The sequence below is a fragment of the Mytilus edulis genome, chromosome 3 (genome assembly GCF_963676685.1).
Source record: "Mytilus edulis chromosome 3, xbMytEdul2.2, whole genome shotgun sequence".
Classification (NCBI taxonomy): Eukaryota; Metazoa; Mollusca; class Bivalvia; order Mytilida; family Mytilidae; genus Mytilus; species Mytilus edulis.
In genome coordinates, this window is record NC_092346.1 from 4,083,727 (window position 1) to 4,144,674 (window position 60,948).

Sequence of the window (60,948 nt, forward strand, 5' to 3'; positions counted from 1 at the left end):
ACCAGGATTACAATTTTATACGCCAGACGCGCGTCTCGTCTACATAAGACTCATCAGTGACGCTCATATCAAAATAGTTAAAAAGCCAAATAAATACAAAGTTGAAGAGCATTGAGGACCCAAAATTGCAAAAAGTTGTGCCAAATACGGCTAAGGTAATGTACTACATTTAACTCATCATAGATATCAGGATTAATTTTTAAATTCCCGCCAGACGCGCGTGTCGTCTACAAAAGATTCATCAGTGACGCTCGAATAAAAAAATGTTTAAAATGCCAAATATAGTACAACATTTCTCTAGTGTCTCAAAATATTTTGAATTTTGCATACACATAATAAAAAAAAGCCAAATAAAACGTTTGGAATGATTTATTTCCTGCTTGTTATATTTATGATAATCCATTCGTGTAAAAATAGTTGTTAAGGATTTTTTTATATACCACTCAGTTCATGTTATCCAGTCGTTATTATGTAACTCAGGGTTCGTGTTTAAACAGTTTAATTTTGGAAATTATTTAGTATTGGTGATGCGTAATGTTTGGTATAACGACCTATTATTTACAAGTTTCATATACGTGTAGCTAGCAATATTTGAAAACCAACAGTTCAACACACCATGGACACCATAAGTAAGTTAGGATTGAACTCACCAAATAAGTGTCAATAAAACCCAACGTCCAAAAAAGGGGGGAAAATAACAAATAAAAAAACATATGATTTGTCCTTTCTGTAGAAATTTGAAAGCCTATAAAAGCTATTGAAAACAGAAAGATCAACAGCTCGTTATTCAAAAAATGGCCAAAGCTAGTCATGAATGGAAGAATAAAACGTTTATGTTTTGAGACATTTTGGAATGACACGAGTTATAACTTTTCGGACAATAATCAAATCAATGATGATACAAGCATAAGAGGGTTAGTTACTGAGCCTTTAGAATCCTAGGGGACGACACGTGATAAAAAAATAATGGATTCTTTAAAAAATATATATACCCCTTGACGCCAAAATCTTTTCATATACATGTACCAACGACTCAATATATAATTTGTGTTATCCTAATAAGATTAGAGTAAGAAATGTTTCAGTCTAGCTTGGGTCACTAGATATATCATGTCGGTGTTAAGCGGGGTTTGTTGTGCTACATAGTTTGTTTTCTGTGTAAGGTAACGACTAATTGTGTTTGTATTTTAATATCGTTTTGTTGGGTCAATTTTCTTCTTCTTTGCCAATGGAACTATTTCATTTTCAGATTGTATTGCCCCTTGTTTATATCTCCCCCCTTTTTAATATACAACTCAGTTAAGATTGAACTAACTAATACTTACTGAAACTTGCAACCTTCCAGGTCAAGTATAAATTTGCATAATGCACTTCCAGTCTGTAATTCGGTTTCTTTCCAATGCTGTAAGGCGTCTATATTCACTTGAGAATAATCGGACAGTATTATCTTTTGTACATGTGGACATGCACTAATGACAGAGTGAATTGTTGGCCCAGTGCCTATGTCTAATAAAGTGTTTCCACGGACATTACCTTGAACCAGAATGTGTACAATGTATAAACAAGAGCACACAATTCATGACAAAGAAATAAGATATGTTTGGAAGACAAATTAAGTAAAGTGTAGTTTGAACTTCGACAAATAGTTAAAACACATGCAGGACATTATTTTTCCTCCAAGATTCATCAATTACAACCATCATTGTTGTTCTTAGATTCATAGTATTTAGTTGGAAGTTGGTAGTTAGTTGCATTGGTTTAGGTGTGATCATTATTAACAAATTGAATACAAAAAACGATAATATTCATCATCATTATCCATAGGAATATACTGTGCAGGTTTAATCCATCATTTGCGCCATAAGGAAATGCTTGCACCTAGTCATAAATATATATGACAGTTGTTTTCAATTCGTATGATATGTTAAGGCTGTTGTTTTGTCAGTTGATTAGGGAGTTTCTGTTTTGAATTCGGTATTTTTTTTTTATTTTACTTTTTGTTGTCTCCCTTTTCCTATATATGTCTAGTTTATTGTTAAAAGTTAAAAGTAAAAAAATACTGAACTCCGAGGAAAATTCAAAAAGGAAAGTCCAAAATCGGAAGGCAAAATCAAAAGTTCAAACACATCAAACAATTCTCGACATTCTTATTTTTCTCAGTATGACTTGACATATTCTGAACATTTTGAATTGTGTCTTAAATTTACTTGACAGTTCTGAGTTTTACAAATCATAACCAATATTCATAATATAACTTTAATCTTTATTTCTTCTTTTTACATAATATACTGTTGTTTTAAGTTATACTTCTTACAACAAATATGAAAGTTGGACATGTAAAATGATTGAAAATTGTGGTATTCAAATAGTTTCACAAATGCAAATATGGCTATGAAATCTAACGTATAGAATAATTTAAATGAGGGTGTGTTGAAATAAAACAATTTAAATGTGTTTTTTTTTTAAATTACAATTTTTTATTCCTAAATCTTGTTAATAAAATGATAAAAACAATAATACGGTAGACATTTTTCACTCTACATTTATAATATCGAATGTTAACATGGTAAATAATTATTGTACAAAAATGTGGTTTCTATAAATAGCAAATTATGATGATGTAAAAATCATTCATTTAACAGAAGAAAAATTTGTGTAATGTCATCTGTTGGAATATATATCATGTATAGTAAGTATTACACATGGACAGGATGTTCCCCATCAAATTAAGGTATGACAAATCCCAGAATACACAGCAAAGGTCAAAAAGAAATTACTGATTTACCTTTAAGCAGCCATACAACTTATCAGTTGACCTGCCATAATAATTCCCAAGATTAAAAGAAAATTATTATCTACTCCAGAAATAATAATAAAAAAAGTATTCATAATGGATCACATCAATGATGTCTATTTTTTATTCAAATATGAGTGTTGTATTTTATAATTTTTAATCAATGATTTCATTGGTATCAAACATACATACATAATATAAATCTTAACATTTTTTTTTCTTTTCAGGAAGTGTTGAGAAATTTTAAGACAATGTTAATACTGTCAAGACACTTGTCAAGAAAAATCAAGAACCTTCTTAGACAAACTAATACTATGTCAAGAATTTTTAAAAATTATGCAGATAAATTAAGAATGTCAAGTAAAAGTTCATGCAAATTCAGACAAAAACTGGTCTTTTCAGACTTTTTGACTTTTGTAGTGTTGGTTTAGGTGTGATCATTAGTAACAAATTGAATACAAAAAACGATAATATTCATCATCATCATTATCCATAAGAATATACTGTGCATGTTTAATCCATCATTTGCGCCATAAGGAAATGCTTGCACCTAGTCATGAATATATATGACAGTTGTTTTCAATTCGTTTGATACGTTAATGCTGTTGTTTTGTCATTTGATTAGGGATGGTCTGTTTTGAATTCGGTATTTTTTCTTTATTTTACTCTTTGTTGTCTCCCTTTTCCTATATATTTCTAGTTTATTGTTAAAAGTTAAAAGTCAAAAAATACTGAACTCCGAGAAAAATTCAAAAAGGAAAGTCCAAAATCGAAAGGCAAAATCAAAAGTTCAAACACATCAAACATTTTTTTAATTAAACGTCATCACACATAGTTGTGCACTTTGATTCAAATTGTAACAGTCTGTTCATCGGTATGTCTTGATTGACAAATGAAAACTGTTGTTGTTTTTTATGTGCACATTATTAATTTTTTGTACTAAATGAGGGAAGAAAGATACCAGATGGACAGTCAAACTCATAAATCGAAAATAAAACTGACAACGCCGGGCTAAAAATGAAAAAAAGACAAACATACAAACATAGAGCATATTAACATATTCATTCTTACCACATTTGAAAATATCGTGCAATGCCGTGAGTATAAAGGCCAAACACGGTCCTTCTTCCTGACACCCTGCAACTTCAGAATAATATGCGCTTACAAACCAATTGGCGTCAAAGTCATTAGAGAAATCAGAACTTGGTATCAAATTTGCCATAAGTGAACACCACTAAACTCTATATTCAAATTCGTGTCCCTCTTTGACCGCCTATTTCACTGATGTATCGATTACCTAGAGACATGTGAGATTTTATAAACGAATTCGCCTATGTATATCAAAATTAAATACGCCCCCTTTATCTAATCTCTCGGATTATTTTAGAATTGAATATTTCTTTTTGTAACTTAATTTGGGTGTAAATGCGTTGACCAATGTACATTTTGTTTGTATGAAGGACGGAAGCGCTGCATTCTAAAAATCTGCGCACGGTCAACCGTATGAAGTTGCAAAAAGTATTCAATACTTCTAATTACGTTTTTTAAACTAGGACCATGAAAACAAAATGTTTATAAAGTTTTTATTCAATTGACCTGTGCACTTTATTGTGGGACCTCGTGATATCATGAATGATACATTTTATTGTGTTATGAAGTTGATTAAGGAATAACGTGAGATTGTAGTGTAGCTAATCAGAATGATGTATTATAATGAAACATACATCTAATGCAATTATTGCTTTATAGATACACTCCGTTCGTATGATTTGATTTAATAACAGTACATCAGTTTATTTTCAAACTATTCAAAAGCTAGATAAAGTCAATGGAAAGTGCGATTCGAGAAATCCGTGTCTAATGTAGAGTAGCAATATTTTTCTTATATAAATGAGATACATTGTGGGAATTATCATGCAAATGTTAAAATGTGTTTGAATAAAACAAAATTCATGAGTAGAATATTTGCTTATGCTTTTTAAAACATATTTTTTTCATAAAATAGAGGTAAGATAATAAAGTGAATCCGACGTGTTGTAATAAAAAAGCGATCTGCCTTCATCATGAACAACTTTTCAACAGAGATATTTTTTTAAAGAAATACGAAAAATTTTCGTAAGAAAAATAAATAATAATACAGCTCAATACTTTTATAGTTGAAAAGAAAAGTATAAACATCGATAATTAGTCATAACAGGTTTGTTGGTACAGACCAAATATCACTGGAATTTCGTATAGATAATTTACATTCATTTTAAAAACCAATTATTCGTTTATAAAGAAGTAGACGAATACCCCTTGCGCGGCGACCTGTCATAATAAACTCCGAATTATACACAAGAAACTAAAATTAAAAATCATACAAGACTAACAAAGGCTCCTGACTTTGGACAGTCGCAAAAATGCGATTGGGTTAAACAGGTTTTTTTTAATCTCCCCCCTTCCTCTATACCTCTAGTAAATGTAGGTAAAACAAACACACTACAATACGCACAGTAAAAATCAGTTTTAGAAAGGTCCGAGTCCTATGTCAGAATAGGTCACAAAAGAAACTAAACAAAATGACAATAATACATAAATTAATAAAGGACTTCTATCTATTACTGATATGCCAGCACCAGACCTCAACTAAACTGATTGAAAGATTATGTCTTCATCATATGCATATCAAGCACAAAACATGTAAAGAAAATAACTATAAAGGCCTTTTATAGCTGACTATGCGGTATGGGCTTTGCTCATTGTTGAAGGCCGTACGGTAACATATAATTGTTAATGTTTGTGTCATTTTGGTCTGTTGTGGAGAGTTGTCTCATTGGCAATCATACCACATCTTCTTTTTTATATAAAAGATTAAATGTGAAATACCTGTATAATTATGAGATGTCTGCATGTTGAGTTTTATTTACGAATAAAGTCCTTGTATTGATGATGCAATTTAGCAAATGTTTTGTCTGTTGGTCTTTTACATTTTTAGCCATGGTGTTGTCAGTTTATTTCCAATTTATGAGTTTGATTGTACCTGTGGTATCTTTCTTCCCTTTTTTGTAATATTGAAAACCCTTGTGTATTAATTTTTTAATTAATACATACATTCCTCTCTAAAATTGAATACGTTGTTACATACACGAGCGAATCGTACAAGTTGAAATATATAAACACCACAAAAAGCATTAACGTCAATGAAATATCAATGAAGTTGCAGGGCCAAATAATCTCCATATTTATGGTCTATAAACATCGTGTAAGGAATTAAATATATCAATATTTATAGTTTTTGTCTTAAATGACTTTTATTTATTATTTTAGATAGTATAAATTTTAGCTACATGTATGTTTATATCATTCAAATGTAAAATTGATTATTTTCTATATTAAGAATGAAATCATGTTTATTTATAAGAAAATATTTCAAAAACCTTCACTTTTTGTGGAGACTTATATTTCTTTCGAAGCATTCCATAGATCTATTGAAGAATTTCGTATGTTTTTCATAGTTTTGTAAAATCATGCAAGTTGAATATGAATAGACCACATGTTATCCCAGGTTTTTTATTGGGCTTCCTCTATATTGCGTTGCTCTCCGTGTTATATAAGAGGGGCGACAGATCCCAGAGGATCAATCAAACTAATATACAGAAAATAAAGTGACCACGCCATGACTAAAAATAAAAAAGACAAACAAAAAAATAAAAGTACACAAGAAACAACATATAAAACCAAAGACGGAGAAATACGAACCCTAACAAACACTGAGGGTGATCTAATGTGCTCCGGAAGGGTTAGCAGATCCTGCTTCACAAGTGGCATCCTTCGTATTGCTCATATAAAATTTATATAGATTTGATTGACATCTTTACTGATCATGATAAATATTGTCACATACAGTGCATTTTTAAAATGCTCCGGGCATTCCCATGCGTGATCGAAGCTTTTTTAATTAGAAAAAAATCTTAATTTCTAAATCAATCACCAATCACTCAATCTAGTTTATCATCGCGGTAATACAGTCTGTTTATGCTAATGGGGCGTAAATCAGCCACCAATCAATCAATCTAATTTATCATCACAGTAATACAGTCTTTTTATGCTAATGGGATGTACATCAGCCACCAATCAATCAATCTAATTTATCGTCACAGTAATACAGTCTTTTCATGCTTATGGGGCGTAAATCAGCCACCAATCAATCAATCTAATTTATCGTCACGGTTAAACAGTCGTTTTATGCTAAAAGGGCGTAAATCAGCCACCAATCAATCAATCTAATTTAGCATCTCGATAATCCAGTCTGTTTATGCTAATGGGGCGTAAATCAGCCACCAATCAATCAATCTAATTTATCATCACGGTAATACAGTCTTTTCATGCTAATGGGGCGTAAATCAGCCACCAATCACTCAATCTAGTTTATCATCGCGGTAATACAATCTTGTTATGCTAATGGGGCGTAAAGAAACCACCAATCACTCAATCTAGTTTATCATCTCGATTATCCAGTCTGTTTATGCTAATGGGGCGTAAATCAGCCACCAATCCATCAATCTAATTTATCATCACGGTAATACAGTCTGTCTATGCTAATGGGGCGTAAATCAGCCACCAATCACTCAATTTAATTTATCATCGCGGTAATACAATCTTTTCATGCTAGTGGGGCGTAAATCGGCCACCAATCAATCAATCTAATTTAGCATCGCGATAATACAGTCTGTTTATGCTAATGGGGCGTAAATCAGCCACCAATCACTCAATCTAATTTATCATCGCGGTAATACAATCTTGTTATGCTAATGGGGCGTAAAGAAACCACCAATCACTCAATCTAGTTTATCATCGCGGTAATACATTCTGTTCATGCTAATGGGGCGTAAACCAGCCACCAATCAATCAATCTAGTTTATCATCGCGGTAATACAGTCTGTTTATGCTAATGGGGCGTAAATCAGCCACCAATCAATCAATCTAGTTTATCATCGCGGTAATACAGTCTATTTATGCTAATGGGGCGTAAATCAGCCACCAATCAATCAATCTAGTTTATCATCGCGGTAATACAGTCTTGTCATGCTAGTGGGGCGTAAATCAGCCACCAATCACTCAATCTAATTATCATCACGGTAATACAGTCTTTTCATGCTAATGGGGCGTAAATCAGACAACAATCACTCAATCTAATTTATCATCACGGTAATACAGTCTATTTATGCTAATGTGGCGTAAATAAAGGCAACAGTAGTATACCGCTGTTCAAAACTCATAAATCCAGGGACAAAAAACTAAAATCGGGGTAACAAACTAAAACCGAGGACCAATCACTCAATCTAATTTATCATCACGGTAATATAGTCTTTCCATGCTAATGGGGCGTAAATCAGCCACCAATCACTCATTCTAATTTATCATCACGGTAATACAGTCTTTTCATGCTAATGGGGCGTAAATCAGCCACCAATCACTCAATCTAGTTTATCATCGCGGTAATACAATCTTGTTATGCTAATGGGGCGTAAAGAAACCACCAATTACTCAATCTAGTTTATCATCGCGGTAATACAGTCTTTTCATGCTAATAGGGCGTAAAGAAACCACCAATCACTCAATCTAGTTTATCATCCCATTAATACAGTCTGTTTATGCTAATGGGGCGTAAATCAGCCACCAATCAATCAATCTAATTTATCATCACAGTAATACAGTCTTTTTATGCTAATGGGATGTACATCAGCCACCAATCAATCAATCTAATTTATCGTCACGGTAATACAGTCTTTTCATGCTTATGGGGCGTAAATCAGCCACCAATCAATCAATCTAATTTATCGTCACGGTTAAACAGTCGTTTTATGCTAAAAGGGCGTAAATCAGCCACCAATCAATCAATCTAATTTAGCATCTCGATAATCCAGTCTGTTTATGCTAATGGGGCATAAATCAGCCACCAATCAATCAATCTAATTTATCATCACGGTAATACAGTCTCTCTGTGCTAATGGGGCGTAAATCAGCCACCAATCACTCAATCTAATTTATCATCGCGGTAATACAATCTTTTCATGCTAGTGGGGCGTAAATCAGCCACCAATCAATCAATCTAATTTAGCATCGCGATACTACAGTCTGTTTATGCTAATGGGGCGTAAATCAGCCACCAATCACTCAATCTAATTTATCATCGCGGTAATACAATCTTGTTATGCTAATGGGGCGTAAAGAAACCACCAATCACTCAATCTAGTTTATCATCGCGGTAATACAGTCTGTTCGTGCTAATATGGCGTTAACCAGCCACCAATCAATCAATCTAGTTTATCATCGCGGTAATACAGTCTGTTTAGGCTAATGGGGCGTAAATCAGCCACCAATTAATCAATCTAGTTTATCATCGCGGTAATACAGTCTATTTAAGCTGATGGGGCGTAAATCAGCCACCAATCAATCAATCTAGTTTATCAACGCGGTATTACAGTCTTTTCATGGTAGTGGGGCGTAAATCAGCCACCAATCACTCAATCTAATTATCATCACGGTAATACAGTCTTTTCGTGCTAATGGGGCGTAAATCAGACAACAATCACTCAATCTAATTTATCATCACGGTAATACAGTCTATTTATGCTAATGTGGCGTAAATAAAGGCAACAGTAGTGTACCGCTGTTCAAAACTCATAAATCCAGGGACAAAAAACTAAAATCGGAGTAACAAACTAAAACCGAGGACCAATCACTCAATCTAATTTATCATCACGGTAATACAGTCTTTCCATGCTAATGGGGCGTAAATCAGCCACCAATCACTCATTCTAATTTATCATCACGGTAATACAGTCTTTTCATGCTAATGAGGCGTAAATCAGCCACCAATCACTCAATCTAGTTTATCATCGCGGTAATACAATCTTGTTATGCTAATGGGGCGTAAAGAAACCACCAATCACTCAATCTAGTTTATCATCGCGGTAATACAGTCTTTTCATGCTAATGGGGCGTAAATCAGCCACCAATCACTCAATCTAGTTTATCATCGCGGTAATACAATCTTGTTATGCTAATGGGGCGTAAAGAAACCACCAATCACTCAATCTAGTTTATCATCGCGGTAATACAGTCTTTTCATGCTAATGGGGCGTAAACCAGCCACCAATCAATCAATCTAGTTTATCATCGCGGTAATACAGTCTGTTATGCTAATGGGGCGTAAATCAGCCACCAATCAATCAATCTAGTTTATCATCGCGGTAATACAGTCTAGTTATGCTAATGGGGCGTAAATCAGCCACCAATCAATCAATCTAGTTTATCATCGCGGTAATACAGTCTATTTATGCTTATGGGTAAATCAGCCACCAATCAATCAATCTAGTTTATCGTCGCGGTAATACAGTCTGTTTATGCTAATGGGGCGTAAATCAGCCACCAATCAATCAATTTAGTTTATCATCGCGGTAATACAGTCTATTTATGCTAATGGGCGAAAATCAGCCACCAATCAATCAATATAGTTTATATTAAACTTGTGACTCTCGTGTACCGTTTGTTACAGCTAATTACATACAAATTGCTTATGTTATAACATTGTGATGAGCCTACGAACTTTGAAGTCTATTGACGATAAAAAGTTCAAACTATTCTAATATATTGTAGTCATACTAACCAAACTAAACTTATTGGTTAGTTTGAATAAGTAAATACAAATATATACGGCATGCTTCTTTAATTGAGAAGAAAGGTGTCGAAATGTATGATACCTATTTTATTATACAATCAATCCTTACATGAAAATATAAATCATGTACTATGCCGCTATATAGATTTACATAATAAAATGCTTATATGGTCAGTTTTGAGTGTTGCAGACAGTCTGAGGTATGAAAACTACTGAATTTTGTTTACGATTCAATATTTTAAATAAAAAAAAGGACATGCTGGCACTCTAAATTGATGCGAACAATTTTTTTTAGTCATAATATTCAAATACTGCTATCTTTTTCATTATACAATCAATTCTTACATGAAAATATAACTCATTTACTATGTGACTATATAGATTTACATAATAAGATGCTTATATGGTCAGTTTTGAGTGTTGCGGACAAATAATTTTATAATATGAGTCAGTCTGAGGTATGAAAACTACTGTAATTTGTTTACGATTCAATATATTGAATAAAAAAAGACACGCTAACACTCTAAATGGATGCGAGTAAATTTTTTTAATCATAATATTCAAATACTGCTATATTTTTCTTTATACAATCAATTCTTACATGAAAATATAACTCATTTACTATGTGACTATATAGATTTACATAATGAAATGCTAATATGGTCAGTTTTGGTTGTTGCGGACAAATAATTTTATTATATAAGTCAGTCTGAGATATGAAAACTATTGAATTTTGTTTACGATTCAATATTTTGAATACAAAAAGGACATGCTGGCACTCTAAATTGATGCAAACAAAATTTTTTAGTCATACTATTCAAATATTAGTACCTTTATTATTATACAATCAATTCTACAAGAAAATATAACTCATTTACTATGCAGCTATATAGATTTACATAATAAAATGCTTATATGGTCAGTTTTGAGGGTTACAGACAAATAATTTTATAATACGAGTCAGTCTGAGGTATGAAAACTACTGAAATTGGTTTACAATTAAATATATTTGTTTGCAATTTGATTCAGAATACACCGAACAAAGAATATAGTTAATAGTCTAAACCTACCTCTGTTTGATATTGATAAGTATTGCAATTGTCATTAAATGAATAATTCGTATTTAGTACAAATATAATCTTAAATCAATCCTTTTCAATCTTATTTTTGATGAATAGTTATGTAGCAGGTTTTTTTCTGTAATTAGTTTAAATTTTAGTTTTATCATGTATATCTTTTATATAGTCATTTTATAAAACTTACTGTTTGACAAAATATGAAGTATTCTAAATAATAAGGATTTTCTTATCCCAAGCAGAAAACTCTTGCCGTATTTGGCACAACTTTTATCCAACTATTTCTCAGTGCTTCTTAACTTTGTACTTGTTTTGGTTTTCGAACGTTTGTATCTAGGCGTTACTAGAAGGTCTTATGTGGACGAAACGCACTTCTGGCGAATTAAATCTTAACCCTGGTGCCTTTTGTTAGTTATTATTCGTGTGTTTATATGTCCAATATGTCCTCCTATTTATTTGTATTGTAGTCCTTTAATGTTGTGTTGTCATTTAAATGTTTAACATTGCCATTAAAGCGGTAGGTTTAGCATGCCACAACTCCAAGTTGAACCAACAATGTTTCTTTGAAATATGTCCTGTACTAGGTCAGGAATATGGCTATTGTTAATTTATAGTTCGTTTCTTTTTGTGTTACATCTTAACGTTTTCTTTATTTTGTGTCGTTTATTTCCTCTTATATTTGAGTGTGAACTCACATTACTATAAGACGTGTCACGGTACTTTTCTATCGCAAATTCATGTATTTAGTTTTAATGTTATATTTGTTATAATTGTTATTCTCGTCGGATTTCGTCTAATGCTTAGTTCGTTTTGTGTGTGTGACATTTAAATGTTGTGTCGTTGTTCTCTTAAATATTTAATACGGTTTTTTTCAGTTTGTAACCCGGATATGTTTTTTTTCTATCGATTTATGAGTTTTGAACGGCGGTATATAACTGTTGTCTTTTTTCAAGGGAGTTCAATGCTCAGTTTCAAACTAATAAGCTTTTCAAAACAGTAGTATCAATTGATAGTTGATAATTAATAAATTAGAAGCGCATAAAAATTATGTTGGTCAATGTGCTTGTTTTCGATATATTAGCCATTGAAATTTTGGCGGGAAAATGTTCTCTCTTTACGTTTCATATCTTTATCATTGACACGTTTAAGTTCTCATAAACTGTTAAAAAATAATTGAAACATGATAAGACTTGAACAACTCGCTTATAATTATCCATATAAATTGTGGTCAATGGGCAAAATGTATAAGGCATCCAAATTAAATTTTATAAAAGCAGACTATTTCCCAAAAAGTGATAAAAATTCCAAAACATGAAAAGCGAACAGCCTAAAGGAGGTCAAGCTTACAATACAACACAGCTATCTCATCCAATTTGATCACGGATCAGGTGTCCATGTTTCGTTCACAAGAATCTGACAACACCCAGTCTTACGTTTTGGTCTGGTAACATTTAAATCAACCAGAATAAGTTTCTCGATACGATAAATCCCGATCGTCCTGGTAGGTCGTAAGAACAGAAAATAAAACTAAGGATTGACAGCTACTTTTAAGCCATGTCATTTACATGTATCTTAATGTAAAACACAATGATCTGAAAGTACCCACTTATCTTAGATATTTATATGTAATAAAACAAAAAGCTGTAGTAATAGTGGACAAGTTCTAAAACTTGATTAATTTGATAGTTTTAACTTATGTAATCATTGATACCAAGATTTTCATTTTGTTATTGACTTCAGACGGGCATTTCGTCCTCATAAAAAACGTCAGTGACTTTCGATTGCAACATGGTTAAAAAACAAATAAAAGTACGAATTAGGCTGAAGAACATTGAACACAAAAAATTAACCTCAAAATTAAGACACATTTTTTTTAAATACAGAAATCTACAGCTATTAATAAGGTATCTTTTAGTTCTTAAACTCTTCGAAATGTTTTCCTAGTGCACTACATATTTAACAATGACATTCTCGTTAAAAAAATCGATACTGCACATTTACAAAGGGAAACATTTTGATAAAATTTAAAGATAAATCAAACCATCTTATAACTGTTTTTACAATGCGCATGACAAATGAAAATTGCCTTTTAATCTCAGGTATTTTTCGATGATCCGTGATCAGATGTTGTTTTCTGTCTCTCATGCTTACGGTCTATAAAAATGTGCAACTATGTCATAATAATAATGTTGTAATACTTCATAAAACCAATTTAATAACTTCTTCATGTTATTAAAGTTGTAGATTATTTGCATCTTAGGTGTAGCACAGTTATGTGTGGACTCAACTTTATCGTTTAAACAAAATTATGCATATCATAGTATGTGACGTTCCTGTTGAGCACATTGCATGCAAAGCAGTTTTAATGTATGTTTGACCTACTTATAGAAATATGTATTAAATTCCAGGTTTTGACAATCTATAGATATAGGAAGATATGGTATGAGTGCCAATGGAACAACTCTCCATCCAAATAACAATTAAAAAAAACATTATCGGTCAATGTACAGTTTTAAACACGAAGCCTTGGCGAACACCGGAAAACAAGCTATAAAGGGCCCCAAAATTACTACTGTTGAACTATTCAAACGGGCAAACCAACGGTCTTATATGTTTTGAATTCATAGTCGTTAGTATAAGATGAATATATACACCTCATATGTAAAATAGGAATGCTTGAGTTGTTTATGACATTTTCCAATTGTCTAAAAGAGGAACCGACAAACGTGTAAATTAAAAACAAGCTGTAAAGGCAATGGCTAATATATATATATATATATATATATATATATATAGTATCTAATTTATATTTAGATCCATTTTGTTACATCTTTTGATGCATTTTATTTGACAATTGCTAATGGCAGTCAGCAGCGTTAAAGAACATCAGTTGTTCGACCTGTTAGTCAAATGCGTTTTGGTCTTTTGGAAGAAAAAAAAATTTTGTGCTGTATTTAGACCCTTTTACAACGAAATTTGTTTAACATGCATACGTATAAACATTGCAGTTTTTATCCAACGGTTTTTATCCAACGCAATCATAGGTTTGAAAGTAGTTTTCAATTTAGATTCGTTTATATTTTTTTCGTTTTGGCTTGTATCATATTTTCCCTCCGGTTTATTTGATCCGCTCATCCTATCTTGACTCTTAAAAGTCAAGAGTCTATCTAAAAATGGGTTATATTCTATATGGCCTTTCGAATACCGTTTCGATCCCTAACGTCACTAAAGAAACATTTATTGTTAAAATCCGGATCTGGGACAATATTCCTAATGCGCCTTGAAATGAGAAACTCAAAATCGCGTGTAAACACAAAATCTCTGTGAAGTGATATTTGACACATATCTATGGTAAACAAATGACTGAGCTGAACCTGTTGTGTTAATTTAGAAAGTAAGGGAACACCAAATAAATGTGTAAACACTATGGAGCTATTAAATCTGTTCAAAGTATTAAAAGAAGTAGGTCCAGTAAGGGCCAATTTTTGCCTCAAATTTCAGGTCCATGTAATGAAAGTTTGAAAAATCTATCAAATATGCCAAAAAACGTCACTTTTCAGATAGTTTTTGTCAAAATTGAATGTGGCCGCATCCGTGTTCATCCTCAAACTTTATATATATTTTGTATTATTATCAAATACAACTAACATTTTAATAACACGAATTAACACGAATGCAGTCACTTTCGTTTTAGACAGAAACCGTCTAAAAATTGACCAACATGCCAAAATTTTGAAGATGTCAGTAATTCAGTTTGACTTCGTGATGCAAGAACATAATATGTGTGCTTTGTATCGTCAAAAACAGCTCATATATGTGACCAGCCACGACATATCCAGGCTTATGGAGGTAAAACGTCATTGTGAGAAAATCGCCGTTTATTATATGTGACTAGCCATTTCTAGGCTTAGTTGGGTACATTGTCTAAAATTTGATTTTTGTATATTTATCTAAAATATTCCGAATTAAAACTCTCTGTCATGTTATTATGACATATTTGTTGTAATAGCAATGAAACGAGTCATTTCGAATACCGGTATGAAAATGAGACTGTTCTATGATGACTTTTATTTATTGAAGCCACTAATTCATAAAACACAAAATTATTGTATTTATCGGCTTTTAGTGATGTTGAATAGCGTATTTGAATAAAATTTCAAAGACTTAAATTTACTGCAATGCAAACAATTCTTAGCTCTATTTTAGAACATGTAATTTAAACTTGTTGAAATGAAGTTAGTTTGAAATTTGTCAAAGTAAGCTTTAAGAATTCCTTTTTTTTGTAATTTAGATTTATTATGCATGTCTCTATACATAGTGAGCGACGCGTAACAGTTTATAAGTAGGTGTTCTCATATATTAATTTGATACGGTGCATTTATTATGGATATATTTCAGACTTCATTATTGAAAGAAACACTTTAGAGCAGAGCAGTATTTGTTTGTTTGTAGCTCTATTTTAGAACATTTAATTTAAACTTGTTGAAATGAAGTTAGTTTAAAAATTATCAAAGTAAGCTTTAAGAATTCCTTTTTTTAATTTAGATTTATTATACATAGTAAGCGACGCGTAACAGTTTATAAGTAGGTGTTCTCATATATTAATTTGATACGGTGCATTTATTTTGGATATATTTCAGACTTCATTTATGAAAGGAAATCTATAAAGCAGAAATTTGATTTTTTTTCTAAATTTAAAATGTAGATTCAAATATTTTTCACTTCACACGATAAAGTAAAACTTCTTCAAAACTTATATATAATGTATAGTTCGGCGTCCGCAAAAAAGAAGCCAACGAAAGTGTTTATCTTTTCTTCACATACGTATTTCATTGAATCTCGATATGTATCATGTTTATAATTTTTTTAACAATGACGTTCTACCTCCATAAGCCTGCAAATGTCATGGCGGGTCACATATATGTAGAAGAAGCGTTTTACCTTTCAAAATATAGCTTAAATATTGCATATTCACAATTTTCTTAAACTTCTATATTTTGGGGCCAAAAGGGGTCATAGTGAACCTGTTCCTTTCAAAGAACTTATTGTGTTAAAAATGGGATTCTTTGCCATGAGGAGCCACATTGCAAAAGGATATTCGGGGTTTGCTAATGTACAGAAAAAATGAATCACACTTCGTATACCCAAAAATTTAACCACATATGTAAACATTTCTCAGCTTTGAAACAAGCCAACATACATATACAATTTTACGATATGGGCTGAGCAACAGAATAAAACGTTACCATTACAGCCTATGGAGAAACATTTGCGCATATTGTCCCATGTTGTGTACCAAAAAAATATATTGACACCTTATGTTCGTGCCATAACAGTATGGCCACAAGTTGATTGTTTTCTGTTTATTATTAACTTTTTGTTAAGATCCATTTTGTTACATCTTGTGATCAATTTTATTTTGACAATCGCAAATGACAGTCAACAGGGTTAAAGAACATCAGTTGTTCGACCTGTTAGTCAAATGCGTTTTGTTTAATATACTTTTTCACTTTTTGGTCTTTTAGAAAATGTTGTTTGTTTTAATATTTATAATAGACAAATAATAGTTTAGAAGACATTAAAATTCAAGATTAAGCAACACGAACCCCAAAATAAACTGAGGGTTAACTCAGTTGATCCGGAAGGAGTAGCAGATCCTGCTCCACATTGAAACCCGTCAAAGCGACATGTTTTTTCAAACGTTTCGTGTAAAAACAAATAACAAATTAATCTTTTTTTTTGACAGTACGTCTTCTTTAAGTAGAAGAGTTTTCTATCTTTTTTTTAATTGTATTTAGATATATCAGATGCAAACATGTTGTTTTTTGGCAAAACGTGTTAGGAGTTTTGGTCCTCAATGCTCTTCAACTGCGTACTTTATTTTGCTTTTTAACTTTTTTGGATTGGAGCGTCACTGATAAGTCTTTTGTAGACGAAACGCGCGTCTGGCGTATATACTAAATTTAGTCCTGGTATCTATGATGAGTTTATTTATTTAAGTTTCCTCTATAATTTCTTGGTAAAAAGTGCTAAATATTTATAAGTCTGGTAACTTTTTTTATTTTTTTATTTTCTTAAAACCACTTCGGGTAACGCTACATATGGTGATGGTTTGTCCCCGATGGTATCATCAGCCCATGCCCAGTAGTCAGCATGAATATCAATTATATGGTAGTTTCTATAAATTTTCTACTTACAAAACTTGCAATTGTGCGAGTTTATCTTAGTTATATTTGGCACAACATTTTAGAATTTTCAGTCCTAAATGCTCTGCAATTTTGTACTTGTTTGCTTTCTACATATTTTGATCTAGGCGTCACTGATGCGTTTTATGTAGACGAATCGTATGAAACATACCATTGTTTATATAAAAAATATGTTTTGTTCCGTTTTGATGCATCCTTCATTTGTTGTTGAATTAATTTTTCATGGTAACGAAACTGCGTTTATTCAGTAGTTTTGTATAAAGAATAAATCATGGTAGCTATATCCTTAAACATAACTTTCTGCATCAATGGGATGTTCTCTTATTGTATACCAAGTTTAGTGACGATGCAGAAAGTATATATCCCATATAACTTTAAAAACAATTAAAAAGATATAAATGCCTTATATGTTGAATAATTATCTAGTCATTTTACATTGACGGTCGACGGAGGACATACTATTACGACAAAAAAGATGATCTCAGCTCTCAAATTATGAACTTTCCAATTATTGTAGCAATATTCCATCAACGCTTGTATATAGTGTCATTTTGGTACGTTTTCCTATTCTGATTTCTTTAATAGAGTATTGTGTGGACAAAAAGCACTTCTGGCGTAATATAATTTAAAACTTGTTGCCTTTTGTTGGCTATTATTCGTGTGTTTTTTGCCAATTGTGCATTTTAACATTGTGTTTCCGTTGTGTCGTTTGTTTTCTTTTTTTTTAGTGTGAATTCACATAACTATAAGACGTGTCACGGTACTTATCTATCTTTATTCATATATTTGGTTTTGATGTTATATTTGGTATTCTCATAGGATTTTGATGAATGGCTAGTCCGTTTCTGTGTGTTACATTTTAATCTTGTGTCGTTGTTCTCCTCTTATATTTATTGCGTTTCCCTCAGTTTTTGTTTGTTATCCCGATTGTGTTTTTTGTCAATGGATGTATACGTTTTGAACAGCGTTATACTACTGTTGTCTTTATTTTACACTTACAATGACGTGTTTGAACAATCACAGGGATCTTGGTGGGCGAGTGGTCTAAATAGTTACTACTGTAATCACTAGTCAATCAACAATGAGATTGTGAGTTCGAAGCCCGCTCGTGCAGGAGGACTCGAATACAATCTTTTTTTTGGCAAGAATCGTCGGTTTCCTGTCAAAAGTAGGTAGTTTTCTCTGGGCACTCCTTCCTCCTCCACCAACAAAAACCGGCCACAGCAAAATAGCATAAATGTAGTGCTTCAAGTGGCGTTAAAACCAAAAAAATAAAAATCAAATTTAAACAAGACGTGTAAGTTGGGAAGTGGAAATTATCCAATTGTATGTTTGAGCTTTTGCAATGTTTTAATTTCGTCATTTGATGAGGGACATTTCGTTTTGATTTTTTTCTTTCAGTTCAATATTTATATGTTTTTTTTTGTATAATCTAGAATTACTATAACCGTACGAGCGAAAACAAATTTCGTTGTGATGACCAACGATAATCTATTATTCTCAACAAATTGTTTTTACCTTAGAAAGATATTAATTAGATAAAACAATATTAAGAAACATGTATATTCAATTTTGATATAGTATTCAGCTGCCTCAGAAAATGAAGAAAGAACCCATCCATTAAGTATAGCTCAATCACATATAAACATGGGAGAAAAAAATTGAGATGCAACCCACTTTCTACTATAATTATAAAATAAATATTTAATTAAAGATATGTTTTCTATTTTGCGTAAAACATAAAAATAATATATCTATTAAAAAGAAAAGGTTAGAGATTGTAGGGTAAATATATGCACATATTAAATGCATTGCGTGTCAGCAAGTTGGATCTTGACTCTACCAAATATGTCTATGTTTTGTAATTTTGTTTTACTTTTTTCATTTTGTGTAAAAAGTGGAAACATGTCTACGGAAAGGAACGTAAAATAATTGGATGGTAAATGCATTACGGGTGAGCAAGCATGATATTGATGTCTATCATATATTAATATTTTTTTACAATTTTATGCATTTCTTTAATATGTCACATTTATATTTAGTTTCACCTTCTACGACAAAACTATGTCGTTTATTCTCTTATTTAGACTTCACTCAGTAAGAATTGTCGGTTGTGGGTAGCAGTTAGACTAACAGGTAAATAAGATGTATTAAATACTTTGTGGTATACAATTGTCATAACCGATAAATTCGAGTTAATCTAATTTTCTGAATACAAAGAATAAGACTTTTGAAATTTTTATATAACGAACAGGAAAGATTATCATATAGACATGATAGAAACCAAAGAATGATCAACAACTATAAGATGAAGGTAATTTTTTAAATTATGTAGTTATAAATCATAGGAAAGAAATGTGTTCCTTTTTATTAAAGAATAACAAATCGAAGAATTTTAATAGAGACAAATTATCAACGAGTGACAGTAGAGCACATTAATTCACGAATGCGCGTAGAGCATGAGTTAAAAATTGTCTGTTTTTCGGCCTCGAGTATAATATTTTTTCGTGATTCAAATTCTTTGATTAGTCATTCTTTCTTTATACATTGGGAAATGTTTCTAATAAAATTAAAATAGAAAATGTAAGGAAGTATATCCTTTTCTACGAATTCACAATTTATTTTTGTTCCGATTTCAAGATCCGACTAGTCAGGCTTTTCAATGTAAATTTTATGAGAATTCTTCGACTATTTTATAAATCGTATATATATATATATTGTTTTATATTTTTTTTTTGGGGGGCCCTTTTATAGCTGACTCTATACCAACTAGTTATTCAATTATTACGATCCGATTTGACTTCAGATCATGTGTCTATGTTTTAATTACAAGTATCTGACATCACTCATTTTTACGTTTGGTATTGTAATATTTAAGACAGGGCTATGAATTAATCAACTCAAGAAATTTTGCAGTCGCCATCATGAGCTCGTTGGCCATTATGACAAAAGTGTGTCAGAAATCATAGCTGATATTCTTCCTCGGTCATAATAACCTTCTATCATTATCGAACTGAACAAAGAATTAACACGACGGGTGCCGTATACAGTGCAGGACATGCATACCCTTTCGAATCATCTGATTTTACTCCCGGCTTTTAGTGGTGTTCTTGTTGTTTCTTATTTATTATTTATAACTATTGATGCAAATTTGTCCTTTGTTTTTGTGAGTCTTTCTTTACTCCTAAGATTTTATTGTTAGTGTCTTAAATCAACGAGAAGATGTATCTCGATACGATCAATCCCGATGATCCCTTTAGGTCGTGAGAACAAAAAATTAATCAAGCAGGTTGACAGCTACTTGAAAGCCCTGTCATTTTCATGTGTCTTAATGTAAAACACAATGTTCTGAAAATACCACTTATCTTGAATAATTTTATGCACTAAACAACAAAAACTGAAGTAAAAGTTGACGCGTTCAAAAACTTGATTAAATTGATGATTTTAAATAATCAATCATAGATACCTGGATGGACATTTTATATCTGCGCGAGACGAGTGTTTGTCCACATAACAATCATCAGTGATGATCGATCAACAGAAGTAAAAAGGGCTAAATTAAGTATGAAGTTATAGAGCACTCAGGACCAAATATTAGACCACAAAAGTCAAACGATTTTTTTTATTGAATAAACAAATGAATGTATTGTTTACACTCGTATGGCAAAAGTTCAAGAGGAACGACGTTTACATATACTTTTTTTCGCAAAATATACTTCTTTTTTTTAATACAGTAGTCTACAGCTATTGATAATTTGTCTTTCAGTTCTTAAACTCGTCGATATGTTTTCCTAATACAATGATTTAACAATTATATTCTTGTTAGAAAATCCACACTGCACACGTTTAAAGGAAAATAGCATGATAATAGTCCAGTCATTCTAGCCAAAATATGACCAAACCTCAAACTAATTGCAACAGAATGTTCTTCTAGTTTTTCTAGCTGCTTTATGTCTACTGTTAAACATAAAAAAAATCGAAAATGGTTGGATGAAGGGAAATTGTTAATTTTGGGTGAAAACCTCGATTTTTGATGAAAAATCTCTCAAAACTGGTAATTTGCCGTGACTCAAAAACAAAAATAGCAACTTGCATAATTTTTAATCAAGTCAATAGATCTTATAACAGTAATGATTTTTTAAAACTATGATGAACATGAAAGTACAGGAAGTGAAAAATTTTGGGTGAAAACCTTGGATTTTGATGGAAAATCGCCGAAAACTGGAAAAATTAAGACAGCAATGTTCACAATTTTTAACCCTTTAACGTTCCGCCAAATTGGACGTAAACTTATGGAAAGACACTATCGAATTTCAATCTCATATACCATTCGCACTGAAGCTGACACAAAGGTCGTTTTGGGTCCATTTGAGAGATAATTGATTAAATATTTCAAAGAATTAATTATATCAGAAATTTTGTCTTTTAAAGTCTTAAGTGTTATCTGTCTAAAAGTCACGTGACTTGCGGAAAAAAAGTAAAAAAATACAAAAATCTTGCGAAAAAAGTCGTATGTAGACTTTTATAATGGCTAATAGGATATAGTTTTGATGTCAAAGCAATGTCCTAAGTCGGATAGAAACAGGAAAGTTACCAGTATGGTATAGTTGGGGGAAATACGTGATGTATGCCTTCCAAACGTTGATGCCCGCAAAAATAACAAATAATAAATATGCAAAATAACGGATTTCAGCCGTTTTTTGGTCAAAAATTTTATCCTTGACACTAATTTCAGGTTAAATTATGTTTATTCAAGCAGCAAATAGAATTTTGACTTTAAAAGTAAAGATTCAATTAATTACATATAATTACTTTGGTGTTTTGAGCCTATGATATTTTAGTTTAAAGGGGGTTGCAATTAGGACACACATTATTTAAAAATATACAAACATTGTTTTTAATTTGAGTTTTGTATGTATTCATGACCCTCTTTTTGAAATTGAAAGTTAAGTTAAGTTACATTTAATAAAGGAAATTATTTTTTCACCTCCGGCTTTGAGGTTCGAACATGCAATCTTCCTGCTGTGGGCTAGTGCAGCTTCCCACTGAACCACTGAAGTTCCAGTTTAAAATATTGAAATTTTAGTAGTTAACTGTTCCATTCACGAAGTGAGAGTTAACAAATAATCAGTCTGTTTTCGTTTAGAAATTTAGTCTTGATATAACATATAATTGTTGTAAATCCCATCATTTTGAGCAAGTATAGGATGTTATCATACTTTAGTCTGCCATTTTTTTCTGAACTTTTGCCGGTTTCTTTATTTCAACAAAAGTGTTTTCGGCATTACCATAACCAGGCACTTCAGAAACAATGTTCTGTTACATTTATTTCTACTTCGAAAAAAAAAATCATGACTTTTTGTCTTTATTTGTCTCTTTTGCAAATAATTTGGAAAGTACTGACCACAAATTGAGAGTGCATTTCAAGTAAATGATTGCTTTAATACACATGCAATCACTTATTTCACTTGGGTACAAGTTTTAATCATACTATGAATAGTTTCCTTCAAAAATACACGGCGAAGTTAATGAAAAAAAGTTATTTTGCCCCCAAAATCAACAGTATATTTTCCCAAACTCTACGGAAATATTGTGTTCAAAATAATAAAAAACCACGGTTTTCACAGGAGAAGACGTTGTCCGTTAGGGGCGATTTGATACCAAACCGTACTCGGAAGAGGTGTAAGGCACCACGTATCACCAAGCTGTGATATAGGGGATTGATTTGAGCCATCAACCACCTCTGTACGTCAACAAATGTCAAAGATTCAATACTTTACTCAAGCTAGTTGCCAACAAATATAGCCCATCGGTACCAGAGTAACAGGAAAGGGTTAAGCAAGTCAATAGATCTTATAACAGTACTCTTTTTTTAAACTTTGATGAACTGAATAGTTCTGGAAAACGAAAATTTTGGGTGAAAACCTTGGATTTTGATGAAAAAATCGCTGAAAACTGGAAATTTGTTGTGACTAAAAAACGAAAATGGCAACGTACATAATTTTTGATCAAATCAATAGATCTTATAACAGTAATTACTTTTTTAAGCTATAATAAATTTTAAAGTGTAGGAAGTAAAAATTTTGGGTAAAAATGTTAATATTTTAGCGAAAAATCATTAAAAACTGGGAATTTATGTTTTCGTAATAAATATCAAATTACTAGTATATTATGAGTCTTCAAATTAATTTTATATATATGTTTTAGTGTTTAGATGGATCAAATAATGATCAATTTGTTATTTCAATAGATCTTATAACAACAATAAAAACCGATTGACAGATATGATACTTTTTTTTTAAACCAAAATATTTACTCTATATGATAACAAACAAAAAATGCAATAGGTTGACCAAAACCCCTTAATTGTGCTTATAATGTTTTTTGCGTATTGTACATAATTCCGGCTTTTGAAGTTGATTGTCACTCAATCGTCCATGTCAACTGTTTTGCTCGAATTTGTACAACCAGTTCCTTTACATTCGCCACAAGCTACTGAACATTCAAGTCCTTTTTTTCTACAAGTACATCATTTAGATTTGAAAGGAGTTCTATCTGTGAATGAAACTTGATTCCTTTGGTGCGCCGCTGGTGAGTGGCATTTTTATTATTTGGACCCGAAGCATATCCATCAAATACAACTATAGTATTACTGTATTTCCGTTCAATGCTGTCAACGACCTTTTTTGATAAATGTCACCGAAAGAAAGTCTGCTTTGCCAGTGTATACGATGGAGAAGAGAGCCGATATCAATAACATACTGAGTTTCGTCGTTTTTAAATTTCAAATGTGCAACAATCGCCCTTTCCCCAAATAGCATCTGCACTACTAGACTTTTGTGCTGTTCGTATTAGACCATTTGGATCAAACATTGAGCTGGGATGACTACAGAGTTCATAGGTGAATATTTCGGACTTCTGTTCATATATACCATTTGATGCAGCAAGAACGCGCTGGAAGAGAAGCTGTGAATTAACAATAATGACAGCATCATCAACTTTGATTGTACACTCAAGATAATGGCCTGATCTTTCCTTTTAAATGAAAATTAATTCATCTATTTTTTTTCCGTCCATGGACTTCAATATTTGAATACCTAATTTTTGAATTACAAAACATTGACAAATTTTGTCCGCCAAAACCCGTTTCTTTGTTTCGCACACTCGTTTCCTGTTCAAAAAGATTTCTGCTAATAAGAAACTATAAAAATGTTTCCAAATCTTGACATTCTCATTGGTGCCCCAAAATGGTTACTGGGGAATAGAAATATGGTCACTTGGTCTTCTCCCGACCGGCTACAAAACGCTTGCCGAAGTGGGGCGTCCGTTTGGCTGTGCGGGATGTATTAGGTTCGCAGTCACGTCTGGTCAGAATGGGGACGTTAAATCTGATGTCTCGTTTAAAGAGAGTCCGACTCTCTTTGCACGTAAAGAACCCTTACAACAACTCTTTGAGGGCCCGTAGGTGGTCTGCTGTAATGCGAAATTGCTGTCCCTATCCAATATACCCTTATTTTCCAGTGGTAGTCGGAATTTCCCCGACTATCATCACTTATTACCTCTATTATGACAAGACCTACCTAATTTATTGTAAACTTGTTCTCGGCCTGAATATGCATGAAATGTTTGCCACTGGACGTTAAGCAACCAACAATCAATCAATCAATCTTGACGTAAGAGCTGTATTTTATCAGAAAATTTGCCCTATTGCTCGTGCAATAGCCTTTCCGCTAGTCATATGAGTTACTGCATTTGGTGCATACACTGTTTCAAGTAGCTCAGTAATTCCTGATCCTTCCATCAAGTGACCAATGCCGCCTACAAAACTCATTTCTAAATGAAAGCCTCTAAGTCTCAAGATAAATGACTTTAAAGGACTGTTCAATGGTTCATCTTTAATAATGGTCATTGTCTTTCAATAGAGGGGTTGATCAAATGTCAAAATAGGTACACACTGTTGAGCCTTTGCGTGCTTGCCTATGAAGTTAAGTGTTGAATTTATACATGTGAGATCCCTAGGATTCATATCTATCATTGGCAAAAAAACAACAGATGATTTTCCTGGGTTGTCACCGACCATCACTATGTGCATAATTGCTGACCAACTGGGTCGGTTGCATGTCAAAGGCCAGCATACTTTTGACAAAAGGTCTTACTTCCACGTTGTATCTGTCATATTTTGCTCACAATTCATGGTTGCAAACTCTGCCTGTAACGATTGTTTAGATGGCATCTTTTGACATTCTATGTTTATTGTTGCAAGGTCAGAGACTTCCTTTTGTGTGCGAGACAGCCTAGTCTGAATCCCAGAGTGACAGCTGCAATCATACCCATACCATGAAATGTTCCATGACCACAATCTTAAGTTCACAGATTATGGTCTACATTATCAGCTATGTATTGGACGAAAGTGCCATTCCCAAACTGTGTGTCGGTTCTGTCATTAGTAGCAGCAGCAGCATTAGGTTCAAATCGTTGAACCTCTGTGTACTACTAGGAAGCCAAACCAAGAGTGTTCAAAGTGTCCAATAAAAATCTTGATCCAAAGTGATGTTGCATTTGTACACTGAGGGTAATTTGAAGTGGTGCAATAAGTGCTCTAGGTCGGGAAGCCTGAATAATAGCCTGGCCAACAGATGCAACTTTAACAGTAGAGTCGTTTTGACTAAATAATGCACGTAGTAATGTTTGTAACGAATCTGAGACAAAACAAAAAGACGGATACACAGCTTTTGAATCGATTGTACCATTTCTGGTTTTGCTGGCCCAATAAACAGTGTTACATCCTTTTTCTCTTAGTTGTATAATTTCTTTACCATCTTTTAGAGACACCCGACAAAAAACACAAGCATCCATCATTAACTAAAAAATGATAAAACTGTTAAGTTGAGATTAAATTATTTTGATTTTGCTTCCATATTATTTTGATTTTGCTTTCATATTATTATTATCATATATATATAAGATTTGTTTTGAATACAATATTAAAAAAGATGTATACTGATTTATAAACAATAGATTATTCCGATGTAGTGTCTATTCTCAGTTGGATTGTATAATGGTATTTTTGTTGAATTTTAATTCCCCCCTTTTGGTTGATAATTAAATATTCTATTTTGTATTATTTGATTTTTATGGAAATTCTCTCATTTTGTCCTCCCTATTTCTTTTTATTTTATCCCAGCTTCCATACAAACATGAACAATTAAAAAGGAGCTCCCTCACACAATAACGACAATTTGTCTGCAACGATTTTGTATTTATTTATCGGTACAATTTCATTTTTCCATGAATTAATTTAGTTAGATTGTAACCCATTTTGGTACTAACGGCGTTCCATACTTTTTTATCGTCAGCAATAAGATTCAAATTTCCTTTTTACGGGGCTATTTAATTTGTGTAATGTATATACTGAAGTTCAAAATATATATATATATATAAACAGAGCTGTTTTAAATGTACATTACAAGTTGTCTCCCATATCGTCATTCTCAATATACGGGTGCCATAATTTTCCCCAATATTTGAGGTAAAATCTAGATTTTTTGGGGGGCAACATTGACGACTTTCCCCTATTTCAATTTTCCTCGATTTTTAATATGTTTCTTAAACGTTATGATTTATACGAATTCAGCAAAAAAACATTTCTGTTGCAATTAGTTTGAGGTATAACCATAGAATGACTGGACTATAACATTTAAAGTAAAATCCCATCATGGTGTAACTGTGTAAAAAATGCGAACGCATGGGAAATATATACAAATGAAATTCGCCCTTTAAACTCATGGATTTTTCGAGGCTCCATCTGTAGATGTTAATTTCTCAACATGATTACGGTCCATACACATCTGCAGTTATATTAAAGAAGAGTGTTTTGTAACTATCATAAAACCAATTTTATTACTTTATCATGTAATTAAAGTTGTATTACCACATAGACTAGATTGATATTGCATTTTAAGTGTACCATAAATAAAATAGTTATGTGTGCACTCAACTTGATCGATTAGATAAATTTATACTAAGCATAGTATGTGACATTCATGTAGTATCCATTGTAAGAAAACTATTGTTAACGCATGTTTGACCTTCTGATAGGAATGTGTATTAACTTTAAATGTTTTGACAATATATATTTATATATATATAAATATAAAAAAAGAAGATGTGTTATGATTGCTAATGAGACAACTGTCCACAAGAGAGCAAAATTACATAGACATTAACAATTATAGGTCACCGTACGGCCTTCAACAATGAACAAACCCCATACCGCAAAATCAGCTATAAAAGGTCACGATATGACATTGTAAAATAATTCAAACGAGAAAACTAACGGCTTCATTTTTTTTTATCTTTAATTCAACAATAAATTGCTTGCTGTTAACAATTTACTTCACTAGTCCATCAATCTAATGACTTTTTTTTAATAAAAAAATAAACGAAGACCAGATATGTAACATATAGACAAATAACAACCACTGAAGTACAGGCTTCTAGTATGTTTGGAATGTGCAGTTGTCAGCAAATGATAAATATGTAATCCTTTGTGTCTAATTCGGAGTTTAGTATGACGTCTATTATCACTGAACCTGTAAACATATTTGTTGATTGGCACATTGTAGGACACATCTGGGTGCGGGAGTTTCTCGCTACATTGAAGACTTCTTGGTGGTCTTCAGCTGTTGTATGCTCTATGGTCGGGTTGTTGTCGCTTTGACACATTCACCATTTCCAATCTCAATTTTATTCTCCTTTGCAACATAGGAATACTTGAGTTTTTTATTACATTTTTAAAACGTTAAAAAAGGGACGAAAGAATACATAGGGCCAGTCAAACTCATAGATTTAAAATAAACTGACAACGCCATAGCTGAATATTAAAAAAAAAACAGAAAAATAATAGTACAGGAGAAGAAACATAGAAAACTTAAGACTAAGCAACACGAACCCCATCAAAACTGTGGATAATCTCAGGTGGTCATGAAAAGTAAGCAGATTCTGCTAACCATTTGGCAACCGACTGAATGACATATTTTCCATCATTTTCCATTATATTGAGCAACAAACTGAGGAACTTGTTGTATCATGTAAACGCCATTTTAAAATCCCTAGTTTAAAAATACTTTCTTCTAAAACAAGCAAAAGTCAGGTTACAACAAATCTAAATTTAATTTCAGCCTATTGACAGAATCCCAAGTACAATTCAAAACGATAAATCCTTTATAAAATAGAAAACTCGAAAGTTTAAACACAAAATTGAAAACAACTGTCAATTATGACTTGGTAAGGGCATTTTTTATTATCTTAACTGTTCAATTGATCTGACCAAATAAGGAAATCGTTAATCTTAAACATTTATTGCCATGCATTTTTTCCATGGAAAATAGAAGTAACATTATCAAACTTTGTAATCTCTCGTGATAAATGTTTTGCTAATTGTATGTTTAATAATGAAAATGATAAATAGTCATTAACAAATGTTGTCAGAAATTATTCGGATAACTTAATACTGCAAAAAAGTGAAAATAGTTCATGGTTTACTGAGATTTAGAATCGCAATTATGTATACGATATAATATGTCAGTTTTATTAAATCTGTTCATCCCTGCTGACAAAAGGACTTATTTTTTTACCAAGAATACAATTGTATATGTGTTTCCCTCCCTTCATGTCCAAAAATCCATCCGAAGTTATAAAAACTGAACTCATTGTGCAAGTACAAACTAAATAATACTAAAAGATTTTTATTTATTTTTTTAATTTTTATCGTTTTATATATAATTAACTGTTCATTTAAAGAGTCCTCAAGTTGTTTAAAATGTTTGTCATTATGTACCCACATACCAGGATTTAATGTTGTTACATATTGTTTAACAAAAGTTAAAATACTTTCACTTAAAGTGATGCGACAACAAATGTTGCAATTTAAAACTTTAATGTTTTTACTTTTATATACATCAATGCATTTAAAGGTAGAAAAGGTATTTGATTTACAGGTCCGCACAAGCATATTATTTAAAAAATTGTTACATTATAGACAAATAAAGTAGCTGTAGACTTATCGAGTTCTCAATTACTGTTAAACTATTCAACCTATGGTACAAGAAAAAGCAATTAATTCATTTCGGTGTATAATTTTTTTGACAAAATTGAAAATAAATATAGGCACATTTTTATGCATGGCATCTAAAAAACATGTTTAACGCCGCCACATTTTGTGCCTGCCCCAAGTCCGGAGCCTCTGGCCTTTGTTAGTCCTGCTTGATTTTTGATTTTAGTTTCTTTTGTATATTTCGGAGTTAGGTATGACGTTTATTATCACTGAACTAGTATATATATTTGTTAAGGGGCAAGTTGAAGGACGCCTCCGGGTTTGGGAATTTCTCGCTGCATTGAAGACCAATTTGTGACCTTCTGCTGTTGTCTGTTCTATGGTCAGGTTGTTGTCTCTTTGAAACATTCCCCATTTCCATTCTTAATTTTAACCCCAAATTTTGCAATTTCAAACTTAAATTTCTCCAACCTTATGTCTAAAAAATTCAATCCCGAGGTATTAATATTTTTGATAAAGTACTTAATTATTTTAAAACAACAGGAGTATTAAAATAGAAAAAAAAAAACAATTGTCACATTTCATTGTCATAGACATAATTATTAGTAATCGTATACTTAACGAGCTGTTAGTGTGTAAAAGCATTATTCCTTAGAGACAAACTAAACAGAATCTTAATGTCATAGTATAACAGATTGGAAAATATTGGCTCCGTTCTTTTTATGAAACAACAAATTTTGCAATTTTAAACTTAATTTTGTTCATTCTGATGTCTTCTTTAGAAACTTATCAGTCTTATTATATTACAAATCTGAAATGAATCCTGTTAGAAATAAAAGGGAATTTATTTATTAATTTTATATGGTGCTACCATGGTCGATAATTGATAGTGGTGTGGTCATTTGTTTAGTTTTGTCAATTTTTGGAAATATGTTGGTAATTTTTTAGATTTAGATATGAAGTTCTATGATAAACAAATAATTATTAGCATTTCAATGTTGGTGCCGTCATTGATCCAGTCATTATTGTAACCCAACATGCAGAAGTAAACGTGCGTCTACATTTAACAACAACAAAACAAGCAGAGGACGCGCTGCTTTCATGTTAACGTGGAAATAAACGTTAAAGTAAACGCCCGTTAATTTGCTTTGTCTTTTTAATGTTTTTCAAATAATTATAACGTCTTAAACATGTTGAAAGGCTATTTTTTTTCGCTTCCAAGTCGAACTGAAAAGTAATAAAATTATAGTGGCCGAATAAGGCCGTTTTGTGTTTTCTCGTTATTCAATAGGGCGAAAACGCGAAATTTCGAAGTCAAATCACAAAAACGTTTTCAAATGCAATCACAAAAATAAAGAAAAATGCATGAACTATAGCAATTTTAATTGGTTTTCATGATTTATCGATAAAAGACGTATAACAGTGTTATTAGTTAATATTTCAGTTTCATTATGTATATCGCTTTCATATTCATTTGTTAAAATTTACTGGTTGCAATAGCATTAAGTGTTCTATATTATAAGGATGTTCTTATCCCGTGCATAAAAACAATGCCGTGTTTGTCAAAACCTTTTCAACTTTTGATCTTCAGTGCTGTACAACTTTGTACCTTTTTCAAGTTCGATCTTTTATATCTAGGCGTTATGTATTCAGGTTTAGTTTTCTGTAATGTTTAATACTTCAGTTTCTTTATGTATATCTCTTTCATATTCATTTGATAAAATTTACCGTTTGCAATATCATGAATTGTTCTATATAATAAGAATGTTCTTATCCCTGGCATAAAAAACAATGCCGTATTTGGCGAAACCTTTTCAACTTTTGATCTTCAGTGCTGTACAACTTTGTACTTTTTTTCACTTTCGATCTTTTATATCTGGGCGTCACTGGTGAGTCTTGTGTGGACAAGGCGCGTTTTTGGCGTATTAAATTTTTAACCTGATGCTTTTTGTTATCTATTAATCATGTTTTTCTTTGTCTAATATGTTCTCCTATTTATTTGTATTGTAGTCCTGTAATATTATGTTGTCATTTCAATGTTATATTTAACTTTGCCATTAAAGTGCGAGGTTTGGCATGCCATAAAACCAGGTTCAACCCACCACTTTTATTCCCCTTTAAAAGTGTCCTGTACCAAGTCAGGAAGATGGTCATTGTTATATTATTGTTCGTTTCTCTGTGTGTTGCATTTTAACGTTGAGTCGTTTGTGTTTTCTCTTATTTTTGAGATATTGAGATAAGACGTGGCACGGTACTTGTCTATCCCAAATTCATGTATTTGGTTTTCATGTTATATTTGTTATTCTCGTGGTGTTTTGTCTGATGATTGGTCAGTTGCTGTGTGTGTTGCGTTTCGGTGTTGTGTCGTTGTTCTCCTCTTATATTTAATGCGTTTCGCTGGGTTTTGGTTTGTTACCCCGATTTTGTTTTTTGTCCATGGATTTATGAGTTTTGAACAGCGGTATACTACTGTTGCCTTTATTTACGTATGTTACCATTTCATATAGTTGTTAAATATTGTTGAACGCATGATGAAATGTACATCACACACAAGAGTATTCGAGTGCATCGACAACTTTTACTAAACTCATTCAGATATGATTGCATAATTTAAATGCTCTGAACCAATACATAAGTGTGATGTTGTTGGATCGTTTCTTTATCTGTCTTTTTTTTTTTTTTTTTTTTTTTAATCTTATATGTTATCTCATCGATCATTATGTAAAATGTTGTCCTGCATTTGTTGAATGCAATCTTCGCCTTTTTATTTTTCTCTCTATTCGCTCCTGACTTATCCTTTTTTACATAAATTGTCATCTGCATTTTTACCACACACTTATGCAGAAAGCATTGAAATATATAAGAAGAAAAGGTTGATCGCTGTATGCACAAGTTTTTTGTCAGATTGAAAAACAATGTACAAAAAATGGAATACCCATAGAAACTGTCTTTTAGTTTTTCTTTCAAAAACATACAGTAAGTCCGTTAGCGCTACAATATTTAAAAATGTCCTTTAAAATGTGTGTTTGTTCAAATATCTGGTTAGCTTGTTGCTTGCTAGCTTAGCTTTGAGGTCACTAAAAGGTCAGGTAAACTCCATGTTAGTTATCAAAGGTACCAGGATTATAATTTAGTACGCCAGACGCTCGTTTCGTCTACAGACTAGTCCAACAGATAACTAATATATCTGTCTGTAGGACTAGGCTATTTTGAAAGGAGGAAAGCATACCTTACATACTCATTACTGTATTGTCTAGATTACAAGCAACTGACCAAAGATTCGACTTTTACCTACACACTCAATGCAATCGGCTGTAATTCTATTAAATTATCACAAAATAACAATTCAAAAAATAATCAAATGGTCCATTAAAAATTGCAAGCCTTATTGTGACTTCCTGATATATTCTGCTCTTATCATTAGGCAGAAACCTTGACCGCTGTCAGAAAATAAAATCAACAAAAATTATTTATAAATAAAATTAAGAATTGAAATGGAAAATATGGAAAAATAAAGAAATCCAATATTCGGAGCGGTGCTTAAGCTGGCTCAAAAACAAAATTATGCACTAGTTCAGTGAAAATGGACGTCATACTAGACACTAACACATATAAATGAACTGTAATTTAAAAAAACACATACAAAACTAACAAAGGCCAGAGACAGGCGCAAATATACGGTTAGGTTGAAACATGATTTGTGAGATGTCAACCATACCTTATACATCTAGTCAACGTAGTTTTGTTGAAATGGTCCTCGTGGAAGGAAATTTTGTTTGAGCTTTTAAGTTAGGATCCTGGACACTAATGGTAAAACTAATGAAAGTACAACTGCCTATGTTTTTTTTATCTACACTTTATACAGCTCCTGACAATGATGTGAAACTTCAATATAGATAGGATGCTCCGGTTCATTGAGATCTCTCAGAGATCCTGTGGAATTAAAAAAAAGTTTGACTGTAAATATTATTCCAGGTAATAGGCTAAGCGCAAGAAGGAAGACGAAGACACTTTTTTTTTAGAATGGATTAAGGCAGCGAGTTCGTTGATACACATCAGAATTAGAAAACTAAATGGGTCTATCAATGCCCATGCTTCGTCAATCTTTAAAGACCGAAATGTTGAAAACACTTATCCTACCTCAATAAAAAAAAGTGTTGATAAAAGAATTAGGCATTGACAATTCATTTGAAAACTCAACATATACCCTCACGACACGTTCCAAAGAATAAATCCTGGATAATCATAGTTCTATGTTCCTTTGGAATTGCAACCAAAGATGAGGAACTTGATCTTCCATCACTGTATTTGATACCTAAACTACATAAGCGTCTTTACAAACAACGGTATATTGCTGGGTCTTACAAGTGTTCCACGAAATCTCTTTCTAAATTTTATCAGCAATCAGAGAGGGGTTCAAAGTTATTGTGAAACTGTCTATTCTAGAGGTGGTGTGAATCAGATGTGGATTCTTAAAAATTCAAAATATCTTTTAGAGCACATACAATCTAACTTTCTTTCATCTTCTTATATTATTAAAACATTTGACTTTTCTACTCTTTACACAAGTATTCCACATTCCAAACTAAAAGACAAATTGATAGAATTGGTATTGATTGCTACATTAAAAAGAATGGCCAACGTAGATACAAGTATCTTGTCTTCGGGAGGGATAAATCCTACTTTGTAAAATATCACTCTATATAAAACAAAAAATTCTCTGAAACTGACATTTTCAAGATGCTTGATTTCTGGATTGACAACATATTTGTTTACGTTCGAAGGACGTGTTTTTCAACAGATTGTCGGCAATGCAATGGAGACAAATTGTGCTCCTATACTTGCCGACTTGTTTTTTTTTTTTTTTATTATGAGGCTGACTTCATGCAGGAACTTTTTGGGAAGACAGATAAGATGTTAGCGATAGCCTTTAAAACTACTTTTCACTATATAGTTATTAAAGGTACCAGGATTAAAATTTAATACGTCAGACGCGCGTTTCGTCTACATAAGACTCATCAGTGACGCTCAGATCAAAACAGTTAAAAAAAGTGTTGATAATCGAATTAGGTATTGACAATTCACTTGAAAACTTAACATATACCTTCACGACACGTTCCAAAGGATAAATCCTGGATAATCATAGATATGTTCTATGTTCCTTTGGAATTTCAACCAAAGATGGAAAAAATATAAAAAAAAAGTGGACGAGTTCCAAAACTGGATAACTGTGGGGGTTTGAATAATCTAATTACAGATACCATAATTGACATTTTCGATTACCTGCACCCGCAGACGGGCGTTTCTTCAACATAAGTATCATGTGACTCTCGATCAAAACATGGTTATCACGAGTTGGTTGATGGTTAGGGATAACCGTTTTACAAATGAAATCGGATATGTTCCTTACGTCGTAACTACAATCCCCTTCCCTTTCATGAATGAGACATACCGAATAAGACTATTTACCGGATTTGTTGTCACATAAGCAACACCCGGGTAAATTCTGCAATGGAATATCAATGGGATCTCCTGTAGGTAATAATGATCCCAAACGGACAGAGCGGACATATACGGATACAACGTACATTAAACGGACATGGAATGAATGTGGACGGATGTCTAATGGATTAGAATGGACGTCTAACGGAAATGAACAAATTGAAAAAAAGTTTTCCGTTCGACACCCATTCGAGCTATCCGTGAAGTTGTGACCTCGGCTTAACACTCAAATTAACAAAAAAAAGACGTTTCTCTATACGATAAATCCTAATCATCCTGTCGCAAAAACCAAAATTATACAAAAAGAACCCCAGCTACTAAACCCTGTCATTTCCATGCAGCTCAATTTTTAACACACTGACCTGAGAGAACCCATATATCTTTGATAATCATGTGTACTAAACCAAAAAAACATAAAAATTGTGGACGAGTTCCAAAACTTGATAACTGTGTGGGTTTTAATAATCTAATTACAGATACCATAATTGACATTTTCGATTACCTGCACCCGCAGACGGGCGTTTCGTCCACATAAGAATCATATGACCCGCGATCAAAACATGGTTATTAAGGACTTTTAAAGTACAAAGTTGAAGAGCACTAAGAACCAAAAATAAAACCACAGAAGTCAAACGGTCTTTTCGATTCACTAAACAAATATTTGTATTTTATATAGTGCAAACTGCTCCGAGTCGGAAAAGACCAGTTTTTGTGCTCGATCAGTAAAATCAAGCACACATTTTACTTGACTAGTCTCGACAGTGTTTCGACTGTATTTAACTGTACTTAAGTGTACTCAACTAGGTCTTGACTTTACTTAATTAGTCTGATTTTGTACTTGATCATTTTTGGTATAGTCTGAAATGGTATCGACCAAGGCTCGACCTGTATCGACCAAGGCTCAACCTCTCTCGACTTATGTCGACGAGTATTGACTCAGTCTTATCCAGTCTCCACCTGTCTCAACTAGTCTTGCCCTTCACAAAATTTAGTCTTGACTGGTGTAAATCAGCCAATCAAACTACATTAAAAAAATGAACTTACAAAATGCAAGCTTATTAGGTAGTTTGTTTTAATGCTGTGAAATGAAAGAATCTAATTTTACAATAGGTTAAAATAAATATCATTAAATTCAGATCGGCATCATAATTTTTTTTATATATATTCTTGAAATCAACTTGGATTTTCATCCCACTATGCAGCTATCTTAATGATATATATTTAGCTTACTGAATCCGTGGTCATGATATAGTGTGGTGTACTGCTGTCAAATTTAAGACTTAAATAATCTAGTTACAGTAAATAAGGCTAGGATTTGCTATTTCGGACAAAATAGAGATTGTACACTTTATTTGTTTTTAATATGTTTTTTACATTAACTTGGATTTCCATCAAACTATACAGCTATCTTAGTTATATACTGATCTAACCGAATCCCAGGTCATTGTGTAGTTTGGTGTATTGCTGTCAAATTTAGAAATTTAATTAATTAAGTTAAAAAAGCTACGATATTAGAAATATCTCTTTCCTTATAATTTGGAAAAGAAGTATATATAAAAAAGTTATTTCATTCCTTTAATGTTTCATTTCTCTTTGATATTATATTATATTAAGCAATTATTTAAATAGTTCTTCTCATCTTTTGGTGATTAATAAAACTGATAAAGCAATACATCCTGCTTGGGGCAAACTTGTTAAAAAGATTGCATCTTCCAGAGAGTTTTAAATTCTAAATAACATTCATTCAAAGTTGCATCATTCTGTTAAATCTAAATCGCAAAGCTGTTTGAATTTACTAGGTGAGTAATACACGAGTTTAAGAAAAGTAGGGATTTCTTTTTACCTGTAAAACTCACTTGTACTGATGTAATTCAACCATGTTAAAGTGCCATGTCATTAAATTTGACAACAAATATTTTTAGATTTGAGTAATAAACGTTTACTGTAACTTTGGAACACGTTTCTTTTTTTTGAAAAGGTTACCAATGTTTCCTGTAAAACTCACTTGTACTGATGTAATTAAACCATGTTAAAGTGCCATGTCATTAAATTTGACAACAAATATTTTTAGATTTGAGTAATTAACGTTTACTGTAACTTTGGAACACATTTCTTTTTTTTGAAAAGGCTACCAATTTTTGCTGTGAAAGTTCATGATATTAAATTCTTGTTTTAACAACAAAAAAGACTTTTTATAAATTTAATAACCTTTTAAATCAGCTTTGACCACACGGAAATTTTTCAACTATATTTATTATATTTTTTTTACATACAAAAACCAAAGTTGTTTTGAAATTGGTGTTTTGCTGTCAAATTTAATTACCTAATTCATATGTAATATTTTTTTTATTTTTAAAAAAATTCAGATAAATACCTTTGATTTAAATATTTAGATTTGACGGCAATATCCTAAATAATCAAATAACCTGTTTTTTTGTTAGACTACTATATAATATAGATAGTTGTAGATTTGGATGAAAATCCGAGTTGCTTTGAAATAATATAAACTGTACTATCTGAATTTTGTCTGAACTGAAATTCTAGCTTTTATGACCTACGTGTAATTCTAGCTTTTATGACCTACGTGTAATTCTAGCTTTTATGACCTACGTGTAATTCTAGCTTTTATGACCTACGTGTAAATCTAGCTTTTATGACCTACGTGTAATTCTAGCTTTTATGACCTACGTGTAATTCTAGCTTTTATGACCTACGTGTAATTCTAGCTTTTATGACCTACGTGTAAATCTAGCTTTTATGACCTACGTGTAATTCTAGCTTTTATGACCTACGTGTACATCAATGTTATTCTTAAATTGGTCAACAATACTACAAATGACGTAACGATGTGTTATTCAGTAAGATCAATGTATTACTAAGGTTGCTTTATAGTTTGACGTAACGATGTGTTATTCAGTAAGATCAATGTATTACTAAGGTTGCTTTATAGTTTGACGTAACGATGTGTTATTCAGTAAGATCAATGTATTACTAAGGTTGCTTTATAGTTTGACGTAACGATGTGTTATTCAGTAAGATCAATGTATTACTAAGGTTGCTTTATAGTTTGACGTAACGATGTGTTATTCAGTAAGATCAATGTATTACTAAGGTTGCTTTATAGTTTGACGTAACGATGTGTTATTCAGTAAGATCAATGTATTACTAAGGTTGCTTTATAGTTCGATGAAAATGTAAGTTGGTTGGAAAGAGTGATAAAATAATTTGATGTGTACTATTTGAATTATGTCCGAACTGCAAAACTTAGCGTTATTTACCTATTTTTTATTTTTTTTTAATTTGACAGCAATACATCAATCCTTATATTGACCTATGTTTTACTTGGATCAATATATTACCAAGGTAGCTGTATAATTTAAAAAAAAAATAGATTTGAAAAAAAAAATCAAAGTATACTATCTTTATATAGTCTGAACTGCAAAATCAGCTTTTTCTTACCTAGCTTAATGAAATCCTTAAATTTGGCACAATACATTAAGGTGTAATACCACCATTGATTTCCCCCTATTAGTCTTTGTTAAATTTGCACTTTTCAAAAAATTGTGCAGAATTTATCTTTGTTTCAAATAAAGAAATACTGGGCATGAGTAAAGTTTTATCCTGTACAGTTCTATAGAAAAAGTTTCACATAACATTTCATTGCATATAAGAAAATAACCATCATTGGAAGTTAATCAATCAAATTTCTCCCCTTATTCTATCTGTGTACAAGGTTTAGTCACCATGTAACCTCAAGATTACAAAATTTTATATAGAAATCACAAATAAAAAATAATGGTCTTTTGAAATATCCAAGACATATGTTTATGACACAGAAATAGTTTTACTGCAATAAAATGTAGGATAAATTACCTACAACGGTCAAATTCAAGGGAATATTTTTTTAGACCTACTTTCGTATGCAACCGGATGTGTTGTATCATGATTTGGTGGTATTAAACTCAAAATCAACATGGGATTCAGTAAGATCAATATATTACTAAGATAGCTGTATAGTTACGAAAAAAAATAAAGAGTACTATCTCATTTTTGTATGAACTTCAAATCCTAGCATTTTTAACCTAGATTAGTGTAATTCTTAAATTTTACAGCAATTCATCAAACTTCATAACAACCTGGATTTCAGTAAGATTGATATATCACCTAGGTAACTCTATAGTTTGAGGAAAATCCAATTTGATTAAAAAAATTATTGAAAAAATCATAGTGTACTTTATGAATATAGTCCGAACTGCAAATTCTAGTTCTTTTTACCTAGATTAATTTTATTTTAAAATTTGATAGCAATACACCAAACTTCATAACAACCTGGGATTCAGTAAGATTCACATACCACCAAGGTAGCTGTTTAAATTGTGAATATTCAATTTGATGTGAAAAAAATATTAACAAAATTAGAGTGATCTATCTCTATTTTTTCCGAATTGTAAATCCTAGCTTTTTTATTTTTAAATTTCACATCAATAAACTTAACTACCAAACAAGCTGTAAGATCAATATTTAATTAAGTTAGATTGGCTGATTTACACCAGTCCAGACTAAATTTGAAGGTCGAGACTATTCGAGACAGGTACAAAAAGGTCGAGCCTTGGTCAATACCATTTCAGACTACACCAAGATTATCAAGTACTGAATCAGACTAAACAAGTAAAGTCGAGACCGAGTCGAGTACACTTAAGTACAAATAAGTAAAGTCGAGACAATGTCAAGACTAGTCGAGAGAAATGTTTGCTCGATTTTACATGTCGAGCACAAAAACTGGTCTTTTTAGACTCAAAGCAAGTTGTTGTGATACACTTGTACGGTTTACGTTTTTGATGAACGACTTTACAAACATTCCTTTTCGCAGAATATCCTTCATTTCTTTAAAGAAAATACAAAAATCTAGAGCTATTGAAAAATGGTTTTCCAGTCTCTTACCTCGTCGAAATGTATATCTTATGCAATGATCTACACAGGCAAATTTTATTCTCATCAATTTCACGTGAATTTAACCTCAAACGAGCTTATACATGAAATTCACGTGAAATGTGTTTATGGGAGTTTCTGGTGCAGGAAAGTTATTACCATTAATTTTATTACTACCTCTGGGTCGATGCCTCTGCTGTCGGACTGTAACTCCCGGAGAGAATCACCAGCCCAGTAGCCAGTACTTTGGTACTGGCATGAAAATAAATTTGTTTGTGTTATTAAAATTTGCTGTAACAAAATGCTACGATTTTTAATGATCAAGAAATAAATGTCATTAATGTGTCTAGTTTGTAGCCCTATCCTTCTTTATTGTATAGGTACACCAATTTAATTTTTATCCCATTTTGAGTCATATAAAAATGGGTTTGAATCAACCTCCAAACTGTCCATGATTCTGTAATGATGAGTATCCAAATTGCATCCATGCTTAAATTCACATCGTCAAAAGTCTTATAACCGAACTTTTGTTTAATTCCTTCAAATATTTTGAACACTAAATACTGTGAACGTTTTGTGTATATCTAAATATATTTACCTATGTTGAAAGATGTGCATAGTATCAAATCATAAAAATACATTTTTTTTAGTCTCCAGAAAATCTTGTAAGATTTGTTTTGCTATTTTTTTCTAGATAGGTGCAATTTGGGTACTCGAAGCAATTTGGGTACCCTTACGTTATAATCGTAAACCTGTTTTACAAAGTAAAAAATGCGAACACATGAGAAATGTCAATAAATAAAAATCGGTTTTCGTCTCAGGTGGTTTGAGATTCCACTATCAGAGCTGACAAAACATATCGAATATTATTTCTTTCAAAACCAAACTCAGATCTAGATTGGATTCAAGAAGCGTCATTTAACCCGTTTTTGCATTTAGTTCTTAAATAAATGACAAAATATCTATCGTTTGTTGATGTAGTTTGAACATGGTCTCGTTTATAGTATTTATATAAATTAGACCGTTTGTTTCCCAATTGAATATGCACGTCTCTTTATTAATTTAGTTATGTATTTCCACCTTTCCGTGAAAAAGCCTTTGTTCTGATTATCATTATTGTTTTTTTTCGTCCGCTTAATTTTTTTCTTGCTAGTTTTGTTTTTCATAAGATTTTGCTTACATATTTGGAATATGATATTGTATAGTTTATATGCTTTTAAAATTAACAACCGCTAAAACCAGATACTTTACGTTGAAAATGTTTTCTCCCCAAACACTGTTTTTTTTTATTGTGGCCACTACCCCTTCAACTCTTTTAGGTCAGGGTCAAAGGTCAATGTTTTTGATTTTGGCTTACTTTCATTCATTTTCAAAAATCGTAAAAGATATTAACAAATTATGTGTACTAAATTGTTAGTTGCGACATCTCGTAACACTTATATTTTGATTGCAAGGAATCAAATACCGTAAGTAGGAGGTTTCTTTATTCTTATATAAAGAATTATGCGTAAAGTTATATTAACTCATTTACCATACTTATAACAGACCTAGGGTATTTCTGAAATTTATTCTTACATACTTTTGATTTTTTAACCCTGTATGCGTACATTGCCTAGTATGTAAATTTTAAAATTGTTTGTATTCACATTGAACGACAAATGTATGTGACGTATATAATTTTTCTGACGTCAGACACTCAAATCATTCCATGTGTTCGTAGATAGTAGATGTTTTTGTGTCCTGTTAAATTGTTCCTTTTAAAAGTTTTGGATTCTCATAAATTCTATTCTTACATACTTTTGATTTTTTAACCCTGTATGCGTACATTGCCTAGTATGTAAATTTTAAAATTGTTTGTATTCACATTGAACGACAAATGTATGTGACGTATATAATTTTTCTGACGTCAGACACTCAAATCATTCCATGTGTTCGTAGATAGTAGATGTTTTTGTGTCCAGTTAAATTGTTCCTTTTAAAAGTTTTGGATTCTCATAAATTCTATGTATAACTTTTGGACTAGTTTGAATCTCAGTCTTTTTCTGTAATTTATTCCTACTACTTTTCATTTTTTAACCCTGTATGCGTACATTGCTAATGCAAATTTTAAAATTGTTTGTATGCACATTGAACGACAAATTTATGTGACGTATATAATTTTTCTGACGTCAGACACTCAAATCAATCCATGTGTTCGTAGAGAGTAGATGTTTTTGTGTCCTGTTAAATTGTTCCTTTTAAAATTGTTATACGATGATGACTGATGTACCCATATTTTGACTATTTTATTAATTGTGACTGTTTATTTAACGCATCATGTAAATGTAGCGGAATTTGATGAGACTGTTATTAAAGTGAGAGGGTTAGCGCTATAGAACCAGGTTTAATCCACCATTTTCTGCATTTGAAAATGCCTGTACCAAGTCAGGAATATGACAGTTCTTGTCCATTCGTTTTTGATGCGTTTTGTTTTTGGATTTTGCCATGTGATTATGGACTTTCCAAATTGATTTTCCTCTGAGTTCAGTATTTTTGTGATTTTACTTTTGATTTGAGATCCTTAGTTTATGTTCTTGCAATTGAAGATCAATGTCATGGCCACATTGGACGTTCTAGATTTCGACCTTTGCTTAAAATTCATATGTTCAAAATATTAAGCAAAAGGAATTGACATTTACACTGAACTTCAATGTTTTCATTCTGGTACTGGTGGAAAGACCTTATTTTTTTCCCGAAACAATTGTTCCTTTATTATTTGATATATTTTAGTAAAAATTCTTATTTTGGTAGAATTATGTGTATATTTTCCATAAACTTTCGGAATACATTATTGTTATTAACATATTTTTTTTTAACGATAGTGTGCACGTGTCCGTGTGGTTTTCTTAAAAACATCTTAATTCTTCTTTTACGCGTTTTTCCTCAGAAATGATGATTAACATTGATTAAGTGACTTATTTGTTATCATATATAATTAGCAAATTAAAACTGAATTAAATGAATGATCAGGTATATTGTAGAAGACAATGCTCCGTACACTTGTGTTTGTCATATGCAATGTTTTGGCAAGTACAGTCAATGGTTGTCCACTTAGATGTAGCTGCTTTGGCACGACGGTTGATTGCGAGAATAAAAATATAGCAACAGTGTCGTCTGAAATTCCTAATTCGACAACCATTCTGTGAGTTAAAGTAACATTTTAGTTTTTGTTTATTTATGTCATTTGTAGTATTGATAATATAGAAATAATGATTAATTGCACATAAATTATAGTTTGTGATTCGGTTAAAAAAAAACCTATATGGATTATATCAAAACTAAACGTTTAAGTTTCATAGTAGGAAACTATACTAAGGAGCAATCACTATTATGAGGCGATTAAAGCAGTCAACCTAGTAAACAAACAATGCAAATTTAGACAATTAACGTTCTAAAAAAATAAAAAAAAAATACATAAAGGGTATTGAGTTCAAAATCATGTTCACCGATTCTAATATTTGAAATAAGGTCTTAGATACTTTTATTTTATTTCTAGGTAAGTTGCCTTTATTATTGCTATTATTAACTTTCAAGTATTGTTGATAATGACCTCTCTAAATTACTGTTTCAAATACGAAATGAAAACTTTCTTGTATGTTTTTCTGCATTTCAAAATAAAATTCTTTGGATTTTGTTGATTAATTACGTCCTTTTAATTATTCTTTCGATTCTGATAACTCTACTTGCCGACTTGTTTCTTGTTTATTAGGCTGTCTTTATGCAGGCACTACTTAGGAAGAAAGATAAGAAGTTAGCAATATCCTTTAACTCTACTTTCCGCTATATAGATTATGTTCTTGCATTAAATAATTTTAAATTTGATGACTACGTAGAACGCATCTATCCCATCGGAATAGAGATAAAGGATACTACAGATACAGTTAATTCGGCATCATATCTTGACTTACATCTAGAAATTGACAAGGAGGGTCGGTTTAAAACAGAACTTTACGATAAAAGAGAGGATGTCAGCTTCCCAATTGTGAACTTTCCATTTCTAAGTAACAACATTCCAGCAGTACCTGCATACGGGGTATATCTCCTAATTGATACGATATCCCCGTGCTTGCATTTCAAATCAAGATTTTCTAGATAGAGAGTTGCTGCTCACAAGGAAGCTATTAAACCAAGAATTCCAAATGGTAAAGTTGAAATCCTCCCTTCGTAAAGTTTACGCACGCCATCACGAATTGGTTGACCGTTATGGAATAAACGTTTTGGAATTACTGTTTCACAAATGATATCGGATATGTTCCCTACGTTGTAACTGAAATCCCCTTCCCTTTCATGAATATGACCTACCGACTTTTTCCCGGATTTTTTTTATCACATACGAAACACGACGGGTACCACATGTGGGACAAGATCTACTTACCCTTCCGGAGCACCCGAGATCATTCCTAGATTTTGGTGGGGTTCGTGTTGTTTATTCTTTAGTTTTCTATATTGTGTCATGTGTACTATTGTTTGTCTGTTTGTCTTTTTCATTTTTAGCCATGGCGTTGTCAGTTTATTTTAGATTGATAAGTTTGACTGTCCCCTCGATATCCTTTGTCCCTCCTTTTTTACTAGATTCTTTTAAGATGATTGCATCTTTGATTTTTTGTATCGATAGTATGTATTTACGTTTCAGCGACAAATAGCTGCCAGTAGTTGCGAGAACTCTTCGATCTATACTTAGTGTCTTTTTGATAGATAGATACACAAGTATTTTGTTTGAATTGTTTTACATTTGTAATTTTGTGACCTTTGATAGCTGACTTTGAGGTATGGGATTTGCTCATTTTACGATCGAATGGTTTTACACTAGTTAATTTTTGGGCCCTACAATGCTTTCTGTTTGGTATCAATTAAGGCTCCGTATTGAAGACTTGTACTTTGATCAATAATGGGTTTTTTCTTTTACAAACTGTGACTGGTATTTTTGAGAATTGTGTCATTGACCGTCATAACACATCTTGTCAGATGAACTGTTCAAATATTTTTATTATGTAGCTAATTTTAACAAAAACTATTTACCGCCGTTGTTATCAAATGAGCGGCACGACAGGTTCCACATGTAAATAGTTATCAAAGGTACCAGTAGTTATCAAAGGTACCAGGATTATAATTTAGTACGCCAGACGCGCGTTTCGTCTACATAAGACTCATCAGTGACGCTCATATCAAAATATTTATAAAGCCAAATAAGTACAAAGTTGAAGAGCATTGAGGATCCAAAATTCCAAAAAGTTGTGCCAAATACGGCTAAGGTAATCTATGCCTGGAATAAGAAAATCCTTAGTTTTCGAAAAATTCAAAGTTTTGTAAACAGGAAATTTATAAAAAAATGACCACATTATTGATATTCATGTCAACACCAGGATTATAATTAAGTACGCAAGACGCGTGTTTCTTCAATATAAGACTCATCAGTGACGCTCATATCAAAATAGTTATAAACCAACCAAATACAAAGTTGGAGAGCATTGAGGATCCAAAATTCCAAAAAGTTGTGTCAAATACGGCAGGTAATCTATGCTATGGAGAAGAAAATCCTTAGTTTTTCCAAAAATTCAAAGTTTTGTAAACAGGAAATTTATAAAACAAATGACCACATAATTGGTATTCATGTCAACACCGAAGAGCTGACTACTCTGCTGGTGACTGTGCTGGTGATACCCTCGGGGACGAAACGTCCACCAATAGAGGCATGACCCAGTGGCGTAAATAGTACCAGGATTATGATTTAGTACGCCAGACGTAACATCTGATCTAGCCTCTCGTACACCTGAGATCACCCCAGTTTTGGTGGGGTTCGTTACGCTGTTGACGCCTTTTTGTGACATTTTAACTATTGTGACTTTTTTTTGTTCACACATCGTTGTCAATATAATGACATTTTATGAGATTATCATACAAATGAGAGGTTGCGGTTAATTTCTAGCAGAGCATGTTATCCGTTATAATAGTGTACGACATTTTAAGTCTGATAGTGCTCATTAGTGACAGTTATTGATTAACCTAGACTTTTTTAATCTCCACTCGAACAATTTTTACTCAGCTATGTTAATTCTTTGTATGTTTTATCATAGTTCATAGTCATATGCAAAACTTGTTTTCACACATTACAATGAGTAAGTAAATTATAAAAATACAATAGATCGATGTCAATTGGTTAAAAAAATATAAACTACTGTTGCCTATACATAAAGATGTTAGTCTATTTGTTTTAAAAGACTTTTAAAATATTTTCAAAATTTAATGAATCGACATGTATATGTCGTGTACAAGTTGCGATTTTGTACAGGTTATAATAAAATCAACGGTACCAATTTTGTTGCACCAGATGCGCATTTCGACAATACATGTCTCTTCAGTGATGCTCGTGGCCAAAATATTTGAAATCCAAAGCATATATAAAAGATGAAGAGCTATAATCCAAAAGGTCCAAAAAGTATAGCCAAATTCGTGAAAGGAATCAGAGCTTTGCACGAGGGAGATACATTCCTTAATTATAACATGCACAAACATATTGTACATGTTATAACTTGTATAATGCAAAGATACACGTTATAACTTGTACAAAAGTAGCTCATACATGTTATAACCTGTACAAAATATTGCTTTAAAATGGTTTTAACTTGTACAATGTTTAAAATAAATCTTTATGAAGAAAAATATACATTTAAATTCACCAATGCATAAAGAACAACAATAAATAGGCTAGAACGTGTCCTTTTCTGTAGAGTACAATGATCACAAAGTTTCCGAAATATATAGGTTTCATGACTTATGTTTGCAAAATGTGTTATCATGTAATTGTACGTTTCATGCAGTCCGTCATGGCTTAAATAAGTGTGAAAATATGTACTTATAGCTTGCATTCCTCAATGACAATTACATTAGATACTAGTAACTAAATTCTTCCCAAAAAATTAAGAACGATTCCTAATAATTTTGGGTAATACTCCTCCCTCTCGTTTAATAGCACGCAAAGACTAAAACAATGTTTTATACGCTTACTCTCTTAAAGCAAGATAGAACTGATATAGTTTTCATTTGACCGAGCTTCATTATCAATGTCTTAGGATCTACTCGTCAACATTTTTGGCCTTCAGCATGACTTATGTAAATTTATAACTCAATTTTTGTTTATTAACTATAAGATCATTGCATGAGGCGAATGTCATTTTGATGTTTTCAATATATATCCTGTACTTTGAAAGCATGTATTTGTGGCCTTTGGATGTTGTCTGCTTCATGGGCGGGTTGTTGTCTTTTAGACATATACCCCATTTCAAATCCCAATTTTATTTGTAGACACATCTATTCTGGCTATCCTTTTATGTCTTTTAGTGTCAACTAGAATGAAAGTCTTTTACTATTGCCTTCAAAGTGGACACTCACAAGTATAATTCATCAAATAAAGATATGTCCATAGACATATGCTGCGCACTCGTTTAATCCATGCGTCGTTCGGTCACGCGTTGTCTTATTTTTGATATTCAAATACGGCGATTAGTTATTCTTTTTATTACATTGGCAAATGGCTTTTTTACCATCTGTATACAATTTCTATGTGTACTTTGCATTGGTAACAACTAAAAAAGCTTCCATATAGATTTAATCTGCACTCGTTCTATTGGAGAGATTTAAAAAAAAATATATAAATTGACAACACAAAGGTTAAAAAAAGACAAAGTCAAACCATAACATGACATAAAAAATAAAGAATAAACAACACGTTAACAACCTGAACTCGGGGTAATATAAGGATTTTTCGGAAGTATAAGAATATTCTGTTAATTATCTTACACAATTATCATTGTTTTGTTTCAGATATTTAAACAGCAATCAAATAACAACAATACAACCAGGAGCATTTCAAGACCTACCAGCTTTATACAAACTGTATGTGTTCTCAATGATAACAATTAAAAAGTCTTATATATATGTTACAGTAAATAGGTGAAATTAGGAATTACACGTAATTACTAAACATTTCAGTAAATACATGTAATTACTAGCCAATTTAGTAATTACATGTATTTACTAGTTGTTTCAGTGATTACTGGTATTCACTGATTTTCTTTGTCTTTTTTACAGCTATTTACTTACTTTTGATATTTTTGTTTTAAAATTTAAGATATAATCAAAAAAAAAGAAAAAAAAAGAAGACAAAGTCAAAACATAACATAAAAATAAAGAATAAGCAACACGTAACCGACCTAAACTCGGGGTAATATAAGGTGCTTTCGGAAGTATAAGAATATTCTGTTAATTATCTTACACAATTATCATTGTTTTGTTTCAGATATTTATACAACAATCAAATAACAACAATACAACCAGGAGCATTTCAAGACCTGCCAGCTTTATACGACCTGTATGTGTTCTCAATGATAACAACTAGAAAGTCTTATATATATGTTACAGTAAATAGGTGAAATTAGGAATTACACGTAATTACTAAACATTTCAGTAAATACATGTAATTACTAGCCAATTTAGTAATTACATGTATTTACTAGTTGTTTCAGTGATTACTGGTATTCACTGATTTTCTTTGTCTTTTTTACAGCTATTTACTTACTTTTGATATTTTTGTTTTAAAATTTAAGATATAATCAAAAAAAAAGAAAAAAAAAGAAGACAAAGTCAAAACATAACATAAAAATAAAGAATAAGCAACACGTAACCGACCTAAACTCGGGGTAATATAAGGTGCTTTCGGAAGTATAAGAATATTCTGTTAATTATCTTACACAATTATCATTGTTTTGTTTCAGATATTTATTCAACAATCAAATAACAACAATACAACCAGGAGCATTTCAAGACCTGCCAGCTTTATACGAACTGTATGTGTTCTCAATGATAACAACTAGAAAGTCTTATATATACATGCATACTGCACTTGTATTATTAGAGCAGTCACAAATGTGTTGAGTGTATATTTCTATATCATAAACAGTCACCGAATCGATATCACTTTTCTCATGAATATTTAATTAGTAGAGCCAGAACTATATTAACGGATTCATTACTATTGCCATAACCTGTCCTGGTTTACAATGTATACAACGAAGCGTGGAACAACTCAAACCTATTTCTTTTACAACTGTTGGAAAAAATAATTAACTTGTTAATATTTTTGTTTAAAACCTGTTAATCATTATGTTGTATGCTTATTGTCCATATTCAAACGAAGTATTTCAGCACTGACAGGTGATGTACATTTCATTTTGCAGTATACTTTGCCGTTCAAGATATACGGCCGTTTTAAAGGGGGATTGGTTCTAATATTCAAATAAAAGAATAACAATAACACAATAAAAAAAACAAGTGAAAATGATTTTCTAAATGATTCAAGTTTAAGGACCACTTTAGTGTTTTTGACTTGACATACTCATGATACTGACGATATAGGAATTAGGCCCGAACGGAGAAAAAGCTCGACATAGCCTTGCATATCCCCGTTTCTAAGCCTCTTCTTTGTACCGTTGATATTTCAAGTCAATACACTAGTGTTGTCTATATACTAGTATTGTTTATTGATCACTTACAGTATTACATCAATATTACATAAATCTCCATTTGACAATGAGAGTAAACAATGTGTTGATGTAAAATATGTTTATCATTATTATTGATTTATTTCAGCCAGTTGGCCAATAATCAAATACATACAATACAGCAAGGAATATTTCAAGACCTACCAGCACTAAACTCCCTGTATGTATAATTCTTGCAATATTAAAAGATGGAACACGTCAGTCGTCAATGACATCACATCTCATGTTTATTATGTTAACAGAATATTTATATTTATGAATTGATTTGCATGAGTCCTTATGTCTGTTTTGTATTTAGATATAAACTGCTTATATATCAAATGTATGTATAAATTGTAATAATATTTTATTAAGAATTAAATGATAAAAAATCTATGGTTTATATGTGGCAGAGTTTTGTCTACCGTTATCAATGCGAACGACATTTGAAAGTTCTGCAGTTGTCCATTGTTGACAAATATTGATTGACTTAAACTTCTCCGTGGAATAATTGTGTAGGTAATGGATGGTATGCCTTATTATATTTCTTGCTGTTATATACAAATTTTGATTGCAAAAATTAAAACAATCCTGTGAATTATAAGAAAACAATCTGTCAATGTCAATTGGTAAACAAATCTGAAAAAAATAACTGTTGCCTATACGGAAAGATGTTAGTCGACTTAGACAAAAATAAATTTACAACCCTATGGTTTTAAAAAAAAACCAGATAAATACAGCACATAAAACGTTACATAAAAGAGAATAAACCTCCCAAACTCAAATTTCAGGTGATCTGGAAGGATAATCTTATCTTGTTTATTATCTAAAAATATTTCATTGTTTTGTTTCAGATATCTATACAACAATCAAATAACTACAATACAGAAAGGAGCATTTAAAGACCTACTCGCACTAGATCGCCTGTATGTATACATAGTGACAATATTTTGTAAAATAAATGCTGCCGAGAACAAAATGTTATATAATTTTCCGTCGTCGAATAGTTTGTCCATTCACATACCTGTTCAGTTCGAATGGATTGGATATACTTTTATTTAACAATGACTCTAAGAAACAATTTTTTGTAAGGGAGTTTGTTTCTCAGTTTCAAAGTTACTAATTTTTTCAAAACACTAGTTTATATAGATAGGGGATTAATAAAGGAATTCAAAGAGCAAAACGAAAAATATAGGTCACACTGCTTGATTTCGAGATATAAGTCATTGAAATTTTAGCGGTGAAAATATTCTCTCTTGACTTTTCATAGCTTTATCATTGACAAGTTGAAGTTCTCAAAAACTGTTAAAAAGTAATTAAAATAGTATAAGACTTTATCAGATTGTTTATCATTATATATGTAAATGATTTTGTGAACTTTACATAATGACACACAGTGTTCTAAAACTTCTTGTTCTTCTTCAAATGTAATAACAAGATTAACGGTTCCATAAAAAGACAAATAGAGGTCACTGGGCAATTTTTGTTCAAGGCATTTTAATGGATAAAACCAGAGGATTCCGAAAGTCGGTTAAAAGATCTAAAACAATCAAACTTCTTTAAGTAATTGACTTTTAAATAGTTATCAAATAGACATCGATAAACCGAATGTTCACACTGCAGAAATCATTATAAAAACAAACATGTATCGTGTTTGTGAACTTCACAAAATGACATCACATGAAAGCTTCGAGCATCGGCTATTAACACCAGTGTTCTAATACTTCTTGTTCTCCTTTAAATGTAATAAAATGAGATGGAAAGGATATCTAATGATACACAATGTGTATTTGTAATTAATATGAAATGAATAACATGTCAACACATTGCAGAATAAATAAAGGTATACAGAGAAGGGTATGCTTGTTGTCATCCGATCAGAACCATTTATACCATTCGTGTTGTTTATTCTTTAGTTGTCTATGTTGTGTCGTGTGTACTATTGTTTTTCTGTTTTTCTTTTTCATTTTTAGCCTTGGCGTTGTCAGTTTGTTTTAGATTTATGAGTTTGACTGTCCCTTTTGTATCTTTCGTCCCTCTTTTTATACAAAATGAATGCATTAAAATGCATCATTTCTACACTGAAGAATACAATTAACAGGACTATTTATGTTTTTGTTTCAGAGAATTGAACAACAATCAAATAACTACAATACAGGAAGGAACCTTTCAAGACCTTCCAGCACTTAACACCCTGTATGTATAATTATTGCAATATTGAATGAAGGAACACGTCAGTTTTTATTGGCATCACATCTCATGCGTATTATGTTAACAAAATATTTATATTTGATAATTGATTCACATGAGTCCTTATGTCTGTTTTGTATTTATATAAACTTTTCTCTCTTTTACAGATGAGAAAAGATATTCCGATTTTTATATAGTTTTGATCATGTTAATAAAAAGTTGCAACATTGTTTGAACTTTTATTTATGCTGTTTGATTAGGGACTTTCCATTTTGAATTTTCCTCGGAGTTCAATATTTTGTTGATTTTACATTTTAGAAAATATCTTAGATATCTTATTGATTGATAACTTCTTTTCTTAGCGTAGTCGAGTAATACATGTATGAAAAATTATCTTAGACATAAGAGGGGGACTTAGCGTTTCTAATGAAATTGACATGCAATTGACAACGGTGCCATAATCTTTAATTATCAAACCTGATTATAAATGCCTCTTAAGAAAAAAGATTCACAACTTGACTAAAAAAAAATCAGAAAACCCCTCAATAAAACAAAATTACGGCTGAATCAAAGTTCAGTATTAATTGAAGATAAAATAAATAATAATAATTTGGAAAAGGATGTTCATTGACTTGTTTACTTCCATCCAAAAGATAATTAAACATTTGTAAGTAAATTGAAAATATTCTTATAATTAAATTAAAAAAAAAAAGAATGTTGTGTATTTGCAATATGTATCCGATTTGCATGCTTCGAAGAATAAAGTAAAATTATATTAAATGTTCGCCTCAACAGGAAATTAGGGAACAACCCCTTGGATTGCGATGCCTGCGAGTTAGGGAACCTCAAGCTGTATTTACTAAACAATACACAATTATCGGATGCATCTGCGACATGTAATGGCACATCAACTCTGGTATTAGATTTTAACTCCACCGACTGTTCAGGTAATATTATCCTATCCAATATAAACAATGAGAAAACAACAAAAAAGTCCCCTCACAATGATTTTATTTCTAATGTCTGCACCTTTCTTTTTTTCTGCTCTATGTTGTCTCTTTGACACATTCCATATTTGAATTATAAATAAAGTAAACAGTAGTATACCGCTAACTCGTAAATCCATGGGCAAAAAAAATAGGGGAAACAAACAAAAATTGAAGGAAACTCATTAAATAAAAGAGGAGAACAACTACATAACATTAAAATATAACACATTAAGCATTAGACAAAATCTGATGAGAATAACAAATATAACATCAAAACCAAAAACATGAATCAATGTTACCTTGTTAGATTTTATTTAAGTGTATTACGAAGTTACAAAACAAATATACACATGTATATTTCGAAAATGTATTAGATAAATTGGAGCAACAGTTCTTAATTATATCTTTAAAAGGAAATTTGATAACATTGAGTTTTGGAGCTGATGTTACGTTATTAATGGTGTGTTATATATTTAAATGAGTTTTGAATTACTTTCAACTGTGTACTTAATTATAAACATGAGCATACAGTAATAAATAATGAATTGAACTCAACCTTAAACTGGGGCTGATCTCATATCTTTTTGAAGAGTTTTTGTATCTAATTGTGCAACAATAGAGTCATAAAAAAAAGTTTGTACACCCTAAAGTTTAAAAATATTCTGATGGATTGAACACATACAGACGAAACTTTTCGATGCGTCAATAATCCAATAACATACCAAAATTGGCACAGGCTATTTATGTTTAAACATTGTAATGACGTTATTCATTACTCATCAAAACGGTTTCTTGAAAGAAAAAAAATATTTTAACATTCCCAATACCTTTAGCACAGCCATTTTTCTAATGTTTTGTGTTATTTCCTTAAGGTAGATAGGGTGTCTTCCTCCATTTTGAATTTTGAAATACCAGAAAACAAGGTCTAGATTTTTGATAAAATGTGCAAATTTTGAAATAAGTAGGTGATTCATGAGTAATATTTTTCATTCTGATATAGAATATGCCATGTTTTATCATATTTATGGTTGTACATTTTGTATATTACCAAAAAAACAAATACTTTTGTTTGATTATTTTGTTTTTCAACTTTGCCAAAGAAGGGGACCCAACTCAAATGCAAGGGCAGATAATGTTACTTTTACAATAGAATGTGTTAGGAATTACCCATTTTATTATGTAGCAGGAAACGAGTTCGGTGACCCCCTTTTTTCTTCTTCTTATCTGAGAGAATAATATTGGAGCTATCTTCTCATATTTTATCTCAAAATTCTATGGTGCGGTTTTCGTTTTAGGACCGAAATTTGGGTTTTCCATGCATAATTTATACAACATTTTACAATTTTGCACAACCTGTAGTGTGAAAATTAGTCCGGTGACCCATTCTTTTTATTAAAGTTCTTAGACAAGCAGGATAAAAACTACAGTTTGCCAAATTATTAAGAAATTCTATGGATTATGATTTAGACACCCCATCTACCTTAAGCAGTAATATAATAGGTTGATCGAGCACGTTCAAAGTCTGTTTTTTTTTGCTTATTTGTATCTATGTTTTCAAAGAAGTAATCGGCATCCGTCTTTGGTGAACGAAATGACCCTGGTGTTGCTCTTATTCCTAACATCATTATCAGCTACAATTGAAATGAAAAAATAATAATAAAGTAATACAGGCATATACTTGCCAATTGATATTTTGTCGTGTGTTTTTCTATGTTGTGATGTTAGGCTATTGTTTCAGAAAAATGGAGAAGGTTTTGTACCCTTTAAACGTTTAATCCCGCTGCAAATGTTTGCACCTGTTCTAAGTCAGAAATCTGATGTATATTAGTTGTCGTTTGTTTATGTAATTTATACTTGTTTCTCGTTTCTCGTTTTTTTTATATAGATTAGACCGTTGGTTTTCCCGTTTGAATGGTTTTACACTTGTAATTTTAAAGCCTTTTATAGCTTGTTGTTCGGTGAGAGCCAAGGCTCCGTGTTGAAGGCCGTACATTGACCTATAATGGTTTACTTTTATAGATTGTTATTTGGATGGAGTGTTGTCTCATCTTCCTATAGCTATATACGCAGCATAATCTGCATCATGTTACAAGGTGCAGATCTAAAATTTACTAAATGAACTACGGGACTACAATAGTGTTGTAAAATAGTTTTTCATACTGAACATTTATGAAATATTTGCCACCCGCAGCTACCGCAAATTATCTGTTAAACAAATTCATCTTGATTTTCACTTCGTTCGTATGTAATAAACGAAAATAGGAGTTATTTTGCAAAACGAAATTTAGAGAAAAATAATGTGTCGGTAACATTAAAAAGTGAAATAAAAACAAAAAAAATATTAATCGAACGACCTTTCTAAAAAAAAACGAAAAAGGGCAGGTACTTATGTGGTGCCGTTTAGAAAGACAACAGTCTCTTGAAAATTATGAAGAACAACTTAATTTAAAATAATGACACGTTGATATCTCTTCATTTGTTCATTGTTAACATGTATTATATATTTAAAATAAAATCAACGGCAGTGCACTTGACATAGTTCAACGTATGTACATATGTATCCTCTTTGTGATCCATATTGAAATCGAAAATATCTGAAAACACATTTGATTTTTATCCAAAGCTAAAACAGCACAATCACCATGACCGATAACTCTTTCATCGTTTTTGGCCATTTTGAAACACTCAAAATATTGGGAGTAGCCCTTGCGGACATTAACATCATGATCTGCATACTATTTTTTTTAAATCTCTTCATAAAGCAAAACATGTTGCTGTACTTCAGCTGTACTAACTTTTTGTCTATTGTTCAAGATGAGATACTGTTTTAAGGGGCCAATATTGAAGATACATTTTAATGTAAAGAAAGTTGATTCACAAAACAATTTTCACACTTGATGCAAATAAATCTTATCAATAGTTTTATGCTTATAGGAGACTTAACAACAGATGATACAACTGAGATCAACACAGCAAAATTCAAAACAGTGGCATCAACAAAATCTACTCGTGAGCATATAAATATTATCATTATTATTTAATTATCTGTTTTGTTTCATGAATATTTTCGTCGGTGCTTTAACATCATGATATGTTTTGAACAAGTATTTTTTGCAACAATTTGCATGAGACATAGATTTGGTAATGTATTCAGATACTTATAGCTATCCTGCAGTAACATGCCAAGTGTTAGAAAAACTAGGTCCAGTAGACAGGAGATTTCAAATTTTATTTAAACTAATTATTTAGCAAAACGTTGTCTACTCTATGGTCGGGTGGTTGTCGCTTTTACACATTCTCTATTTGCATTCTCAATTTCAAAACTTAGTTTGTTTCAATTCTAATTTCGATCATAAGACATTAAGTAAAAATACATCACTATTTACTATTATATACCTATATGGAGTTATTTTCTTTCAGAACGACAGGTCATTCTTTTTCAGAATCACCCCGGACGATACTGTGTTTCAATGATATATGCTTCGAGGCATAAAATAATGACCTGTGTGAGGTCTTTATTTTCCTTGATAACATGCAATCTATAACCTACTTCAAAACTTTATTCGTCTAATAGTTTTTTGTTGCCGATTTGGAAATTTATTTTCTAAAGTTCAATCGATGATAGGTGTAAAATAAACCGTCATTGTAGTCCCACATTTATATTTTAGAAACAAATAACGTGAAGTTTTGTTAATTTATCGTTACAATAAAGAAACATTATCATGTATATTGTATATGTCAGATGAATTTTAATGAAGACTTTCATAAAATAAATCCAGATTTGACATATTCCTGTGTAAGATTTAGAAAATATTACTGAGTCAAACTGAATAGGTTGATTGATTTTTGGTTGCTTGCTTAACGTCCAGTGACAAATATTTCATGCATGTTCTGAACAATACACACACTGAATAGGAACTCATACCGTGACCTACATGTATTTATATTCGTCTTTGTGTAAAATTTATGTATACCTTTTACTTTATCAAATGATTAACTAATAAGATAATATTATATTCTATTAAATAACATTAATGTAACTAAAAAAAAGGTCGGGTGCGGAGGGTATATAATCATATCCTGATTATCTTTTAATAAATGTATTGCTATTCAAAAGACAATCTTTCTAAATTTTTCATTCGATTCAAGTAAAATTGTTAAAAAAACAACCACTTTTCCGCGATAGAAATAACATAGCAAATAGGAAAAAAAACATACCCCTCCCCCTTTTCCATAAGCTAAGTGGTACAATAAATAACTTACAATGTGTCTTGTATTTGTCATACATCGTTATCGGATGGTAACATTACATTTGTGTCTTACTGCATGCAGTTACAGTAATATTTTTTATTGTGTATGGATAATAATTTTTAAAAAGTTTATATCTAAAGTATTTATTGAGTTTTATTTCACATTCTAAGTGAGCCGCAGGGCGTATTAAAACCTGAACACATTAGAAAAGAATAACCCACTTTAGTGTTGTCGGTAAAATAGAATACAAAGTTTTACAACTCTTTATAAAATTAATACTTTTTTTGACGGTATATAAGTCAGATAATGCATATTTTAAGGTTTTTCTTGTCGTAGAACACACCGAGGGGTGTCAGGATTGATCAAATGAAAGACCGACCGGAGGGAGGTCTTTCTTTTAGCAATCCTGGCACCCCGAGGTGTGTTCTACGACAAGAAAAACCTTAAAATATGCATTATCTATAACTGAATTACCCCGTGATATTATTGATATTTAAGAGGCAATTTTCAATAGTGATCATATTTTATTTTACAGTTATCATAGTTGGAGCTGTTGGAGCTTTTATTGCAGTTATGATTCTCGTTGGAGCAGTTATAATTACTTGTGTGATCTTGAACAGGTACATATACACAACTTCATCATATGTTTGTATTAGAACTTTGTCTCGTTTTTTATATATATTTTTACCATTTGTTCTTATGTTTGAATGGTTTTACACTTAATCTAGTTAAACGGGCCTTATATGGTGCTGTTTGATGTGAGCAAAGGCTCCGTGTTGAAGACCATACTTTGACCAATAATGTTGTTTTTTTTAAAGTGACGTTAATGGAGCGTTGTTTCATTGGCACTTATGCTACATTTTCTTATATCCTTAAGAAAACTTTGTCAGATGAAAGGAACTTATATTGTATGAACTCTTACCAATCTTCGATTTTTTTTATTATCAAAATCTGATTCACGTCACCTCTAGAAAAGGCAGTTTAACAATATTGGCCGCTTTGATTACTGATTCAATTGATGGAAGTGTTTGGAAAGAGATTTCGATGAGACCCCACAATATAATATTATTGTTAAGGATACTTTTGGTCGGGAACAACAACATGTTTGTCATGGAGGAAGGAGAGATATTTTGCAACATTAACATCTTTAAAGATTGATGTAGGATTGGTATTTATTGGTGCCTAAACATTTTTATTAACGACGTCCCAATCTTAATTCCTTCGTAAATAGTATTTATGTCCTCTTTATTGGAATTAATTGAATGCGATTGTCATACAAGAGTGAGGTTTGGCTAGTTACTAAACCAGGTTTATTTAAATATGTTTTACATAAGGTAATGAGTGTACCAAGTCTGGTTTACGACAGTTGTTTTCTTTCGTTTTTTATTTTGCCATTAGATAAGATTGTTCACTAACAAAATAGTACCTTTAATGTTGATACGGGTAAACACTATGTTTATCCATAGATTATTATGGATACAACAAACTTATTCTCTTGCGGCCACTTAGGTCTAATTGAAAGAGAATACTTTCATTGAATCCTTGTTTTCGTATTTATAAATGAAATTATAATTAGGTCTTTATATGAAATTTTGTTTATTTTCAAGTTTTTAAAAATTATCAATTGGTATTAAAAATTAAACATATTCACAAATACCAAAATGTTGAAAAGCCAACCCGCTGTTCTTGATATTCACTTCGTTTTATAGTTATGATAGTTTTTATCTATTTAATTGCAGATTGAATAGGAAGAAAAAATCAAGGATACAACCATCTGACTGATTTGATAGGAGAAAATTTTCCAGCTATGCCACTACGATATGGGGGACATCAGTTGGAATAAGTATTCCGTCCATAAGGCATCAATGTCATTACCATTATCTCCGTAAAATGTTTTGGCGTTGCATATTATCTGTATTTATTAGATATTTCTTGGTAAACTATGCTAACCTTTGCTCAAATTGATCGTTAATTTATAACTTGTAATTTATTGAAAACATATATCATAATTACGAATTTTACATTTGATCGTTGGTTATATCTTTTGATAATAGTTTTGTGTTATTTATAAACATTTGAATATCATTTTTTTGGCATCTAAGTACAAAGTGGAACTCTCCATTTTCTCATTCAACCTAATATATATCACATGCTCTTGTATAATCGTAGAGTAGATTCCTACTTCGAAGCTTTATTTAAAAGGGTAGATTGAAAATAAAGGTATGTATTTTACCCAAGATTTCCAATCAAAGTTTTCAGTGATTAATCTTTGCCCTGAGGGATAAAAATTAAAAAAAACTCCAGATTTTGTTTCTGTTTATCGTCATGTATTCGAACTTCACGACAAATACATCCTGTTCCAACAAACTGACCTTTACCTAATATTGAATTTTTGAAAAAAATCCATCTTGTGGATTCCTAAAAAAAAGTGATATTTAAGTCTATTCCACTTTTTCGAAGTTTTTCATAGTCATTTGTAGCCTTCCGAAATTAAAGATCAGCATTGAGATTATTGTTCGGCCAAACCATAATGGTAATCATAGATTTAAACTAAATTTAACTATTTTAGATAGTCATGTTGTGAAAGCATTCTCTTTGTTTTTGTGTGGATTGCATACGTAATTATCATCTTGAATGAGTGCTTAATTTTGTAATGTAAATTAATACTTTTATTATATTTTGTCATGGAGGTTTACTTTATATTAATATATGTATATCTATCAATAAAAGTAGCACAATATTATTCAAGAAATTAAATCAAATTGAATCTCTAACATCTGTATGTTAAGTTCTAATTTTGTATGTCATCGATGTAAAGTTTGATAGATTTATTGATATGTATTCGATTGGTTTAAAATAAAAGGGATATAGAAATGTATGTTATACTAGTACGGTTGCTTTTAGTTTAGTTCTGCTGATTTGTTATGTTTTTATTTCTTGTTTTCTGCCCCTATTGTATGCAAAGTAATGCAACCATTATATATAATACATTGTGGTATTTTTTTAATTTATTTTTTTTGACTTGTTTGGTCAATTAATATCTACTAGTTTCTAGTTCATGTAACGTTTTAGTTATGTATCATGTAATATATGGGGGTATTAAAATAGTTCCAAAGATACTAGTCTTATCATTGTGTACGTAAGACATTCGACTACAAAATGATTATCAGTGACACTCAAATTTAAAGAGAAGCGAAATATATCAAAGGGAATTCAAACTCATTGGCTGAAAATGAAGAGTGTTCAAATGGAAAATCAATTTCGAACTGAAAGACGTTATCTACACGATGAAACAATTTCAAGGGTTTGACATATTGAAGCGTACATTCAACGTCGAAATAGGAAGTGATGCGTCAAACTCATTTAATCATTGAATTCGTACATACTAACTTCATCAATATGTTTGATTTTGTTATTGACTGCATAATATATTTGTTGTGAGGGCATGTTCTTTAACAAACAATTGACATTCCAATAAAAATTAGCTGTATTATCGATCAACTAATTTTAAAATGGCGTAAATCGGTACTTTGTTTATTTTCTTTGGTTACATCTTCTGACACCAGACTCGGACTTTCTTGAACTGAATTTGAATGTGCGTATAGTTATGCGTTACTTTTCTGTATTAGCTAGAGGTATATGGGGAGGTTTGAGATCTCAAAAACATGTTTTACCCCGCCGCATTTTTTGCGGCTGTCCCAAGTCTGGAGCTTCT

At 31.5% G+C, this 60,948-nt stretch overlaps 1 protein-coding gene across 1 annotated transcript; it reads left to right on the plus strand.

Moving 5' to 3' along the window:
- Nucleotides 1–38,435: 38,435 nt before the first annotated feature.
- On the plus strand, nt 38,436–60,319 carry LOC139514348 (leucine-rich repeat-containing protein 15-like). Its single transcript, XM_071303457.1, has 12 exons — nt 38,436–38,447; nt 39,412–39,467; nt 48,089–48,160; nt 48,564–48,635; nt 49,039–49,110; nt 49,913–49,984; nt 50,658–50,729; nt 51,928–51,999; nt 52,789–52,940; nt 55,917–55,991; nt 57,769–57,853; nt 58,973–60,319. The coding sequence occupies exons 1-12, from the start codon at nt 38,436–38,438 to the stop codon at nt 59,013–59,015; spliced, it is 855 nt and encodes a 284-aa protein (XP_071159558.1). The 3' UTR covers nt 59,016–60,319.
- The last annotated feature ends 629 nt before the right edge of the window (nt 60,320–60,948 follow it).

Coding starts and splice junctions, on each gene's coding strand:
- LOC139514348 (XM_071303457.1), top strand. Junction 49,985..50,657: donor CTACCAGCACTAAACTCCCT/GTATGTATAATT, acceptor GTTTTGTTTCAG/ATATCTATACAACAATCAAA. Junction 57,854..58,972: donor ACTTGTGTGATCTTGAACAG/GTACATATACAC, acceptor ATTTAATTGCAG/ATTGAATAGGAAGAAAAAAT.